Raw genomic sequence first — 72,089 nt, 5'->3', positions numbered from 1 at the left:
TTCTTTTTTGTACTGTTGTGATGTTTCACCTTCTTTTTCTCCTTCGTCTCTCAAACCGAGGATGAGAGCCTCTGTCTAGAAGGACTCCGCCCATTTTCGCCGTTTTTGATTTTTACCCCAGTTTATTACTTTTCTTTTCTTCAAACAAAACCACATAACTTGAACTATCTAGTCCCGCCTCCCAATTAGAGGGGGAAATAAGGGAGGTACCAAGACCAAACAGGTGTAAGACCACTAAGTAGTAAGCTAGGCACAGAGGGGACCACTCATGCTAGCAGCCCAGGGGTGAGGGAGGAGGATATGGAAGGCAGAACGAGAATGGAGGTGGAGGGAGGACAATTCGGTGATGGGAATTCCCCTGATTTCATGTTAATATATACCTAAAATATTATTGTAAACGATATGTAAGCCACTATGATTAAAATAAAAATATATTAAAAAAAGAATAGAAAATACAAAAAATGTAATATACCCAAAATTATTTCACCATATATTAAAATATTTTCTTATGCATTTATTGACTATTCTAAATATCTATGAGTAAATTTCATCTGCTATGCTTTTAATCTTTAGAAATATTTTTCTAGGAATGCCCTGAATAAATTTATAAATTTAGTGAAACTGAAATGAAACTATAGCTGTGTGTAAAATGATAGCAGCATGGATATAAACAAAACCTTATATTTGGTATTTAGTCAGCAAATGAAAGCTATTATTTGGCTATAATCAGATAAACATGAGAGGTTGCAGAGTGTACACTTACCAAGATTTGCTCACAAGTGCATTAAGTTTAAAGGGTTAGTAATTGGACTTAATGTGGTTTTTTCCCCAAAGGGAAATACATATCCACTGCTCATCACCCTGTAACACTATTAATCTTGAAGATTCAAGAAAAAGCAGAGGACTGAGGGGCAGGTTTGAAGGTGTCAAAATCTGGACAAAACGTGGGGTTTGGAATAGGACTGTGTCTTTGGTTTAAAGAGGGATTCTGATGGAGGAGTCTCAGGCAGACAGCAGTCAGCACCAGGCTTAATAAGAGTGGAGGAAAAGGGACTGATTTCCGCCCACTTGGAAGATGCAGTTATAAGAAGATGTTGCTTCCAGGCTCACCAAGATAAAACTGTAGAATCCCTTCCAGATTCATGAGTAGGAGGTGACTCCATGTGGAAGGGACAACAATGAATATGAGCCATGGGGGAAAGAGGTAGCTAATTTCTTATGTAGTAACAATAGAGCATAAAGTGGTTTATCCTAACCAACGATTTCATAATTCTACACCTACCCCAATAAATGGCAACCAATAAAAAAGGAGAGATTTGTTTCCATGATGATTCTTAGGTGCAACAGGAAAATGGCCAGACATATAACTGAACGAAAGACCAAAGTGTTAATTAAGTATTTCCTGAATTTTGACTGTGTGAGTAGTTTAGAAAACTAGGGAATACTGAATTAAATTGTAATGTTCATCTATAAAACTTTCCTCTTAGTCACTAAGCACCCTTTTAAATCATAAATCATACTTTGATCTCCAATTCACAAATTTTTAAAAAATATATGACCTTCTATGATATTATTTAAAAAACTGTCACTAAATATAAAATATATTTTGGTGTATGGATTGAGAAAATTTTATCTGTATCACTTTACACTAATTGTCCCACTGCTAGTTATTTCTCCTTTACATGTTGATGTGGAAGTATTTGCATAATTTTAAAAGTTTATCATATAAATTATCAGTAATTACATAATTGAATTACTTAATTTTTATATATAGCCATATATATAGCCATATATATATATATATGAGTAAATGTAATAGTCTATCTTGAATGCCAAAGGTTAGATTACTTTATAAATGATTTGAGAAAAATATCAATTCCAGATAGAAATTTTCAAGCTATTAGGCAAATTACAAGATTTCAGACTCCATCACTTGGATACATGAGCTAGAAATATACAATGCTAAAATATAATGAAAATAATTAGGACATAGACATTAAAAGTATGCAGCTTAGAGATTTTTTAAAATATTTTGAGATCATTAAATTCTTACACCAAAATTTAACTTTTTTTTTTTTTACAATCTCACTACTAATGAAAACTTCACACTAAGGTCCAAGTTTGCGATTTGATTAGATATAATTGAGTTTCTCTGCATGGCCTAATCACCACCAGAGAGGGCACTGACAGTTTTATCACTCTCAATTCTCTTCTAAATTATGCAGATGCTATTGGCTCTTTTAAATAGTCCTCTGCATCATCCCATATAAATTGCTTAGAAACCCAAGACTGATTAACCATCAGAGTGAGTGAAGATGCTGGAAAAGGCGTTAGTTAACCATTATGCTCAGCAGCTTCTCAATTAGCTTAAGATAGACTCCAACCCACTCAGCTGTGCAGTCTTGGATAAGTCCCTTAATTGCTCTATGCTTCATTTTCCTCATCTGTAATATGGGAACGATAATAATGGTATCTACCTCATATGATTGTTATGAGAACTGAATGTTAATATTTGGAGAATATTAGAAAGGAAGCTTGCACACACAAAGTACTCTATTACTTCATGACCTAATAGAATTTATCTTTTTTAACTCACTACTTTTTTTGCATCGATGCTATCCTGCCTGTCCTCCTCCCACTCCTTATTACTTTCAAAAATCACACTCTATCACACAAAAAAATTTAATGATATCATTAACAAGTGACTTTCCATTAAAAATATACAGATTGGTCTTCACCTAATGAATTTAGATTAGAAAAAGTACAAATTACTTAGAGGTGGACTATAAATGTTTACAGGGAGGAAAATACAAAGAATAGATACTCAAAAGATATGTTTCAGCATTTTTCAGACCTTATTTTAAAAACAAACAACAAACAGAAAACTCCTATTAAAGGCATAAACATTGGAGACATAAATATCAATTTCTGCCTCATATATTCCTCATCTTTTGCAGGGTCAAAGTACATACAAAAAATTTTACAAGACCCAACTCCTTTTGCAAATCCATTCCTTTTGTGTTCCTCCAGTGGAATATGCCCATTCTAACTAAATACTGATTTTATAAAGGCAAAGTTCCAGATCCTGGTCTCTGTATTCTTAACAATTATCTACTAGTTTGACTGTCACATCATCCTGCCCACTTTTCTTCTGAGTTCACTTTCTTTTAGCCACGTGTTTTCATTGAGTCGTAGATTCTGTAATTTTCTTTTGGCTCATCAGATACTCCCTTTCTTAACCTCCATTTATCATCAGTCACTTACATCGGTGCTCTCCCAACTCAGCACTCTCAATTCCCATCTCTGTCTTGCAGAGTCCTGGCAAAATATCAGCCAGACACCGTGTTTAATCTAAACTGCTGAGTATGATTCGAGAAAGTAACAACAGACATGAGATGCTTCTACAAATTTAGGCTTCTCTTCACATAAACAATTACCATAGAGTCTTAGAGGTTTCCACAGGCACTTTATCCTGTTCACAATTTTCTTTTTTTTTCTGTTATAATTTTTTTTATTTAAACAACTTTTTACATACATGATAGTGTTTGGGTTTCAGTAATGTAAAGAACACCACCCATCACCAGTGCAACATTCCCATCACCAATGTCCCAAATCTCCCTCCTCCCCACCCAACCCCTGCCTGTACTCTAGACAGGCTTTCTATTTCCCTCATACATTCTCATTATTAGGTTAGTTCAAAACGTAGTTATTTCTCTAACTAAACTCATCCCTGTTTGTGGTGAGCTTCCTGAGGTGAGCTGTAACTTCCAGCTCTTTTCTCTTTTGTGTCTGAAAGTTATTATTGCAAGAATGTCTTTCATTTTTCTTAAAACCCATAGATGAGTGAGATAATTCTGAGTCTTTCTCTCTCTCTCTCTGACTTATTTCACTCAGCATAATAGATTCCATGTACATCCATGTATAGGAAAATTTCATGACTTCATCTCTCCTGATGGCTGTATAATATTTCATTGTGTATATGTACCACCATTTCTTTTTTTTTTTATTTATTTAAACACCTTGATTACATACATGATTGTGTTTGGGTTTCAGTCATATAAAGAACACCACCCATCACCAGTGCAACATTCCCATCACCAATGTCCCAAGTCTCCCTCCTCCCCACCCGACCCCCGCCTGTACTCTAAACAGGTTCTCAATTTCCCTCATACATTCTCAGTATTAGGAAAGTTCAAAATGTAGTTATTTATCTAACTAAACTCATCACTCTTTGTGGTGAGCTTCCTGAGGTGAGCTGGAACTTCCAGCTCTTTTCTCTTTTGTGTCTGAAAATTATTATTGCAAGAATGTCTTTCATTTTTCTTAAAACCCATAGATGAGTGAGACCATTCTGCGTTTTTCTCTCTCTCTCTGACTTATTTCACTCAGCATAATAGACTCCGTGTACTCTACTACAAAGCAATAGTTATCAAAACAGCATGGTATTGGAATAAGGACAGGCCCTCAGATCAGTGGAATAAGCTTGAATACTCAGAGAATGTTCCCCAGACATACAATCACCTAATTTTTGATAAAGGAGCAAAAAATCCTAAATGGAACAAAGAAAGCCTCTTCAACAAGTGGTGTTGGCACAACTGGGTAGCCACTTGCAAAAAATTGAACTTAGACCCCCAGCTAACATCATGTACGAAGGTAAAATCCAAATGGATTAAAGACCTCGATATCAGACCCAAAACCATAAGATATATAGAACAACACGTAGGTAAAACACTCCAGGACATTGAGGCTAAAGGCATCTTCAAGGAAGAAACTGCTCTCTCCAAGCAAGTGAAAGCAGAAATTAACATATGGGAATATATTAAGCTGAGAAGCTTCTGCACCTCAAAGGAAATATTGCCCAAGATACAAGAGCCACCCACTGAGTGGGAGAAACTATTCACCCAATATCCATCAGATAAGGGGCTAATCTCCAAAATATACAAGGCACTGACAGAACTTTACAAGAAAAAAACATCTAATCCCATAAAAAAATGGAGAGAAGAAATGAACAGATACTTTGACAAAGAAGAAATATACATGGCCAAAAGACACATGAAAAAGTGCTCCACATCACTAATCATCAGGGAGATGCAAATCAAAACAATGATGAGATACCACCTCACACCACAGAGAATGGCACACATCACAAAGAATGAGAATAAACAGTGTTGGCGGGGATGTGGAGAGAAAGGAACTCTTATCCACTGCTCGTGGGAATGCCGTCTAGTTCAACCTTTATGGAAAGCGATATGGAGATTCCTCCAAAAACTGGAAATCGAGCTCCCATACGATCCAGCTATACCACTCCTAGGAATATACCCTAGGAACACAAAAATACAATACAAAAACCCCTTCCTTACACCTATATTCATTGCAGCACTATTTACCATAGCAAGACTCTGGAAACAACGAAGATGCCCTTCAACAGACGAATGGCTAAAAAAACTGTGGTACATATACACAATGGAATATTATGCAGCTGTCAGGAGAGATGAAGTCATGAAATTTTCCTATACATGGATGTTCACAATTTTCTTAAGAATTTCCTCATACTCTTTTCTAATAGTTCCCTTCATTCTCAATAAATGCTTGTAATACTGTGGTTACAGATAAAATAACAGATATATTAAAATAAAATTCATAACTTTGTTTTCCTAATCATGTATACCTAAAACAAATTTTGAGAAGAGGGGTGCTTTGGGGACACACTCAGCAGTGCTCAGGGCTTAGTCTTGGCTCTAAGCTCAGTGGATACCTCTGACAAAGCTCAGGAGACCACACTTGGTTCTTGTGGCCAAACCAGAATTGACTGCAAGGGAAGTACTTTAAGGGGAGGGGCATGCAAAACCAACAGTTCCCTGTATCTATGCTTAAGAGTCACTTCTGGTGGTGCTCAGACATTATGTGCAGAAACTGTTCGCCATGTGCAAGCAAGTACCCTACCCCGGAATACTTCTCTTACCAAGTATCTACCCCTTAGCTCTATTTCTATCATGCTAATTTTGCTTTTGGAGATCACACCTGATGGTGCTCAATGACTTCTCTTAGGTCACTGCTAAGGAGTCACTCTTGGCTATGCTCAAGGAACCATGTGGTTCTGAAGCTCAAACCTAAACCATCTGCACATTTCATGTTTGCTATGGATACACTCTAACTCACTGCACTCTCTGGTTTTGTTCTACTTTTAACAAGAGAAATAAACCTTTGTTTTCTTGAAGATATTTACTTTACCTCCCCAAATGTAGTTTTTGGTCCTTCCTTGAAAAATTTTATCTGTATTAGTGCATACCAAAATTATTTTTAAATATTTCTGGATGACAGGACCACCTTTTTAAGTACTTAGAATTTCAAATGTCTTAACAATCAGTAATTAAGTTCAAGAACAAAAAAGATGTTTGTCTGAAACTTCTCCTCAACCTCTTTGTGGATTCAGAAAACTTGAGAATAAAGTAGAAGCATTACAGATAATTCGGTGGCATTTCTAGTACTCAGAGAAAATGACAGAACATTGTTCAGGAAAATTAATCAAGAAAAAGGTTACATGGAAACTTAAACAGAATGGAAGACCAAGGAATTTCCTCTCATGAAGTGGAAATTCGGTGAATTTATCTTTTTTAGGGATAAAAAAATAAATTAATTTTATCTCTGGATTTTGGTACTGAGTTCAATACTACCTTACAAATTGGTGCAAGTTAGATCTAGTGCAACTCTCAATTTGCTTCATATTTTATATTATTAAACAACTACTGACTGATGCCAGGAGCAGCCTTCCACTGAAAGCCGAGCAAGCACAACTGACTCTGGCAAGGCATGGTTTTCTCAAGACTGGGTTTAATGGGGGAACAGACAGGGTAGATAATCCAGGGGCCTTAAACAGAAATCACTAGTCCATTCAACAGTTTCTCAAATTAAACCATATAGGAAATGCAGCCAACATCCAGGAGAAACAGTCAGGACAGGAGAAAACTGCCCTCACAAACTCTAGCTGGGGATTTTATGGTCCGCTACCCCAAAACTGCGTCTAAATGAATTGCCAGGGATTTCTAATTAACAGAATTTTCTGATTTTAAAGGTACAGACATTTTAAAGGCACAGATATTGACACAACATGAAGTTGAGTCGAAAATAAAGCAAAACTTCAATCACAATTCTGATAGAAAACATAGTAGGGAAATAAAAATATTAGATAATCTAGCTATTCAAGAAATATATTAAGAAATAAGGATATGGAGCTGAGCGATAACACAGTGATAGGGCATTTTCCTTGCACATGGCTGACCTAGGATGGATCTCAGTTAGAATCCCAGCGTTCCATATGGTCTCCCAAAGACAGGGGTAATTTATGAGCACATAGCCAGGAATAACCCCTGAGAGTCACCAGGTGTGGCCCAAAAAATAAACAAAAAAGAAATAAGGATATATCAATGATAAGAAATAAGAATATATCAAAATATATCAAGAAATAAAAAGAATATATCAGGAAATAAAATCAGGAACCAGAGAGCTAGTACAGGGTTATGATACTTGTAATCCCAAATTGATGTTCACCACCATGACTAGCCTACTGAGTATTTTAGCAGTCATCACTAAATGAAGGGTCAGGAGAAAGGAGAAAATATTTAGCATACTGCAATGATTTAGTTAAAAGTGAGAAAGAAACTAGTTATTCAGACATAAACACTAAAAAGATTAAGAAGAAAATTGAAAATTGATCAGCAGATGGACAATACAAAGTACGTGAGTAGTACGCTTGGAAACAGTCATTTCAGAAAGTTAATTGATTGAAGTTAATTCCATAAAAATTGGGAAAATAAAAATTAGAGATAACTCTTAAGTTTTAATAAGGGAGAGAAAAAGTTACTTGTAGGGAGTTAGAGTATTTAGTTTTTCAACAGGAAATTATAGCATGTACATATATTAATCAAAATAACCCTACAAAGAAGCAATGATATCATTGTAGAAGAAAAGAAAATGTTGGTGCTTAGACATTATGTAGGAGAAGATGCAAAGAAACACCGCTGTGTGTGCAGGTCACAAAGTTTAGTGATGGTCACTTGAAAATACAGCAGCATCATGGCTATCATATGGGAGGTAAGTCTAGAAATAGATGCAGGAGAATAAAAACCAATTTAGTGATTTAAGAACCTGAACATTTTTTTAATTGCTTCTATTTTCTTAGTCAAATATGAAGAAAGATCAGCACCTGAATGGGAATAAGGAGGCAAATTGCTGTAGATTTGAGAAAATAAAAGTATGAATTACACGCGATCTTGGCTGGAACTAGCTCCTTTGAGCTTAAGAGAGACAAGTCTACAACATCAATAATTTCCCAGTCATGTTTTGTGTGTGTGTGTGTGTGTGTGTGTGTGTGTGTGTGTGTGTGTGTGTGTGTGATGTGCGACAGTCTCTGTGGTGTGATATGGTACCTCATGTTGGTTTGATTTGCATCTCCCTGATGGATAGTGTTGTGGAGTATTTTTTTATGTGCCTTTTGGCCATTTGTATTTCTTCATTGAGAAAGTGTATGTTCATTTCTTCTCCCTACTTTTTGATGGGGTTAAATTTTTTTCTTGTTAAGTTCTGTCAGAATCTTGTATATTTTAGCCCCTTATCTGATGGTTATTGAGTAAATAGTTTCTCCCATTGGCTGGGTGGCCTTAGTATTCTAGTCACTATTTCCTTTGAGGTACAGAAGCTTCTCAGTTTAATATAGTTCTATTTATTTATGCTTCCACTTGTTTGGACAGTGGTGTTTTCTTTTTAAAGATACCTTTAGTTTCAGTGTCATGGAGTATTTTACCTGCATGTTCTGTATATCTTATGGTTCTGATATCAAGGTCTTTAATTTAGATTTGACCTTTGTGCATGGTGTTAGACAGAGGTCCAAGTTCACTTTTTTGCATGAGACTGACCAGTTGTCCCAACACAGCTTTTTTGTTTGTTTGTTTGTTTGTTTTGGGCCACACCCAGTGACGCTCAGGGATTACTCCTGGCTATGAGCTCAGAAATTGTGCCTGGCTTGGGGGACCAATGAGACACGGGGGATCGAACCTAGGTCTGTCCTAGGCTAGCGAAGGCAAGGCAGGCACCTTACCTCTAGCACCACCACGCCGGCCCCATTTTTTTTTTTTGGTTTTTCGGGCCGTACCCATTTGATGTTCAGGGGTTACTTCTGGTTAAGTGCTCAGAAGTTGCCCCTGGCTTGAGGTGACCATGTGGGACGCTGGGAGATTGAACAGCAGTCCTTCCTTGGCTAGCGCTTGCAAGGCAGACACCTTACCTCTAGCACCACCTCACTGGCCCATCACAACTTATTGACTTGTTGAAGAGGTTTTCCTTTTTCCATTTAGTATTTCTTGCCCCTTTATCAAAGATTAATTGATTTTATGTCTGAGGAATATTTTACATATACTCAAGTCTATTCCATTGATCTAAGGGTCTATCTTGATTTCAATACCATGCTGTTTTAATGACTATTGCTTTGTAATACAATTTAAAGTTGGGGAAAGTGATGCCGTCCATCTTCTTTTTCCTAAGGATTGCTTTACCTATTTGTGGGCATGTACTGTTCCAAATGACTTTCAGAGTGTTTGATCCACTTCTTTGAAGAATGTCATGGATATCCTTAGAGGAATTGCATTATATCTGTACAATGCATTAAGGAGTATTGCCATTTTAATTATGTTAATTTTACCAATATATGAATAGGGTGTCTTCATTTCTTTGTGTCCTCTTTTATTTCTTGAAGTAGTGTTTTGTGATTTTCTTTGTATAGATCCTTCACCTCTTTACTTAACTACAAGGTAGTTTCTGTGGCACTAATGTGAATGGGATTATTTTTTAATGTTCATTTTATTTCTATAATTATTGGTGTCTAAGAAGGCCATTGATATTGTGTGTTAATTTTGTAGCATGCTACTTTGCTATATGAATCTATTGTTTCAAAAGATTTTTGGTAGAGTCTTTAGGATTTTCTAAATATAACAGCATATCTTCTGTGAACAGTGAGAACTTGACTTCTTCTTTTCCCATCTGGATGCCTTGATATCTTTTTCTTGCCTAAGTGCCATGGCAAGTACTTCCAGTACTATATTGAATAGGAGTGGTAAAACAAGGCAGCTTTGTCTTGTAGCAGATTGTAAGGAAATGCTTTAAGTTAATCTCCATTGAGTATAATATTTGCCATTGGCTTGTGGTAAATGGCCTTGGCTATATTGAGAAAAGTCCCTTCTATTTCCATCTGATGATTGAAACCTAACTACAAACATGCTTGCAATCATAGTGCTTAAATAAAGATTTATTTAAAAAAAGAAAATAATTACAGTATTATTAAATTTCTGCACACCGAATGCTCACCCAAAACATTGGTTTAAGGTGACAAAATTCAGCTTAATTGTATGCCCTTGTTGGGTGGTATGTGAGAAAGTTGGAACCACATCAGGAATCAGTTCTGGCAAGGGTCTGGGGCTTGTTCCCTGGATGACTCCTATATTATCACTCCCCATTCCTGCACATGTGTTTCTGTAATCATGCTTATTTTTCTTCTGGTCAGAATCTAAACTAATTTTCTTAGTCAGACTAGTTTTCAGCATAAGAGAGGAAGATGGGTAAAAGAAAAGAGTTATAATGATGGGTTATGGACTGCTATTAGCTGGGTAAGGAAGGAAAGAGGAATGGAGCAATGACAAGTTCAGTCAACTAGAATTTCAACAGAGGTCCAAGAGCCATTGGCAAAATTGGTTCATAAGAACCACAGCCTGCATGGTACATTGTAGATATATGGGCAGGAGATCAGTTTACCCAAAAAGCCAACAAACCACTTTGTCCCATAGCTGGGAGGACTGTCAGTATCTTCAGAGAGGTCCCCATCAATAGTCATTTTAACCAAGATAACACTCACTGAGTATTTTACTCATGTTCAGGCCTGTGAGACTCAGTTCCTATATAATGATTAAGAGAAGTCAAAGCTGCAATTCAATTCAGATCCATCCCTATATCAAACTTTCATTTTCCCCCTCTTTCCCACAAAGACTTGTTTCAAAGCTGCTCCTGAGCGGTGAGGTTTAAGAGTCATTTTTCTCCCAGGCCCTAATTCAATACCTAGCAATGTATAAGGAAAAAATATAGTGTTCAAAATGGATCATGTTCTGACTCCATGGCAGTTTTAAGAATAAAATAAGAACATGCTAAATCCATATAATCCTAGTTTACACCTTATCGATAGATGCTTCAGGGATTACATTCATCCACTTTGTTTTGTACTAAAAAAGTGAAAGAATGGGGAGGGGTATAAAGAATTAGAGTTGAGAGGGGACTTAATGGAAACATTTTTCTTCCAAATTCTTGAGTTCATCTAATTGTTTCAATTTATCTTCTTGACTCTTTCCCTTCAAATAATGACATTGAGTAAGCAGTGAGATTCACATTATGCAGGCATGAACTTAGTCCATACAATATTCTTGTTATTATCATCCACTTAAGAAATTTATTACACGTCTCTGAATTTCATGGCCAGAGGGGAATGTAATCTGTTGGTGTTTTCCTCCTCACTGCACAAAGACCATTAAGTATTCAATGAATGTTTTAATCACAGATCTTTATTAACTAAAGCCTACCCCAAATTAAAAGGAGGTCTCTGATTCTTAAGACAATTATACCACAGGTTGAATTTTATATGGCTTATCAAGAAACTAAACTTTCTTATTAACAATTCAAGCATCAATTACAGAAGACAGGTTTAATATAATTGTTTTTGGGCAATATGTGCCTGCCATTGAAAGTTGTACCTAACATTAATCCTGTGGCATGTGTAATATAGTTAAATAAAAATTTTTTTCTTTTGGCATAGTACAATTTAAAAGTACAGAAATAATACCAATATCATATTCTATTCATCTATGGGTTTGCATCAAGAGCAGACATAATTTATTCTTATGAGTAGATGGACATGGAGAGTATTATGCTGAGTGAAATGAATCACAGCAAGAGAAATGGACATAGAATAATCCCATTCATTAATTTGATATGAAAAAAATAGTATGATAATAATATCCAGAGACAATAGATATGATGAGGTCCAGGAAGACTAGTTCATGAATGAAGGATGGTGTATACTGTAAGACTGAAACTCAATCATGAACAACTTTGTAACTATAGTATTTATATAAAAGGAAAAAAAAACAGAAATATTCTGTACAAAAGCATCACACTAGAAAATAGCTCTAACCAAAATATTCTAAATATAGGCCAATTCTTACAGGATAAAAGAAATGACATGAAGCTAAGCATGAGCTAAGAAAACCACCTAGGTTGGATCAGGAATCACTTAGTTGCCAAGTTACCTGCCTTGCAAGTGTACATTTGACAGAGTGTTTAATCCCTGTACTCTCATACATGCCTTTTGAGCTTCTGGAAGCTCTGCTGCTGAGATACCACCACTAGCCTAGAATTTCATTTGATTTTCACTATTCAAGAATGTAACCCTTGTGAGGGTACTAGCAAGTAATTGGCTATCTCCTGCCAAATCCTAAGGGAACTAGAGATGGACTGGCATGGTAAGGTCCTAGCAATAGATTAATGAAGTGAATCCCAAACACTGGAGAAAGAAGAGCACAGCAGAGAGGCACAAACTCTGCACACTCTGGATGCCGAGACCAAGACACACATTTTGTGGGTGGCAAATACATAGACTCTGGATCAACACTATTTGAGAGAACTTATTCTAATTCTGGTCAATGACTTAAGGCTAAATTTCCTAGTATTCACAAGGAAAGTTAAAGTTGATACATCTTTAGTTATAAATATACTTGGTTAAACTCAATGTATTGGAAAATCTATCACATTATTAAAAAAAGTAGCATATCATAAGTTGCAGTTCTTTGTCATTATAGTGAACCTCCACAGTTGATCATCTGCCCAGCATAGATTAGTTGATGTAAGAGCACACTGACACATAGCAAGTGGCTAATATTACCAAGATCAATGGGTAACACTGAATAACCCAGCTTTGAAGCTCTTGCTTTGGCATTTATGTATGTCTTAAACCCCCAAGTATCCACAACTCATTCTAAAGTCATTTTATTTGCAAATAATATTCTCTCATCTGTCAACACCTAGATATGAAATCTTCTATTTTATTCTGAAGGGAAAAAAAAAACACTCATCTATTGGGTAGTGCTATTTTGAATATATTTTTAAAAACCTGTTTAATAGATTCAGATGAAATGGTGTTGCTTTAATGCAGTGTACTGGAATACAAATATATTTTTCTACATATTGAAACTGTTTATGAATTTCATTTTTTGTAATTTATTTGAAGTACAATTGAAGCTAGGCCACAGCCATGAGAGGTACTTTATTTCATAAGGTGCTCTCATTCCTTTCATATTCAAAGACAACTGTCAGTGAAAAAGCATTTGAGCCAGAATTACTTACATTGATTTTTAGAAAGCTATATACCTGGAAGTGACACTGGAATGTTTTTCCAAAGATAAAGTCTAGAAGTCAAGTACAGGTGACTATGCTAAAAGCATGCTCATTACTCCTAAACTTTCTCTGGTTTGCTCTACTTAATGATGGTCATAAGGAATGTACTGATAATATAATGCTCCAAGGAGAGCGAATGGTTCTGTGCTTTGGTATCACAATGGCCCCATTCAGTATAATAGTGGAGGCCACTGGGATGAAGCAGCCCCCTCAACTGCAGATGTGGGAGTGGCAGAAAGAGCAACCCATACATATAAACCCATACAAACATAAAAGTGAAGAGATGGGAGGTCGTGCCTGAATTACAAAGAACAGCTGGTCTTAAAAATACAATATGGCCTAATCCTATGCATTAGCTTCCGTCAAGTCTGAGGTATCTCCTGGACTCTACCTCTGATCCAGCTTGCATTATTCTATTTTGGGGGAATGGGGAATTGGGCCACACCCGGTGGTACTCAGAGATTATCCTAGCTCTGCGCTCAGACATCACTCCTGGCAGGCTCAGGGATCATTTGGGATTCAGGGAATAGAACCCAGGTCTATTTCGGGATGGCTGCATGCAAGGTAAATGCCCTATTAGCGGTCCCATGGCTTGCATTATTCTAATGTGGGCAATCTGCCTTAACAAAGTCATGTTTGATTATATACAATTTGATTTTAGTTATAAAGCCAATTACATCACCTATTCACATAACGATAGCAGGTAACAAGTACTTGATGGAGAAACTTAAATTCCAGGTCCCAGAGAGGAATGTCCAAATCACAGCAGTCATGTCCGATGGGGTAAGGAGAGATGCCACAGTAGGAAAGTCTATGACAGCATCACATTGCAATCCTTTCATTAATATAAGTTTCATTATCATTGGAAAATGTAAACTATGGGGTCTGAGCAATAGTACACAATAACTTAGGCAGGTAGGGCATTTGCCATGCATGTTAACTGACACAGGTTTGGTCCCAAGTACCTCATATGATACCCTGAGCCCATTTAGGAGTATTATCTGAATGCAGAGCCAGGATGAGCTCATAGCAAAGCTAGTTATGATCTCCCCAAAATAGTATGTACTAGATAATATTTAACATTTTTAATAAGTGGTATAGCAACTTCTTGTACCCATTTTATCCATTATTTACAGTAAATTTCAATGACATTTTTATTATAGACATTAACATTCCTACATTCAAAATGAGAAAATTGAGTGGTAAAAAATATGTCTTAATCTTGATTTAAAAAAAGGAAAAGTTAAAGATCTTATAGTCTATCAAGAAAGGATGAATTCAAAGAGCACTTTTTCTCTTAACCTTTGTATCAAAGGGCAGACTTGAGAGACTAGGAGAAACTAGTGGCTTAACAAAATATGTATAAAGTGTATGTTTACCTATATTTGATGTGGAGATTAAAAGATATAACAGATTATATTAACTTGAAGCATTATACAAAGATATCTTGAATGGAGCCAGTTTTCCTATATATGTGCTAAGATTAAAGGACCTAAAGAATTATGTGCTCAGCATTCATCATCCTATTTCCCTAACAATGATCAAAAATGCTAAATAGTCCTCAAAGGAGGCACAAATGGGCTGAACATCAACTTGATGATGGTAATAGAAGCTGTAATATCTATCTAATGACATTATTTGCCAAGCCTTATTTCACCCTTTTGTGCAGAAAGTCTTGTGAAATTTCTCCCTGAGAAACACAAAGTAGCTTTTATTTTTTCAGAAACCCCATCTCATCAACTGTAGTTCTTTCTCATCTTTCAAAAAGAAATTTATTGTGACAGAGAAACTAAATAAGATAGTCCAAACTCAAAATCATAATATGACATGTTGTTCCAATAATACCTACAAAAAAGGGCACAACATGGAAAAATTCAGAGTGAAGGAAAAAACCCATTTCCAATGAATACTCTACCAATTTCAAGCTTCATCTTTCTTTGAATTGTCATTACATGTAAGCAAGGCATCCCTCTGAACAGTTTTTAAGAGGTTGTTTTTTTTTTTTAAACACAACCCAGAATGTATTACTGTTCAAAGATATGCTATAACTGGCTAAAGCACAATACAACTGCATTGTGAATGCTTTAGTGAGCTCAGAGACTATTGTAATTTACAAGCTTCATTTTCTTTTAATGCAAATTACTTTTCATATTATAGCACATGTTTTTCACCTTATTAAGCCAATGATTTATTTGGAGGGGACAGTGTTCATACCAAATAAAGCAGGTATGTAGTAATTGTGGTTTTAACTTTCTAATAAAACTTTTTTTTTCCTCGTAAACAGATCCAGATCTAACCAAAGTAGATCTCTGTGAATGGGAGGGTCTCTAGCAACATTGATGGAGGGAGGCTGACACTGGCAATGGGACTGATGCTGAAGAATGGTATGCCTAAAACTCAACTATGAATAAAATTGTAAATCACATGCTTTGTATATATAAAAAATTATAAAAGTTCTCTGCAAAATCAGTGGCTCAGTGAAAACAGCCACTTCTGAGCAACTACAATCTTCCCTAATTCTTTGCTTTCCAGTGCTTCCTCAGTTTCCTTGCTGGCTTTGAGCTACATACCATCCTATCAGATTAAGTTTTTTCCCACTGCTCAACCAAAAAAATTCATACTTCTTTTATTTGGAGCATTTGGTTGATCTGAAATGATATTATTTTTCTGAAACTACAGTTTAGCCTCACAGAAAATAGAAAGTTTCTAGATCATTTCACCACTGAACCCTACCTGAATCTGAGGAGACTTGTCTGAATAAACAAATTGTGAAACAAATGCATTTGATTATTTTCAGAAATATTTTCAGAAAGTAATATAAATATTAAATGTAATTAAAACTATTTTCTACTGTTTTTATACTAGTTCTTTTAAGTTTCTTTTAATACATTTTATATTTATATTAGACTCTAATATAAAAAATAATCTATTTGCCAACAATAGGTGGAAGGCAAAAAAAATAATAAGCTATTTTCCAATAAGAGGCTATTTTTTACTTTTTATGCATTCTTATTGGGAGGTATTTTATATTTTAAAATATATTTTCATTTTAAAAATATCTATTAAATGAACCTAAAATAAAAATAAAATTAGAGACTTTTTATTCCCTGCAAGCTTTGTATACATTATTATTATTTTTCCTTTATTCAGTAAATACCAGATCATCCCATATTTGTCTTTTTAAGCAAATATATAAATGTCTATCAGCATAGTTTTACAAAAACCTTGAAAATTTAAAGCTGACCTATAGAAATGATTGCTACATACAAGCAGAAATATGTCTTTTGTTTGTTTGTTTGTTTTTTATCTTTATTTAAACACCGTGATTACAAATATGATAGTAGTTGTATGATTTCAGTCATGTAAAGAGCACCACCCCCCAAGGCCAGAGTGGGTGCAGGAGGTCTCCGACTAGGGTGGGTGGAAAGCGGCCATTCTAGGGAACCCTGAGCTCCTGGAACAGGTCAGAGTGGGTGTAGGAAGTTGCCGACTAGGGCAGGTGGAAAGCGGCCATTCAAGGGAACCTTGAGCTCCCGGAACAGGCCAGAGTGGGTGCAGGAGGTCACCGTGGGTGCAGGAGGTCACCGACTAGGGCGGGTGGAAAGCGGCCATTCTAGGGAACCTTGAACTCCCGGAACAGGCCAGAGTGCACGTGCAGGAGGTCGCCGACTAGGGTGTGTGGAAAGCGGCCATTCTAGGGAACCTTGAACTCCCGGAACAGGCCAGAGTGGGTGCAGGAGGTCCCCGACTAGGGCGGATGGAAAGCGGTCATTCTAGGGAACCTTGAGCTCCTGGAACAGGCCAGAGTGGGTGCAGGAGGTCGCTGACTAGGGCGGGTAAAAAGCAGCCATTCAAGGGAACAGGGACAGGCCAGAGAGTGAACATGCACTGTCTGGCTTGAAGGGAGTGGTGATTGGTCAGGCTGAGGTGCATACTCATGTAGAGCCACATCCCGAGAAGAGATCCAGCCTTACACCACAGGTGGCAAAAGCAGGCTGAAACCTAAAGGCACTGCACTCCAAGCCAAGCCAATAAATGCAAATAAAGATGGGTAAACCAAGGAAAACATTAACAACAGGGGAGATGGAGAGAAATCAGAACAAGTTCCCAAGTCCACCAAAATGCGCAGACCCAAGAGAGGAAGACCTAAAAGCAGCCATGAGAATAGAATTCCAAGTCCTGTGTTTAATGAACAAAGACAAAAGAAACAATCTAAGAATTGTAGGTATACTAGAAGGGGAGGAAACAGGGAAAGGGGAAGAACAATTAGTCAGGGAGATAATAGTGGAAAATTTTCCCACCCTCTGGAAAGACACATCTGAGCAAATCCAGGAGGTTAAAAGAGTTCCCAACAAAATAAACCCTAACAAACCAACTCCAAGACACATAGTAATTCAAATGGTAAGAAACAAAGAGAAAAGTGACCTACTTAAAGCAATAAGGGAGGAAAAAAACCTCACATACAAAGGAAGGAACATTAGAATCAAACCAGATCTCCCATATGAAATACTTCAAGCAAGAAGACAGTGGAATGACATATTTAAACAACTGAATGAAAGAAATTTTAAACCTAGAGTCCACTATCCAGCGAAACTCTCATTCATATGGGAGAGTAAACTAAACTCATTCTCAAACAAAAATGAACTTGCACTATTTGCGCAAACAAAACCGACCCTAAATGACCTACTCAGAGACGAATTATACATTCCAAACCCTCGATTGTAACAACCACCCTAAACAACACAACTGCACAACAGCCCTCTCTGTCAATAATCTCATTAAATGTTAATTGACTAAACTCTCCCATTAAAAGACACATAATAGAGAGCTGTATTAGAAAACATAAACCAGGGGCCGGGCAGTGGCGCTGGAGGTAAGGTGCCTGCCTTGCCTGCGCTAGCCTAGGACGGACCACGGTTCGATTCCCCCGGCGTCCCATATGGTCCCCCAAGAAGCCAGGAGCAACTTCTGAGCACATAGCCAGGAGTAACCCCTGAGCGTCACAGGGTGTGGCCCAAAAACAAAAACAAAAACAAAAACAAAAAAAAAAAGAAAACATAAACCAGATTTTTGCTGCCTACAAGAAGCACACCTACAAGTACAAGATAGGCACAGGCTTAGAATAAAAGGATGGAAATCAATTATCCAGGCCAGTGGAAATAAAAAAAAAGCTGGGATGGCCATTCTTATAGCAGACCAAATTGCATTCAACCTCAAAAAAGTGATCAGAGACAAAGAGGGTCACTACTTACTGATCAGGGGAACACTAGAGCAAGAAGTGCTAACACTAGTTAACATCTATGCACCTAATGCAGAGCCAGCAAAATATGTACGGCAACTGCTTGCAAAACTGGAGAAACACATGAAGGGAAATGTGATATTAGTGGGAGACCTTAATACTCCACTATCACCACTGGACAGATTCACCAGACAGAAAACTAACAAAGAAATAAGAACCCTAAATGAAAAATTAGAAGAACTAGGGCTCATAGACTTATATAGGGCCCTCCATGCCCAGAAAGCAGAATACACATTCTTATCAAGTCCACATGGAACCAGAATAGACCATGCCTTAGGATACAAATCTAACCTGCATAAAATCACAAAGGTAAGGATCATTAGAAGCACCCTGTCAGATCACTATGCAATAGAAGTCAAAATTGACTGTAAAAAGAAACAATGGAGAAAATCCAACACCTGGAGATTAAACAACATGCTGCTCAAAAACAGCTGGATCAAAGAGATACTCAAGGAAGAAATAAAAAGATTTCTTGAGACAAACAACAACGAAGAAACAACTTGTCAAAACTTGTGGGACACAGCAAAAGCAGTAATCAGGGGAAAACTCATAGCAATACAATCCTATGTCAGGAAAGAGGAAAATGACAAAATTAGCAGCTTAAAGGACCATCTTAAGGAGCTGGAACAACAGCAACAAAGAAACCCAAACACTATTAGAAGACACAAAATAATAAAGACCAGAGCAGAAATAAACAACATAGAAACTAAGAAAACAATACAGAAAATCAATGAGACCAAGAGTTGGTTTCTTGAAAGAATAAACAAGATAGACAAAACACTAGCAAGACTCACCAAAAAAAGAGGGAAAACACCCAAATAAGCAGGATCACAAATGAAAGGGGGAGAGATTACAACAGAAACCCAAGAAATCCAACGCATCATGAGGACATATTATGAACAACTATACTCAGTTAGATTAGAGAACCCAAAATAAAGTGATAGATTCTTGGAAAAATACCAGCTTCCAAGACTAGAAAAGGAGGATTTAGAAAGTCTAAACAGGCCAATCACATCAGAGGAAATTAAAACAGTAATTAAGAAACTTCCCAAGAACAAAAGTCTAGGCCCAGATGGTTTTACAGGTGAATTCTATCGAACATTCCAAGATGAATTACTTCCACTGATCCACAGGCTTTTCCAAACCATTGAAAGACAAGAATCCTCCCCAATTCCTTTTATGAGGCCAATATCACTTTGATTCCCAAAGAGGGCAAAGATACCACCTAGAAAAAAACAGACCAATCTCACTAATGAACATAGACGCAAAAATACTCAACAAAATCTTAGAGAACCGAATCCAGCAATACCACAAAAGCACCAAGGGGAGAATAAATGAACCTGAAAGGAGTCTATAGTTAATCCCATGACAATATACTTCAAGGGTGGAGAAACCCTGTATCTCTTAGGCAAAGGAAATACCTTTTCGAATGACTCCAATATTTACTGTGCATCTGCAGGAGGGAAAGAATAGCACAAAACAATTTTTATTATTATTTACTTATCTATTTTTGTTGATTTCATTGTTGTGGTTTGGCTATTGAAGTGGATGTCTCCATATTTATTTATTTATTTATTTATTTATTTATTTTCTTCTTTTCTTTTCTAATGTGCTCTGCCACATTTTTTTTTTATCTCAATACCATGGCTTTTATATGGTGCTTACCCTTTTGTTTTGTTTTGTTTTGTTTTGTTTTTAATGCTCACTGGATATTTTATTTGACAGTTCTTTATGTACTGTTGTGGTGTTTCACCTTCTTTTTCCCCTTCATCTCTCAACCCAAGGATGAAAGCCTCTAGAAGGACTTCGCCCATTTCCAGAGTATCTGATTCTTTTTTTCTTTTTTTTCTCCAGATTATTACTTTTCTCTTCTTTAAACAAAACTGCATAATTTGAACTATCTAGTCCCGCCTCCCAATTGGGGGGGGGATAAGGGAGGTACCAAGACCAAATAGGTGTAAGACCACTACGTAGTAAGCTAGGCACAGAGGGGACCACTTATTCTAGCAGCCCCAGGGATAAGAAAAGAGGTTATGAGAAGAAGGATGGGAACGGAGGTGGAGGGAGAACAATTCGGTGATGGGAATTCCCCTGATTTTATGTTAATATGTACCTAAAATATTATTGTCAATGATATGTAAGCCACTATGATTAAAATAAAAATTATATTTAATAAAAAAAGAGCACCCCCCCTTCACCAGTGCAACATTCCCACCACCAATGTCCCAAATATCCTTCACCCCAACCCACCCACACCTGTACTCAAGATAGGCTTTCTAATTTCTTCATTTATTCACATTGTTAGGATAGTTCTCAGTGTAGTTATTTCTCTAACAGCACTCATCACTCTATGTGGTGAGCTTCATGTTTTGAGCTGCATCTTGCAGCTCTCCTCTCTTGTGTCTCTGAAAATTATTGCAAGAGTGTCTTTCATTTTTCTTAAAACCCATAGATGAGTGAGACCATTCTGTGTCTTTCTCTTTCTCTCTCTGACTTATTTCACTCAGCATAATAGATTCCATGTACATTCATGTATAGGAAAATTTCATGACTTTATCTCTCCTGACAGCTGCATAGTATTGCATTGTGTATATGTACCGCAGTTTCTTTAGCCTTTCATCTGTTGAACAGTACCTTGGTTGTTTACAGAGTCTTGCTATGGCAAAAAGTGCTGCAATGAATATAAATGTAAGGAAGGGATTTTTGTATTGTATTTTTTTTGTGTTCCTAAAGTATATTTCTAGGAGTGGTATAGCTGGATTGTTTGGGAGCTCAATTTCCAGTTTTTGGAGGAATCTCCATATCGCTTTCCATAAAGGTTGGACTAGGCGGCATTCCAAACAGCAGTGGATAAGAGTTCCTTTCTCTCTGCATTACTGCCAGCACTGTTTGTTTTTCTTCTTTGTGATGTGTGCCAATCTCAGTGGCATGAGATGGTACCTCATAGTTGTTTTGATTTGCATCTCTCATGAGCATTTTTTCATGTTTTTTTTTTGTTTTTTTTTGTTTTGTTTTGTTTTGTTTTTTGCTATTTGCCTTTCTTCTGCAAAGTGTCTATTCATTTCTTCTACCCATTTTTTGATGGGGTTAGATGTTTTTTCTCATAAAGTTCTGTCAATACCTTGTATATCTTGGATATTAGTCCTTTATCTGATGGGTGTTGGGTGAATAATTTCTCCCACTCAGTGGGTGGCTCTTGTATTCTGGGTGTCTTTTTTATGAATTAAAATAATTAAGGTCCTTTATATTCATGACAACTGTTTTTACTGTTTAATACACACAAACCTTTGGCATTATTTTTTTATTTTGTGAGTATTTCAGAGGACAGGATATGGACCCCAACTAACAGGACTTAGGACTTGCTCCAGGCTCTGTGCTCAGGGATCATTACTGAGTTCAGTGCCAGTTATTGAATTGGGGTCAGCATCATAGTATATTTAAGGTGGTGAGCACACTGAATGCACAATCCACAGAGAGCAAGAACAAAATCCTGAATCTTGCTTGTTGTACTCCAGAGCAGTGGTCACCAAGTAAATATTCAACAAACTGTTTTTATGGTATGGATGTAGCATCATGTAATATATATAATATATATATAATCTCAATATACCACATGAAGAGAGTTAATAAACAATGTATTTATAATAATCTTTGAAGGCCCTCTCAATAGCAACAAGTTAGTTCTCTTGGTAAAAATATTACAATGATAAACTAAACAATCTTGAGATTGCACAATTATTTTGTCCTTCAAGTCCACATATTGTAGTACAGTATAACATTTCTTAGCAGTAAACAAAGCAATCTAAAGCCACAAAATCTATGTAGCTCCTTTAACATTAAAGGCTATAGTATTGTTGACACAGTTGATCATAATACATTATTTCATTAAGGATAAGTCAAAGGAGCACAGCAAATATGGTGGTAGAGTGGCAATTGTTTGCATAGGCCCAACAAAATATAGGGGACATGGAAAGGATAAGCCTTGTACTTTATATAAGGAGACCTTACCCCTGAAGTTTTCTGGCATAAGACCAACTCTAGGCTCCAGGCATACTAAGTTATCCAACCCAGGTCATTGTCTGTAGTGCCAATACACTTTTATTTTTCACACAGTCACTATTGTTGGTGTCAGGTTTCTGTAGCTAAGGATCCTGGAATATGTTCATATCCTACATCAAAGTCAGGATGATGTGGAGCATCCTTTAGTTTCACCTCACAACTAGAGGGTGATGCAAAGAGCTCGGTCCTGAACTGAACTGGCAGGATTGGTCTTTTTTTAATTAATAATTTTTATTTTGATCAAAGTGTATTACAAATCATTCACAGTAGCATTTCAGGTACATAGTGACATTGAATCAGGGGCAGGACTGGTTTTAAACCCTTTCTCCAGTTGTTGGAGATATGATAAGAAGATGAGAAACAATCACTAGCCCAATGGAATTCTTTGCCACACATCAGGTAAAGCCCAGGTGGTCTCTTTGAGCTGAGACCACCGTGTCCACTAACCTGATAATTGCATCCATTCTGGTTCCCCAGATTTTACATTTGAATAGCATAGGTTAATAAAGGGGCAGTGGTAAATGGAGAGGGAGAACTGTATATTCCAACATTCCTACAAGTACGTAGAAATACCATGTTATTTTATCTGTTCCTCATGGTACATAATATAGCCTAACAATTCTCTTTGGCATTGCCAAATGCTAATGTTTTTGTCTGGGCCTGTTGTGCTACTGTGTTTTTAATTTGCCTCTGGATAGTCTCTGTCAGTTTCCCTAGAAATTCTGCAGTTGGCTTGAAAACTCCTGGAAAAACTTTATATATCTAATGTTAAATTCAGCATACATCAATTTCTTCCTAAGCCTTTGAAGCAAGCTCTCTGATGAGAGATTACAACATCATGTTGTAATTTTGCTTGCTTATTTATTCCTGAAAACATCCCTTTTTCTATCATCAGCTCAGAAGGCAACAGAACTCCTGCAACTATCCTTCTAGAGTGATCTAGGCTATTAAGATTAATCTTAGTTCCTTCAGAAAACTACATCTTCCACCATTAAAGTTGAGAAGCACTCAGGCAAGTCTTAACCAGAGTATTAAAGTTTTGATGGACACAAAACCCACCATCACTCCAGGAACCAAAGAATTCAACATAAAATGGAGAAAGTGAACTATATTCCAAGCACTCTTTCTTAAACTGGCAAAATATGGAATATCTGTTCCATATTTAATCTCACATAGGTTGAAGTTTGATTGTTTATCTGATGGAAAGGAGTTAGTACTGGGTCTGTATTAGTGTCAATTTCTCTGAGAATTGGCAGCTGCAATTGGATCTCATTTTGGCATTTATTTTATTTAATATGTCAATATAAGCTGTTGAAGTGGTTGTATCTAATCTAGCAAATCGCCTGGGGGGTTGGTGAATTATCAGCCTCAGTGCTTTAGGCTTGACCATGTGTAACTACTGGAAATATGCCTTTTCAGAATTGGATGTTTTTGTTTGTTGTTTGTTTGCTTGTTTGTTTACAAACAGTAGGGCACACTTTAGAAATATTTGAAAGGATTTCAAAAGGTATGGCTTATATTTTCACATTTCTCAATACATACAAACTATAATAAAAAGAAGTACCACTACCAGAGTAATCAATGTAAAAATCACTACATTTTTTTTTGTTTTATTTGAACTGTTGTAATAGAGAAGGTCGCAATATCTGTGAGGAGAGGCCAGGGTCCCTAAACCCAAAACCAAGCTATTGTCATAACTTTAAATTATATAGAGGCTAACTTAAAAATCTATGATGGAAAAATACATTTGAGCAACCATGAGACTACCTCAGAGAACATCTCACCAATTGTAGAGGGGTTCTCTGTTCAAGTGTCAGGTATAATTTGGCTGGTCAGGTCAGATCCCAAGTTCTAGAAGTCACTGTTGAGGAGAGACTTGCTGGTGAGGTGAAAGTCACTGAATGTAAAAGTCACTGGTGAAGTCAGAGCCAGGGAAAGTAGAATACTCACAAAGATGCAACCACAGTTACTTCAGGAAAGTAACTCCATTTATTGTAGGTGTGAAGTAGATATTTATATTAGGGAGAGTAGGGTGTAGACTCTGTGTCAACCAATCAGGTAGGACGTGAGAGGAATTAAAACATGGTGTGTGCTTCGGTGTTTAAGGAAGACAGTGCAAAGAGATTAGGTAAAACAGGTTATGTGCTCTAGATGATAAAACACGTGTGTACTTAAAGTGATTAGCTATAGGAAGTGACAACATAAATCAGTCATGAGCAAAGAAAGAATTTTGAGTGATGAATCTACAAACCAAGAACCAAGAATTGTAAGAAGAAACCAAGAGAAAGACATAATCTGGCAGATCCATTGGGAGCTTTAGATAGAATCAAGTGGGTACAAGCATCAAAGGTGTAGAGCATGGGAGTGGCTGGTCATAAGTTTTTCAAGAAGTAATAAAAGTAGAAAGAAACTTCCTAGCTCTGAAGTAGCCCAAAGACATGAGAACTGTTTTCCTTTGATTTGTAAATACTGAGTTTTTTAGAGATTACCATATTTTCTGGCATATAAGACAACTTTTGAAACAAAAAAAAAAGTCAACCAAAAATCAGGGGTCGTCTTATACGCCGAGTATATCCTGAAAAATGTTTCAATGTGCCACTAAACAAAAATTGTCTGAATATTGCCACAAAACAAATTTTTCAACTCGATCCTACACCAATCACTGCAAGGCTGCTTGAACCGCCTCTCTAACTCAGCCAAACCAAGCAGGCTTTTTATGAATGCAAATTAGACAATGTTCTGGACCCAAATCTACACTGTAAAAAGCCTGTTCAGATTGGCCAGAGTCAGAGAGGAAGTCTATTACAGTATAACCTTTGAACCTTTGCTTGTTGTGATTGGCTCACTGTGGTACATACAGTTGCAGCACTGGAATGTTCTGTCTTATACAGCAAAAATAGGCCTAAACCTATGTTTTAACTGCAAAATTAGGGGGTCGTCTTATATGCCCAGTTGTCTTATACGCCGGCAAATAGAGTAAGTCAATTAATCCACCACCCTGAAGCAGAAACTGAAGCCTCATCCAGAGAAGCAAAGGAAATTACCCCTGCCCCCCAAGATGGAGAAGCTACAGGAGAATCTAAAAATCATGACAAGGAAATAAAAAAGAATTTAAAGAGTCTTGCCTGTCATTGCACTTTCTCGTCTTCTGCCCTCTGAAGTATGGTGTGTTCTTTCCAAAACAGAGATCTTGGTTTTTCTCTTTGTGTGTGTTTCTCTTTTTTCTCTCTTTCTTCCCTAATGATAAAATCAAACTTCTAACAACGTCTAATTCTTTTTTGCATAATATACTTAAACTTCATTTCTCCCAAAAGAAATCGCACAACCAAAATGGGACTAAAGTGAATAATATTGATAGCAACAACTACTTAAGTATTTAATGTGTACTAAGCATCCAAGTTCCTTTAGAAATATTTACTCACTTGGTCATTTTCAAAAAACTGAGAAATGGTACTTATTATGGTTTTTTCATTGGTGTAGAAGCAGCAATACAGCAGTTAAGTAACTTGCCAAAGAAACCTCAGCATTGTCAGAACCTAAATTATTAGAATGAACACAGCTTATATGCTTAACCACAAAAGAAATTTAAAGGCAGTAGTTTATTCTAGGAAGACAGGAAGAAGGAATAAATAGATGAGATGCAAAGCCAGTTCCAGTAAATCCAAATGAAAAGAAAGGGGAAGGGGTGGGTAATGCAAGGAGATCTTCAAGTTTCAGGGAGAAGATTATTCTCAAATGCTAAGGTGGATGTGTCAAGCCATGAAGCCTGAAGTTATCAAATATTAAGTCTCCAGGCTTCTTTCAGGTTGCTCTGATTTCTTGCTCACTGAAGTCTAATTTTAATTTTAATTTAATTCTAATATAATCTACAAACAAGGAAATGCGTTGGCCAGAGAAAATGATTAATTCTATTAGCAGCTTCATTTATCATAGTAAATAAATATGTGGGCCTTCTGGGTTCACATATAAGTCTCATGTAAACTTCATTGGAGTATATAGGTGATCTAGAATCTGATCCGCACTGGCAGAATGATAAAATCACTTGCAGACACAAGGCTGGGTGCCAAAGGTTCTGTCTGATATGAGGCCTCTGCTTTGATAACATAAATAACTTCTATAATTAGAAATTCCCACTCCCTTGCTAGGTGTAATAGCCACCATTTCTACAGGACTCTAGACTATCACATCATCTTAGAGAATTAAAGATTAAGAAGTTCAGAGTAGAGAGATTTTCTAGCTATTGTCTGTTGCTTAAGCAGTCTCTAAAATATCATTTACAAATGATTCCTAAATAAGTGCTTTAAAACCTTTGAGATTCCTCGTCTCTCAAGGATATAGGTTTCACTAGATGAAAAATTAAAGATCTGAGGCATACTTTTTCCTAAAACCTGCTGACAGAGGCAGGAGATGCTTAAACAAGATTCATTCATTCATGTGTAAGCATTCAATGTCAGAAGATCAGGAAGAACGGTAATAGGGCACTGGCCCTGAATTTGGCCAGACATGCTTTGATTGGTCTAGTACTGTGTCTAATCCCCTGAGCACACCAGGAGTCACTTCTGAGCATAAGCCAAAAGCAACCCCTGAGCACCACAGGGTATGAACCAAACCCCCACCAAAAAAAAAAAAAAAAAGAACATTACCATGCCCTCATGAATCAGCCCTTCTTGAACAAATTACAAGTTTAAGTATTCACCTTTGAGAAAAGGTTTTACTTTGCCATTATCCAAGTCTTCATTATACACATCTGAGTTTAAACAATGAGTTTAAACTTGAGCAAATAATAGTGTGAATTCACTAGAACAAAACATTTCTCAGCTTATCTACTTCTATTCTATAAAATTTCATCTGCATTACTAGAGTCCCATTGTTAGGAGAAATTGAAACAGCAACATATTTTTATCAGAAAATAATTGTTTTCAATTTCAACTTACGAAATAATTGTGTTTATTTATGTGCAGTAGTTCAATTGAAAAGTCCTGATAAGAACTCCTGGATAAGTGGTTTGAAATAACCAGAACATATCGATATTTTCTTCATCAACTCTAGAACCCAGTCAGTCTCAGAAAGAGCAGAGAGAACTAAACACTAACTTTACTTCCAGTAATAGCTGGGTGGGGAGGATGTGGTTCAGTCCTATGTCAGAAGGAGTTTCAACAAGGAACTCAGAATTAGAATTTTCATGCAGAAAAACAAGATTCAGCCTTTCCCACTTGTCACATAGAGAAGCCAACTAAACTTTATACTTCCTACAGAAGTGAGGCAGATGGAGCTGAGCCATGCAAACCTAGTTCTCGGCCTTTCCCCAACACATTTCTAACATTTTCAATGAGTGTAAGTTTAAAAAAGAATCCAGGGAATTTCAGGCAAAACCTTGCCTCACAAAAGTTTTTCCCTCTCTCTCCTCTCCTCTTCTCCCATCCCCTCCCCTTCTCTTATCTTTCTTTCCTCTAATTCTATTTATTGTAATTTTACCCTATTGAACTAATTATACTCCCCAAAATCGCATTCCAAACATTGTCACACTGGGGATTAGAGCTTTCATCTATAATATTTGGGAGGACATAAACTTTTAGTCTGAAAAGGACCACATATTAACTCATCTAGTCAGGCTGAATCTTCCAAGACTAAGTACTGAACAAAGATATAAAGTGAACTGAAGTAGCTGCTCTCTCTCTATGTAGTCAGAGGCCTTACCTAGAAGCACAACTGGACTTGCTGAATGACTGTTTAGCATTCCAAGTGGATGAAATACACATTTAATCTTCTCAAAGGCAAACTCTAGGGTTTATATGATATTACTTCTACAATGACTAGTAACCCAGTCCTAAGACAGCCTAGATCATGAAATGGAAATAACACCGATTTTTAGTTTAAAAAATATGCCAGGAAATGTACTATTTTCTTTAGTTTGTCCTAGTTTGCCCTCTGGAAAAATATTGTATTCTTTATGCTTGAGAATATCTAGTTATCTTTAATTTGTCATAGTTTGTCCTTTGGCTAAAATTGTATTCCTTTTGCTTACAAAACATTTATTCTCACCCAAGATCCCTGTATTAAGTTCAGTTTTGAGGTCTAATATCTCATCATCTAAATGAATAATATATGAAGTTGTCTGCCTTATCCCTCTATTTTGGTGCCTTCCAAATCAACTAAGCAATATGTGACCTGTAGCCTACACATCTTGCAAGGACAGGGAAAACGACAATAGGACATATGTAGCAATGAAGTTTAAATAAAGTTTCCAGTTCTGGAAACCAGGTGAGAGAGGGAGAATTTTGTGGCCATAATTCACCAGTCTCACCCTGGAATGAGGGGTATTTATAAGGTGTTTATAGTTGAATTAGTGCACAATGGGCCCACTCAATAAAATTACACACTTACACTCTAGAAATGAGAGAAGTACAGTGGTGCTGAATTTGGACACTGATAGTGGTGGACATAAAATAACTATATATCCAAAGCATTGTCTTAATTAATGCTGTAGCATGTAACAGTAACTTATTTATACATACATAAAATATATTGGAGCCTTATTGATTTCCCATTAGAGATGCACCAAATTAGATGTGAAATAATCATGGAAGTCATATAAGCTTAGCAAAGTCAACAAAAATATGCTCAACTAGCAGTAAACAGTTTAGTAGACTTTTAGACAATGACATAACTATTCCATTGTAACATATAGCAATTTTCACAAATTTTCTCTTAATGAAAATTTTTTTTATAATTCCATTACCATTTAGTTTAAACAAGCCATATTAGAGAAATTCTTTGTACTTTCCAAGAGTCAGGTTTGTGGGAGGTTGGAAAATTGGTGACAAAGATGGAGAGGTTATTCCACAAAGCTGGTGGAATTGGTATTAAAATATTGAATGCCAAAACTCTTTATGAACAAATCCATAAACCAGTGTCTAAAATAAAGAACTTTAATAAAAATAAAGAAGTTGGATGGACTAAATTCACTACCCTTTTATTTTTAAATGTATTTAATTACTTGATTTATAATATTGATACTGACAATATTTCATGCAAAGAAAAATTTCAATACTGATTCTCCACCAGAGAGAAAACGACAGAACTTTATAAAAAGCTTACTGAAACTGCTTTCAGAACTAGATAATGACCAACAAAAGGAACCAAAAATTGGAAGGCAGGAGAAAATGACAAAGCATAGAGCAGAAATCAATGAAATGGAAATCAAAAAAACAATTTGAAAGATCAACGAAAGCAAAAATTGGTTCTTTGAAAAAATAAACAAGATCAAGAAACCACTAGCAAAACTCGCAAAGAAATGGAGAGAAATGTAATACACCAGAATAGAAATTAAAATGGGGAGACCACCACAGATACTGCAGCGATTCAAAGGGTAATCAGAGACTACTTTGAGAAACTCTATGCCATGAAACATGAAAACCTGGAGGAAATAGATAAATTCTTGTACTCTTATATTCTTCCATGGTAAAATCTGGATGATCTTGCATATCTAAATAGAAAAATCTCTACTGAGGAAATTAAAATAGTCATTAAGAGTCTTCCCAGAAACAAAAGTCCAGGCCCAAATTCTTTCAAATCTTTCAAACTTCTACCAATCTTCTGCAGGCTCTTTCATGAAATTGAAGAAGCAGGAACACTCCCAAAGAGTTTTTACAAAGCTAACATCACCTTGATACCAAAACCAGACAGAGTTGCTGCCAAAAAAAGGAAATTACAAACCAATATCCCTGATGAACACAGATGCAAAGATCCTCAACAAAATTCTGGCAAACAGGATCCAATAGCCTCATCAAGAAGGTCATTCACCACAACCAAGTAGGTTTCATCCTAGGAATGCAAGGATAGTTTAACATTTGTAAATCAATCAACATAATACACAATATCAACAAAAGAAAAATAAAAACCATATGATCATATCAATAGATGTAGAGAAAGCATTTGATAAGGTCCAACACCCATTCTTAACCAAAAAATTTCATCAAGATGGGAATAGAAGGAACTTTTCTCAATATGGTAGAGGCAATCTACCAAAAGACAATGGCAAATATTATTCTCAATGGAGATAAAGTAAAAGTCTTTCCTTTAAAATCTGGTACAAGAAAAAGCTACCCTCTCTCAGCACAACTATTCATCATAGTGATGGAAGTTCTTGGCAGAGCAATTAGGCAAGAAAAAGATATCATGGGCATCCAGATAGGAAAGGAAGAAGTCAAGCTCTCACTGTTTGCAGACGACATAATACTATATTAGAAAACCCTAAAGACTCTACCAAAAAAACTTCTAGAAACAATAGCCTCATATATTAAAGTGGCAGGATACAAAATTAACACACAAAATTAATGGCCTTATACACCAATAATAATATAGAAGAAATGGATATCAAAAAAATCCCATTTACATTAGTGCCACAAACTCAAATGTCTTGGAGTCAATGAAGGACTTTACAAAGAAAACTACAAAAACCTGCTTCAAGGAATAAAAGAGGATAAATGGAGATGGAAGCATATATCCTGCTCATGGATTGGGAGGATTAAAATAATTAAAATGGCAATACTCAGGGCCAGCAAGGTGGCGCTAGAGGTAAGATGTCTGCCTTGCAAGCGTTAGCCAAGGAAGGACCATGGTTTGATCCCCCAGTGTCCCATATGGTCCTCCTAAGCCAGGGGCAATTTCTGAGCACATAGCCAGGAGTAACCCCTGGGCATCAAATGGGTGTGACCAGAAAAAAAAATGGGGGGCAATACTCTCCAAGGCATTGTACAGATTTAATGTAATATCTCTAAGGATACCCATAACATTCCTCAAAGAAGTGGATCAAACACTCATGAAATTGAATGGGAGCAATAAACACCCAAGAATAGCTAGAGCTACCCTTGGGAAAAGAAATATGGGAGGCATCACTTTTCTCAACTTTAAATTGTATAACAAAGCAATAGTCATTAAAACAGATTGGTATTGGAATAAAAGACAGATCATCAGATCAAGTGCTTGCAGGGAATTGGATAGAAAGAAACTCTCATACACTGCTGGTGGGAATGCTGTCTAGTCCAGCCCTTATGGAAAACAATATGGATATTCCTCAAAAAACTGAAAATTGAGTTCCCATTTGATCCAGCTATACCACTCTTAGGGATATATACCCTAGGAACACAAAAATCCAATACAAAAATCCTTTCCTCACACCTATATTCATTGCAACATATTTTACAATAGCCAGACTCTGGAAACAACCAAGATGCCCTTCAACAGATGAATGGCTAAAAAAAAAACTGTGGTACATATACACAATGGAATATTACACAGCTGTCAGGAGAGATGAAGTCATGAAATTTTCCTGTATATGGATGTACATGGAATCTTATGCTGAGTAAAATTAGTCAGAGGGAGAGAGACATAGAATAGTCTCACTCATCTATGGTTTTTAAGAAAAATTAAAGACATTGATATAATTCCCAGAGATGAGGGCCGGAAGGACCAGCTCAAGATATGAAGCTCATCACAAAAAGTGGTGAGTGCAATTAGAGAAATAACTATGCTGAGAACTATCATAACAATGTAAGTGAGTGAGGGATGTAGAAAGCGTGTATCAAATACAGGCGGGATTGGGGGAGGGAAGAGATGGGGGCATTGGTGATAGGAAGATTACATGGGTGAAGGGGAGTTTTCTTGTTATGACTGAAACCCAACTACAATTATGTTTGTAATAACGGTGTTTAAATAAAGAAATTATTTAATTAAAAAAAAGAGAGTGAACTTCACTTCATCATGTCCAAGTGTGCCCCACCCCAACCCTACTCCTATAGCCAATCATTCCCCTACAGAGATGCTTTCTAATAAATAGCAATTTTCTGGAAAAAAATTTTAATGTTGGGACTGGAGCAATAACAGCAGGTAGGGCACATAGCCATGCTAGGTTTAATCTGCATCATCCCATATGCGCCTCCGAGCATCTCCAGGAGTAATTCCTGAGCACAGATCCTGAAGCAAAACCTGACCACAACAGGGTGTAACCTCAGACAAAAATCAAAATCTCAGTGTTGGTTCAGCATGTCAATATTAGAAGCATATAATCTGTTTCTACAGTGATTTTATATGGAAAAAGATGTGTCCCCAGAGTATAAAGTTCTTATTACTAAAGACCTTATAGGGACACACTAATACCATGTCAAAAAATAATCATTTTTGGTTTTGGCCTTTTCTATTTTCTCATGCATTTATGTGAGATATCCAGAACTTGACTTTATATATCTGAGTAGAGAAAAAACTTACATAATAGAGTGTAAAGAAGATAAACAGATCATTAGATCACTGACATCCTTTGGTTTTTTTTTTCATAAAAAAGAAATTGTTTCTTCAAAATTACTATATTTGAACTGCTCAGTATTTCTGTACATTCGGCATTTTTTCTCACTTTTCATCTACATAAATTCTGCTATATTATTTTTTGCCTCACCAGAATCAGTACTTCATTGAAAAGAAAACTCAAATCAACTTTACAATTCTATATCACCTCTCTCTTATCTCACCATCCAGGACTGTTTTTCTACAATAGGAAGTTTTAAAATATCATATAAAAACTTTGGTCCATCTCTAATCGGGAACTCTTTTCATTTATAGCTATTCCACTAAAATAAGGAACAGCAGCTCACAGATTTCATGCATTTTTTTCTTAGTGCTTGGCTGCTGAAACTAGCTTTGGGAGAAGAAATGAAGCCACAGGGAAAAAAACTGAGTCTTTTGCTTTGCCTCAAATATTTGTTTTGTTTTTATTCTTTTAACTCTACTCTTGGCCTTAACAATTTAATAGTGTTTACAACAGAGAAAATTGAACCAATTTATAGGGGCTAGAGCGATAGCAGAGCAGGTAGGGCATTTTCCTTGTACATGGCAGACCCAGGTTCAATCTCCAGCATCCCAAATGGTCCCCTGAGCCGGCCAGACTAAACTCTGAAGCATTCTGTCAATTATATATAATTGTCAATTTTATATAATGTCACTGATCTCTAACCATACTACTTATAACCATACTATCTTTTTTTCTGAGCATAACATGTAACATTTTTTAAGTAAAGGCTTGTATATGTCATAAGTAATCATGAAATACATTGAAAATAAGATAGGTGAAACATTCTATGATTAAGTCAGATATATTATTGAGCAGCGGAAGGGAGGTGTAGCTTATCCCCAATAGGCAAAAAAATAAAAATAATTAGTATTATAGTAACTATAATAAATTTTAATTGTGTATTTTTATATAGTATGAATGAAAATAAAGTCTATAATGTCAAACTGCCATAATGCTGATTTATTTTGTTTGTTTGTTTTTGGGTTACACCCGGCAGTGCTCAGGGATTACTCCTGGCTCTATGCTCAAAAATCGCTCCTGGCAGGCTCAGGGGACCATATGGGATGCCGGAATTCGAACCACTGACCTTCTGCATGAGAGGCAAACGCCTTACCTCCATGCTATATCTCCGGCCCCTAATGCTGATATTTTTAAACAAACAAGACAAAACATTGTGTATAGTATAAAGACGAAGATATAGTTAAGGGTAGTCACTTTATCAAGAAATACATATAAATCATATTAAAATAAGTGAAAAATATTTCTGGATAAAGGATAAATTTCATTGATTTCTTTTTTACATGTTCTCTTCCTATTTGAAAATTTGATACTTGTTTTAATGGCTTCATTCTATTACCAGAGAGAAATTACAGAAGGCAAGGTTTGGGCCTTGCTTATGGTTAATCTAGGTTCAACAACTGGCATTTTAAGTGTCCCCCACCCCAGAGCACCAGGAGGAGTGATCACAAAGCCCTGAATGATCCTTAAGCACTGCTGAATGAGGCCCATAAATGAAACAAAAAGGAATGCTACCATTTTAAAGTGTACTGTGGCACAATGTCATATATTTTCTGCCTTTCCATTCACATTATGTTCAGATCCATTTAATGCAACTAAATAAAAAATATTCAGTTAAATCAATTTCATCAAATGTTTCCTACTTTTCTATTTAATTAACTTGTAAGATTTATGTGACTTTCATTTTTCAAGTCCTTATAAATATATTTGACCTTATCTAAATTTTTCATGTTTATTGAAATGTATTTGACATATTTTTGTGAAAATGTAACACCTGTTAATGTGAACACCTGTTATTTGAGCTCTCTCAAATGTATTGTATCGTGGGTTGTCATTGTAGTGATAACTCACACTTCTATCAAATTACATAATTATCATTTATTCCTAGAGATTGGAATAATGAAGAGCCTTACCCCTAACAAATTTGATGACTATCATAAAATATTGCTATCTATATTCATCAGACTGTGCATTAGATCTTCATGGCTCATTTATTGCTTGCTGCCAAGATTTTAGCCCTTAAACATCTCTCCAAGCCCCAATAACAAAAAATTTACTCTGCTTTTACAATTATTTTTGGTTTTGATCAGAATTATCTCACTAGCTTATTGTTCTCAAGATATGACCTAGTGTGGATACAAATGGCAAGATTTTATCACATTACATGTACATATTTTAATGGCTATCTTCAAGAAAGAAGCACAAGGAAGATGAGTGTTGGTAAACACTGTCAGTAGGAATGTGAAATGGTGCAGCCATGCTGGAATGTATTGCAGAGCTTCCTAAAAAAATAATGAAACTAGGGGCTGGAGTGGTGGCGCTAGAGGTAAGGCATCTGCCTTGCAAGCTCTATCCTAGGACAGACTGCAGTTGATCTCCTGGCATCCTCCCAAGCCAGGAGCGATTTCTGAGTCCATAGCCAGGAGTAACCCCTGAGAGCCAATGGGTGTGACCCAAAAACAAAAACAAAAACAAAAAAATAATAAAAATAAACTCTCCTGCATGATCTAACTACTCCACTTCTGGGTAGACACCCAAAGGAAATGAAGACAGGTAGCATAAAAGAGACCTCCCATGTTCATTAGCACTATTTATAACAAGACAAGAAAATTTAGATAGAACACTTCATGACATTGAAGCTAATTATTTAATACCATTGGCCAAACAAACCAAAACAGTGATAAGAGGGATTATATCAAACTAAAGTCTCTGTACAGAGAAAAAAAATGATCGTACTAATAAAAAAATCACCCCAGACACTGGTAGGAAATATTTGCCCATCAGTCTTCAAGTAAGGATTTGCTATCCAAGATGAAAAAAAAGCAGTAGATCTTCACTTGCCCTTTATAAATCTATATCTTAATTAAAAAAAAAAACTCAAAATGGAAGGAAGAAGAGCTGGAGAGATTGTGCAGCAGCTTGGTAAGGTGTTTTTCTTGCATTTCCAGCTTCCATCCCTGGCACCCCCAAATTCCCACAACAGCACCAGGAATAATCCCTGAGTACAGAGCTAGAGTAAGCCCTGAACACTGCCAGGTATGCCTCAAAGCCCTTAAACAAAACCATGAGGGGAAGAGATAATAGAAACCTGTTCAAGAAAAACATACAACTGACCAAAAGGTATATGGGAATAAAAAGTTCCACTGCTTATGAAAATGAAAATCAAAACAACAATGAGTAACCTCACACCAATGAGACTAGCATACATCACAGTGAGTAAAACAACTACTAACGTTGGTGTACATGTGGGAGAAATAGAGACCTTTATTCTCGACTTGTGGGAATGTCAACTGGTGGCTGAATTCCTCTGGAAAACAATATGGGCACTTCTAAAAAATCTAGGTTCTTCTAATCACTTACCCCCCAAGAGCCCCAAAGCTGTATTCAGAAAAAATAATTGCACTCCTGTGTTGATTGCAGCACTATTCATAATAGCCAAAATCTAGAAACCAAGTTTCCAAGAATAGGTGACCATATTTAAAAAATACTAGAATACATAGACACCATGGAAAAAAAAACTACTTGAAATACTACTTAGAAATGAATGAAATCATACAATTTGTTTCCATGTGGATGAATCTAAAGAGCAGTAATCAGCGTGAATTTAGTTAGAAGGAGAGGGACAAGCAGAACAATCTCTTCAATATGAAATATAAAGAATAGCTAATACCCCAAAGCACTCAAATCTGAACTTGTCTTTAGTAAGAAGCTTACCACAAGGGAGGAGGACAGGGGCAGAGACACTGGGACAATGGTAGATTGAAGAAGACACTGGGGTGAGGGATATTATTTGAAAATATTAATTACAGTTAGTAAATCATAATTACTAAAATTAAATTAAAAAAGGTCAACTACCAAAGTATCTATCAGTGGATGAATGGAGAAAAACTGCCCTAACAAATTCTAGTCTGTATTCCTCACTCTTACTTTCAGAATTCTCATATAACTCACATTTGCCTTTTCACGCCTTTTCTCTGATGGATGAATTCCTTTGTTTATCATCTGGCCATCAAAAATAATACTATTCTCTGTCTGAATACAGGCCACCAAAGTGAGCTCTACACGTGAAGAAACTGAATTTTAGTAAAGTTGGGACTTCACTTGCCCTTTAAAAATGAATAGGGCAGCACAGTACTGTCAACTGAATCTTAAAGCCAGCTCCTGATATGTAAATTTATACAATCATCAGATCTTTATGCTCAACAAGATCCTAGCAAATGATCATATTTCTGGTATCCCTTAATATCTAGTATCCCTTAATAGTACAGTTGAATTTTATTATTATTATTATTATTATTATTATTATTATTTTGTTTTGTTTTGTTTTGTTTGGGGGGGTGTCACACCTGACAGCGCTCAGGGGTTACTCCTGGCTCTACACTCAGAAATCACTCCCAGCAGGCATGGGGAACCATATGGGATGCCGGCATTCGAACCACTGTCCTTCTGCATGCAAGGCAAATGCCCCACGTCCGTGCTATCTCTCTGGCCCCTGAATTTTAGTCTATTAACTATTTCTATAGATACAATGTTTCTTATTAAATATTTTATATATTTTATTAAAACACTACAATTTATAGATTTAATCATTGTTGAATTTCTGGCATAAAATGGTTCCAATACCAATCCCATATTCAGTGTCAACTTTCATCCACCATGTTCCCAGGTTCCCGCAAGAGAATAGAGGCTATGCAAATCGGAGCAGGGAATGAGTTCATTCTTGGGTAAAACATTACTTAGGTTAGAGAAAGTACCTGGGTCTAAACAGGCTCAATAGAACAAAAGAGGGGAAAATTCATACAATGTGTGTCCAGTAAAACAGATAAAGTAGAAAGCAGAAAAACAAACTTGGGGGGGGGGGGTCAAGGGGTGTGGTTACTTGGGCTCTAACAGGAATATATTGATGTAGTCTTGGTCTGTCTCTTGGAGAACTTCCTTCTTCCCGCCTTTGCTTTGCCCTCTTGGCCCCCTCTTATGGCTGTGTTCCCACACCCTTCCACTCTGTTTCTTTCCCTTTCTCGTTTGTTTTTGTTTCTGTTTTATAGGTCACACCCGGCAGCGCTCAGGGGTTATTCCTGGCTCTACGCTCAGAAATCGCTCCTGGCAGGCTTAAGGGACCATATGGGATGCCGGGATTCAAACCACTGTCCTTCTGCATGCAAGGAAAATGCCCTACATCCATGCTATCTCTTCGGTCCCAGTTACATTCTATTTTAGTAGAGAATATTAAAGTTAGAGAAAATTAAATGTCACTTAATTTTGTAACTTACATAATAGAGATTTATGAAACTATATTTTGGGCAAATATCATATACCAAAGTGTTTTCTAAAAATGAGGAGAGAAAAGATGCTATAGAATTATATTCACCATATCATTCTATTTTTTTCTTTTCATGAAACCAGAAAACAATTTAAGAGATGAAAGCAAAAAAATCAGGAAGGGAAAGAGGCTTTACATAAAGTTCTTTCATGGTGTGACTTCTTTTCCTTTTGAAATTCCTAAGATATTGTCTCAGTTATATTTTTAGAACAAAACCTGTCCTTTACAACCTCCAGAATAAGAGCAACTACTCAGAACTTAAGGGTAGCTACTAACTTTTTCATTCACCTACACTTTTTGCATCAGAATGAAACTGACATTCTGAGAACTGTCACCATCACACAGGAAATAGACTCTCTCAACTCTGCTGCCTGGTTTGGCTCTTATTCTGTTTTCTATAGTGTAATTGCCTCCAAGATTCTAAAATGACTTCCAGAACTCTTATGTACATCTATCTTCTAACTTAATCATTTCTGTCCAGATTTTTCTTCCTGTTCTAAAAAGGTGGCTGTTCAACACTTCTCTCCTGGTACCTAATAAAGAAACCTGCATTATTACCACATATTTTAATACATCTTCTTTAAGTCTTCAGAACATAATGCTGCAATATTATTTACCCACAGGGGCAAATGTAAGAGTAATACTCTGTTTAGTAAGAACCTAGCAAGAAAGGTTCTTAGTTAAAAAAAAATTTTTTTTTGTTTTGGAGCCACACCCAATGGTGCTCAGAGGTTACTTCTTGCTCTGCACTCAGAAATCACTCCTACTGGGCTCAGGGGACCATATGGTATACTAGTGATTGAACCTAGGTTGGTTAAGTGCAAGGCAAGCACCCTATCTACTGTAATATTCCTTTAGCCCCTAGACAATTTTTTTCAGAAATCATTTTTCCTCTACTACTAGCTTCATTAAGAGACTCATTTTTCATTAGTTTTGTCAAGACCATATAATAGTATAGGAGAACACAGAAACAAACAAAAAAATCTGATTTACATTTGAAAATCTGGCCAAAAAAATAAGCCATATTTCAAAGAATTTAAAAATAGCTTTATATTATATATTTTAAGATAATGTGTTTGGGTCTTGGTCTTAATAATCAACCTAGTTAGATCATTAGATAGTACCACTAGCATCAAATTTTAGCTCACTGAAACAATGTAATTTGCTTGATGTAGTGGTAAAATAACCAAGTATTACAGAGAGACTAGAAAAATAATAAGGCCTACATTGAATACATATTTATAAGGTCTATTCAAAATATTCTGTGTACACTCTAGGTATAGTAAAATGTGGTCCTACCAGTATCAACTTTCAAGATAAATGATAAAAATAATGAGAGTAGGTACTTATATTTGAAAAGAAGAGACATGAATAAGTACCTAAATAAAGGAATGGCAGCTGTGGCTATAAATCCCTTTGCTTTGTCAGCTTGAGTAGGATAATAGAAGATATGATTCATATTATTTTGATATTGCTATTTGTATTCAGTGAACTCACAGTCTGATTTCATAAAAATTGCAGTGAGATGTCAATTTACATTGTCCTCAAAAGTATAGATTTTATCATTTTCTGTGGGTACTGCTCTCAAGATATTACTACACTTGATATTATTACACAGAAAGGAATATCATAAAATTTCAATGAAATTTATGTCGACAAGAGTCAAAGTTCTGGCTAAAGTCCATTATTCATTTTTAATTGAGAAATACTTAGAAAAAAGAAAAAATGATAAATTTAGTTAAATATACATGAGGCATGATGGTGGGAAGTATTTTTATATTATCGAGTTGCTAAAATATGAAGAAAATAGCTTGGAGATACCTAAATAAAAACATGTGAAGTCCAAGAGTTGGTACAGGAATTCAGTCATGTGCCTTGCATGTAGTAGGAGCCTGATTTGATCCTGAACACCATATATGGTAATCTGAGCAAAACCAGTTGTGGCCATGAAGGCAATTGAGAACTACTGGGGAAGCCCAGGGGGTAAAAAAAAAAAAAAACCTCAGCAAGCAACAGTCTGAAACTCAGCCAACAGCAATTGCTGGCTGCTGAAATCACAAGAAGACCAAGGTCTTGGGGATTCCTGAAAGCCACCCCCAACCCAGCCTAAATAAACTAAACCACATGATCACTTGTAAATCTACCTTTGAATATCCTTTTACTGTCTATTTATTTGCTCAATTACCCCTAGAGAACAATAAATGTGGGTAGTATTTTCATTTGTCCTCCATTTCCTTGACAGTATTGCTACTTTATTTAACTACATATGCTACAATAATCAAATCATGCTTTACTTGCTTCTTTTGGGCAGCAAGATCTGGAGATACACAGATGCCGGGACCTGGTTTTTACCCCCCAGGGACTTGGCCTGCTTATAATGGAACATCTCAGACTTGGCTCCATAGGACAGCCTCACAGAGGACAAGTACTTGGGAAGAATTCAGTAAGTGAAGAAACTGTACTGGCCTCTGTTATACTGCTGCCTATATTCTCATTTGTAGTCTTTTATTTATTTGCTTGTTTATTTATTTATTTTTGGTTTTTGGTCCACACCTGGTGGCATTCAGGGGTTACTCCTCCTGGCTCTGAGTTCAGAAAGCCCTCCAGTCATACTCGGGGATGCCGCAAATTGAACCAAGATTGACTTCATGCAAGGCAAACGCTACCCGCTGTGCTAGTTCTCCTGCCCCTGTAGTCTCCCCCCTTCTCCCATTTTCCTTTGTTGTTTTTGATGCTTCTAGATGGCTGTTGCGCACTCTGGTTGGTGGAGCACTGAGATGGAACAGTTAAGGGTAGTAAGAGTCTTAAGCAATGGACCTGTTGGGGCTGTCCAAAGGGACATGACCATTCGGAGGCTCAAACTTAGAGAGCAGATTCGTCATTCCTGAGTCCTGTGTCCCTCATTTGTAGCATTTTTCTACTTCTATTACCCTACATGCTCACTGTTTCCCATCACCCATTCCCCAAGACTTTGTGGACCCTCTCTGTGTATAGATTTCATCGTTTATTTTCCAGTGGAACCAAGTTATGGTTTTTTGTTCTGAGTATTACTCAATTCTTAAGTTGTTAATAGTTTGTACTGAAGGGATTTCAAATACTTGTCAAATACCTGTCAAATATTTTCTCCATATGTTCCTTTAAAGATAGATAGGTCAGCTACCACCTGAACTACTTCTGTCACCACACAGTTTCACAGAAAAAAGAAAAAAGGTGTCCTTACATTTCTGAAAGAAATGTAAATGGCAGAGGAGGAAATCAAGCTCACATTACATAGAAAAGTAACACTAAAAGTTACTGAAGTTAAACATTCAGGCTCCTCATATTCCATATCAGAGACTCAGTGTCATATATGCAGACATCAAGGAAATAAATACACTAGCTAGAAAGATGATAGTCTGAGGAGAGGGATGGAAAAGGTGATTTATAGATCCTTAATTATGAATGACCAGAACACCAGCATTATTAGAGAATGCCCTATTGGTGAGATTCCCCTATTCACTAGAATATCTGCCACCTCTTCCCAAAGAAGATATAGACTTTTGTATTAGCTGCCTTGGTTCCCTTTGATATATAAAAACCTAATATGGTTAGATTAGCATAAATAGGATAATATTCATTATGTTTTCCCTCAGTATCCTGGTTCTAAACAATGAACACTGTGTGTAGAAGACAGTCAGGTCTCTCATTCCACCAGGCTGTGACCCCCCTGGGCCCATACTTTTCTCCTTTGTCTCTTGTTTTCTTAATCTTCATAGTATGTCTGCTTTAGGCCCATGTACTAGGGGCTGGTCCCCGCAAATAAAAAAGTAAGTGCAAAGGGCCAGAGACATAGTACAGTAAGTAGGCACTTGCCCTAAACATGGGTGACCTGAGTTTGATGCCTGGTACCACATACTCTCACCCAAGTCCCTCTAGGAGAGATCCAGAGCTCAAAGCCAGGAATAAGCATTGAGCACTGTTGAGTGTGGCTGCATAAAAAAACAGAAGTGATTTTATTTTGACATCTTTTCTCTCAAATTCAATTATCAATTGTTCAAAAAATTAGCATTTTATGATATAAAATTTAATATATGATAATTTCTGAAAAAATGACTTTAAACCTTCTTATCCTCATTTACTAATAAAAGTAATAAAACCTCTTCTAGTATATATTATTCATTAAAATAAAGCTTATTAAAGGTATTTGGTAAATTGGGGCCAGTGAGGTGGCACTAGAGGTAAGGTGTCTGCCTTGCAAGCGCTAGCCAAGGAAGGATCGCAGTTCGATTCCCCGGCATCTCATATGGTCCCCCAAGCCAGGGGAAATTTCTGAGCACTTAGCCAGGAGTAACCCCTGAGCATCAAATGGGTGTGGTCGAAAAACCAAAAAAAAAAAAAAAGAAAAAGAAAAGAAAAAGGTATTTGGTAATATAAAAGCTCTAGCTATATAAAGCTGAGAGAAAAACCGACATTTTTTAAGTAAAATTTCATGTAATTGGAACTGTGTTAAAAATTACAATCAAACTATAATAAAAACTACAACAGAATATAATTACAACAGAACATAATTTGTTACCTTATTTATTGTAAGTACAATAAAATGCTTCATAGTTGAATGTAGCTAATAAAATGTTTGCTATGGTGGTTTATTCTTATGCATTTGCAAATACTCCATATTTCTGATTATATATGTTCTCTGACAAACTTTTAAGTTTTGTTAAGATGTAAACTAAAAAAAAAGAAGACAAAGAAGATGTGAGTATGTCACATTTGACATGCTCAGGATGGAGCTACTTCTGACTATGTGTTAAAAATCACTCCTGGAAATGATCATGGGCCTATTTTAATCCCTCTCTGATCCAATTATACCATGTTTAAACATAATTTGATAAATATTTATATTAGTACATAATATACTAACTTTGTAACTCCTAATGGCTATGAATCACATGCTCCTCATGTCAGATATCCGATATAGAAGGACAACTCAATGTCCAGTCTAACCAGAGTTCCTTCCTGCTTCCAACCTTGCCAAAACCATAAACAAACCATAAACAAACAAACCCATAAACATGGGGAACTGCTCACAGGCACATCAATGAAGTGACAGAAAACATGTCAACATATATTTAGGTTACAAACTCAATCATTCTGTTTGAAACTCTTTGCAAAGACAGAGCAGCACACTTCAATCTAAAGTCTCTGAGAAAAACATGAGTATTTTAGTGGGTACAATAGGTTAGTACTTCACCAATAAAAGTAGACTTCTAAGATTCTCTGTGTTCTATACATTTAAAGACATAAATAAAAAGGCTTACTCTATATCATCATAAAATGTTTTTGAGCTATAGAGAGGGTCATATATTAAGTATAAATTTAAGTAAGACTATTCACATTCAATAACTTGCTCTCCCTTACAATACGCTCGTTCCATTCTAATGTCTCTTCCATCTGGATCCATAGGAAAGTTTATTCTTGTTCCCTCTGTTTAAGTCCTGCTCTCTCATGTTCCATTAATGTTTTTTTCTCTATATTTTACTTACAAATGCTGATACTTCTTCAGAGATCTTATAGAAAAATGCTTCTAATTTCTTGTGCTATTCTGTTTTTCCTACTAGTGTAGTATAGTGACCAAGAGAATAGAAACTAACTCTAGAAAAGGTTGAGACCAAGTATCATCTCCTTCACATATAGCAATAATGTAGAAAGCTAATTAACTTCTATGTGTCCAAAGTTTTCATCTATAAAATAAAGAAATTCGATCCAAGAATTGTAATATTTTCTTAAAATGTCTAATAAGTTTGGAAGTGTCCAATATGCAGTAACCACTTCATGCCAGTTAGCTCCGTAAGTATTATTTATGCATGCCTTTACTACCATTTCTTGGCAGAAGATATTCCCTAACCCATATTATAACAGAACTGAATTCCTAACTCCTAGACCCAAAAATTCAATTCTACTCTTCTCTCTAAGAATCTAAATTCAAATTGTTTGCAAAAGAGAAATGCCATCTTTCTTCCAAATCTGTTATTTCTACCTGTTTCCTATATTAGGTAATCATATCAGTATTGACTCGAAAATCTAAACTCCAAAATGACACAAATTTATTTTGTGATTTTTTAAACAATTTTCTCTTTAAATCTATCATTTTCTTACACATTTTACACTGTCATCATAATTTCAGATTCAGTTTCTGCTTGGCATTCTAATTCTCTACTCTGGATCTATGACTCCTGACTATCAAATATACTTGATGTATCAGTCTAAAATTACAGTCTACCATTTCTGCTAGCAAGTAAACAGTGCACATCTATATATCACAAAAGTGCCTCTACTTTCAAGCCTCTTTCATACAAGCATCCAAGTTGAGTACTCAGACTGGAGACAATAAGAGTAGCATCAACATTACATATCAGAGAAGATAATAAAGCATAATCCAACACAGGTGCATAAAAACATTTCAAAGAATAAATACAAAAACAGAAACTATATCTATTCTAAATTGTTTTCCATACATAGAAAGGTGGAAAAACTAGAAGATGAGAAAGAAATGGAGAGTTTATAGTCATTAAGATTAGAAGGGGATATATTCTATATAGGTGGCTATAAAATAAAAGAGTTTCTTCTGTCTTTATTTGAGAATAAAAAGTTCTTACATATCACTTAGTTTTCATCCATAGTATTTTATTTATTTTAATAGAGAAAAATAAATGCCAAAATTTATTTCCAAATGCAGTATTTTTTCTCACCTTACATATTCATTTCCCACAATATGAACTAATTAATCCTCTCTACTTTCCCATTCTTTTTTGGCCAATTCACCATCACCCCCTATTCTAATGAGATATTCTTTTGAAATTAAATTCTTTTCTACATCATTTACCAAGAAATATTTCATGTTTCTTCCAACCATAAAGCTCTCATAGTTTACTGCCATATTTCCACAAGCTACTACTTAGCCTTACAACTATTGCTGGAGAAAAAAGTTTGCAAGTAGTACCCTGTTAACTATTTTACACTGTACCCATCACAAATGTTTTGAAATGTCACATCCAGCAATGCCCAAGCATTACTCTGGGCTCTGCACTCCAAAAATACCCCTGACATTGCTCAGGGAAGCTGTGGATTGAACCCAGGTTGGTTGCATAAAAAGCAAACACCCTCTCTGCTATACAGTCATTCTGTCCCCTATCACAAATTAGGAAAAATGAAATCATGAAATTTTCTTATGCATGGATGGACATGGAGACTATTATGCTGAGTAAAATGAGCCAGAGAAAAAGAAATAGACATAGACTAACTTGTGTGATATAAGAAAAATAAGACATAGTATAGTAATAATACCCAGAGACAATAGAGACAAAGGTCAGGAGGTTCACCCAGGGTAGAAAGCTTGCCACAAAGTTTGATGAGTGTAGTTAGAGCAGAGAAGGGTCTAAGGGACAGTAATCAGTGGAACTGGTCACTCTGAAGAAGAAATCCATGCTCAAAGTGGAAAAACTAGCAGGCAAGACACCTCTTCATTAACAATAGTGCAAACCACAGTATCAAAGAAAAGAGGTGTGTCGTGTGTGTGTATGGGAAGAAGAGAGAGAGAGAAGAAGAGAAAGAGTGAAAGAGAGAGAGAGAAGCATGCCTGTTCTAGAGCAAGGCAGGAGTAGCGGAAGAGGTCAGTGGTGGGACAAAAATGGGAGACATCACTGGTGGGAAACGTGCACTGGTAAATGATGGTGTACATTATATGACCAAAACCCAATAATTAATTTTGTAATTAAGGTCCTTGAATAAATAAATTTAAAAAATCTCCAAATATTTAGAAACAAAAAAACTATTCAAAAGATAAATGCTGAATCAGTACTAAGTCAATGAGTTGATTGACATAAAGTAGTATAGATCTCAATCCACTGTTTCATTTGCATATAAAGAAAATATTTTATAAAAGGTAACTATATTCCACACCATATTTAAATTATAATCAACTACAAGATTAGGAGAGCACCTAAAAGCTGTTTGTGAAATTGAACTTTGTCTCTTTTATTTTATGAGAAATTGAGCTAAAGGGTTTTACAAAAATCCTGGCCATAACAACTAATCTAAGTTTTCCTAGAGTTTCTTTCATCTACAGAACATACTAACTGTATTAATTCTCAAAAATTTAAATTGTAATTTCTGAGACAAGTCATTATTGATTAATTTAATTTCAACTATCAAAGTAATAACTACTCCACAAAAATAGTGGAATAAATGCAATCTGCAAAGAGCTCATAATAAGCTAAGATATAACAAAATGAAATAAGGAAGGAAATAATGAGGATAACATGATTTAAATTTATACTTTTTATTTAATGGAAACATTCAACTATGCTCAGGATTTACTTCTAACTGCACTCAGGGATCACTCCTGGTAGGGATTTGGGGACTCTGTGACCTGCAGGAGATTGAATCTGGTTTCTTGCATGCAAGGCAAGAGCCAATTACAATCTACTATTGATCCAACACTTCAGTTGAATGATTCTTTTTTTCCCCTCTTGTTATTCTTATTTTTTCTTTTCTTTTTTTAATATATTTTATTTAAACACCTTGATTACATACATGATTGTGTTGTTTGGGTTTCAGTCATGTAAAGAACACCACCCATCACCAGTGCAACATTCCCATCACCAATGTCCAAAATTTCCCTCCTCCTACCCAACTCCCGCCTGTACTCTAGACAGGCTTTCTATTTCCCTCATACATTATCATTATTAGGATAGTTCAAAATGTAGTTATTTCTCTAACTAAACTCATCCCTGTTTATGGTGAGATTTATGAGGTGAGCTGTAACCTCCAGTCCTTCTCTCTTTTGTGTCTGAAAATTATTATTGCAAGAAAGTCTTTCATTTTTTTTTTTAGCCCATAGATGAGTGAGACCATTCTGCGTTTTTTTTTCTCTCTCTCTCTCTGACTTATTTCACTCAGCATAATAGATACCATGTACATCCATGTATAGGTAAATTTCATGACTTCATCTCTCCTGACAGCTGCATAATATTCCATTGTATATATGTACTACAGTTTCTTTAGCCATTTGTCTGTTGAAGGGCATCTTGGTTGTTTCCAGAGTCTTGCTATGGTAAATGGTGCTGCAATGAATATAGGTGTAAGGAAGAGATTTTTGTATGGTATTTTTGTGTTCCTAGGGTGTATTCCTAGGAGTGGTATAGCTGGGTCGTATGGAAGCTCGATTTCCAGTTTTTGGAGTAATCTCCATATCGCTTTCCATAAAGGTTGAACTAGAAAGCATTCCAACCAGCAGTGGATAAGAGTTCCTTTCTCTCCACATCCCTGCCAACACTGTTCTCATTCTTTGTGATGTTTGCCAATCTCTGTAGTGTGAGGAGGTACCTCATAGTTGTTTTGATTTGCATCTCCCTGATTATTAGTGATGTGGAGCATTTTTTCATGTGTCTTTTGGCCATTTGTATTTCTTCTTTATCAAAGTGTCTGTTCATTTCTTCTCCCCATTTTTTGATGGGATTAGATGTTTTTTTCTTGTAAAGTTTGGTCAGTGCCTTGTATATTTTGGAGATTAGCCCCTTATCTGATGGGTATTGGGTGAATAGTTTCTCCCACTCAGTAGGTGGCTTTTGTATCCTGGGTGCTATTTCCTTTGAGGTGCAGAAGCTTCTCAGCTTAATATAGTCCCATCTGTTTATCTCTGCTTCCACTTGTTTGGAAAGTGCTGTCTCCTCCTTAAAGATGCCTTTAGTCTCAATGTCCTGGAGTGTTTCACCTACATGTTTTTCTATATACCTTATAGTTTCAGATCTGACATCAAATTCTTTAATCCATTTGGATTTTACCTTTGTATATGGTGTTAGCTGGGGGGTCTGAGTTCGCTTTTTTGCAAGTGGCTAACCAGTTGTGCCAACACCACTTGTTGAATAGGCTTTCCTTGCTCCATTTAGGATTTCTTGCTCCTTTATAAAAAACTAGGTGTTTATATGTCTGAGAAACCTTCTCTGAGTACTCAAGCCTATTCCACTGATCTGAGGGTCTCTCTTTATTCCAATACCATGCTGTTTTGATAACTATTGCTTTGTAATACAGCTTAAAATTGGGGAAAGTAATGCCTCCCATATTCCTTTTCCCAAGGAGTGCTTTAGCTATTCGAGGTTGTTTATTGTTCCAGATGAATTTCAGAAGTATTTGATCCACTTCTTTGAAGAATGTCATGGGTATCTTCAGAGGAATCGCGTTAAATCTGTACAATGCTTTTGGAAGTATTGCCATTTTAATGATGTTGATCCTGCCAATCCATGAGCAAGGTATGTGGTTCCATTTCCGCATGTCCTCTCTCATTTCTTGGAGCAGTGTTTTGTAGTTTTCTTTGTATAGATCCTTCACATCTTTAGTCAGGTTGACTCCAAGATATTTGAGTTTGTGTGGCACTAATGTGAATGGGATTGTTCTCTTAATGTCCATTTCTTCCCTATCATTATTAGTGTATAAAAAGTCCATTGATTTTTGTGTGTTAATTTTGTAGCCTGCCACTTTGGTATATGAATTAATTATTTCTAGAAGCTTTTCATTGAGACTTTAGGGTTTTCTAGGTAGAGTATTATGTCATCTGCAAACAGTGAGAGCTTGACTTCTTCCTTTTCTATCTGGATTCCCTTGATATCTTTTTCTTGCCTAATCGCTATAGCAAGTACTTCCAGTAATATGTTGAATAGGAGTGGTGAGAGAGGACAGCCTTGTCTTGTATGAGAATTTAGAGGGAAGGATTTTAGTTTATCTCCATTGAGGATAATGTTTGTCACTGGCTTCTGGTAGATAGCTTTAACTATATTGAGAGAGGTTCCTTTTATTCCTATCTTGCTGGGAGTTTTCATCAAGAATGGGTGTTGAACCTTATCAAATGCTTTTTCTGCGTCTATTGATATGACCATGTGATTTAAATTTTTCTTGTTTTTTTTTTTTTATGTTGTGTATTATGTTGATAGATTTATGCATGTTAAACCAGCCTTGCATTCCTGGGATGAAACCTATTGATCAAATTGAATGATCTTCTTGATGAGGCACTGGATCCTGTTCGCCAGGATTTTGTTGAGAATCTTTGCATCTGTGTTCATCAGGGATATTGGTCTGTAATTTTCTTTTTTGGCAGCATCTCTATCAGGTTTTGGTATTAAGGTGATGTTGGCTTCATAAAAGCTATTTGGAAGTGTTCCTGTTTTTTCGATTTCATAAAAGAGCCTGGCCAGGATTGGTAGTAGTTCCTCTTGAAAGGTTTGAAAGAATTCATTCGTGAATCCATCAGGGCCTGGGCTTTTGTTTTTGGGCAAATTTTTTATTACAGTTTTAATTTCCTCAATAGTGATGGGGGTGTTTAGATATGCTACATCTTCTTTATTCAACCATGGAAGGTTATATGAGTTCAAAAATTTATCCATTTCATCCAGGTTCTCATATTTAGTGGCATAGTGTTCCTCAAAGTATACTCTGAATACCCTTTGAATCTCTGCAGTATCTGTAGTGATCTCCCCCTTTTCATTTCTAATTTGCATTATCAAGTTTCTCTCTCTCTTTTGCTTTGTGAGTTTTGCCAGTGGTCTATCAATCTTGTTTATTTTTTCAAAGAACCAACTTCTGCTTTCGTTGATTTTTTGGATTGTTTTTTGGGTTTCCACTTTGTTGATTTCTGCTCTCAGCTTTGTTATTTCCTTCTGTCTTCCTATTTTTGGGTCCTTTTGTTGAGCACTTTCTAGTTCTATTAGCTGTGTCATTAAGCTACTCAGGTAAGCTCCTTCTTCCTTCCTGATGTGTGCTTACAAAGCTATAAATTTTCCTCTCAGCAGTGCTTTTGCTGTGTCCCATAAGTTCTGATAGTTTGTGTCTTTATTGTCATTTATTTCCAGGAACCTTTTGATTTCCTCCTTGATTTCATCTCGGACCCACTGGTTATTCAGTATGAGGCTGTTTAACTTCCAGGTGTTAAATTTTTTCTTCTGTGTCCCTTTGTAGTTCACATCTAACTTCAGAGCCTTGTGGTCAGCAAAGGTAGCCTGCAAAATTTCTATCTTTTTTATTTTATGGAGGTATGTTTTATGTGCCAGCAAGTGGTCTATCCTGGAGAATGACCCATGTACATTGGAGAAGAATGTGTATCCAGGTTTCTGAAAATGGAGTGCCCTATATATATCTACTAGGCCTCTTTCTTCCATTTCTATTTTCAGGTCTAGTATATTTTTTGGGGGTTTCCATTTGGTTGACCTATCAAGTGTTGACAAGCCTGTATTGAGGTCTCCCACAATTATTGTGTTATTATTGATATCCTTCTTCAGATTTGTCAACAATTGTATTAAATACTTTGCTGGTCCCTCATTGGGTGTGTATATATTTAGGAGAGTGATTTCTTCTTGCTGTACAAATCCCTTGATTAGTACATAATATCCATCTTCGTTCCTTACAACTTTTCTGAGTATAAAGTTTGTGTCATCTGATATTAGTATGGCCACCCCCGCTTTTTTAAGGGTTTTGTTTGCTTGAATGATTTTCCTTCAGCCTTTGATTTTGAGTCTATGCTTATTCTGACTATTCAGGTGTGTTTCTTCTAGACAGCAGAAGGTTGGCTTCAGTTTTTTTTTTTATTGAATAAAATTTATTTATGAAGATCCAGGTGGTAGGGAAGGGAGGAAATACATAAGCCAGCAAAAATAGACAAACTAGTTAGATACCTGTCCAAGGGAGAACAGGGGTCTGAAGAGAAACTCCAGGTAACTGAATTTTTATGACAGGAAAAGAACTCTAATAAACATTTCAGTTTTCCAAGTCCTCGACCACTCTCATTTATTCAGAATGAGAAGAGGTATTTAGAAATAAGTCTCCATAATTTTTCACAAATTTTCTTTTCAAGCTACATCTAGCAGTGCTCAGGAGCTTCTCCTGGCTCAATGCTCAGGGGAAGGTCTGGGATAGTTCAGGGGAGCAAGTGGTGGGTGGCCAGAGGTCACATACTGCAGAGTCCACTGAACTATCTCAGGCCCGAGTTTTCAAGTTCTTTAACTAACTACCTAACTAACTAACTTCCTTCTTTCCTTCCTTCCTTTCTGTGGGGGTTGTGGGAGTTGGAGGTGGGGTGGGTCATTGGTTCACACAGTGAAGCACACAGTGATCAGGCATCAGTCCTAACAGCTTGGTGAACCGTAAATATTGTCAGGTATTAAACTGAGGTCAGCTGTGTGAAAGGTAAGCCTTCTACTTAACTAGTATTTTGGAGTATTATTGCTCCAGTACTAGTTTCCACATTTCTTAAAAGTTTTACATATTCTGCTATATGTTCTGCATCCTTGATAAGCCCCTTTAAATCCATTCTGGAATATTACAGAGGGGGAAATATTCAAAGGAATAGCAAGTTTTTTTCTACCATAGTTTCCAAGAAGTATGTAATATGGCAGGGAAATATTTGTGTGACATATAAAAAACATAAAACACTAAATATTTTGATGGCAAAATATAAATATAAGCGAAGAAAAACAAACACATCATATCATCTATGTAAACTCATAGATTAGAGATTTGGTTAGCCAACAGCTGTGGATAATTAAGTTACCTACTTGAGATCTTTTAAATATATGCTTTCAAGATAAAGATCAGACTGGCTTTTGTTTCTTTTTCCCCACAAACTAGACATGCTAGCTAATCAGAAAATCATTTAAAAGGACTATTTTAGATATAAAAAACGCAAAACATTTTCAGACACAAGGGTTACTGGGGGAGCATGTGCTGGGGATCTCACTGGATAAGGTGCATACATAAAAGCGCCCAAACACCAAACCAGCTCCATAGCCAACCCATCAAATGCTCTTTAGATTTGTTAACCCCTCCAATATAATTCCTTTAAGAATAAAATAAGGACCCTGGAATAAATGCTCCGCACCCCCGCCAACATATGATATTAATAGAGAAACATCTGATCAAATAACCAATTGAATCTCAAGAAGAAATCTTTCCAAGAAAAATTCATATTAGAGAGGTGAACGCAGAAAAGTTAACAAGCCCAATTTTTACCCTGGAGAAAAATGGAGGAAACGTTACACCCTTTAAGGTTTTTCCTTCCAACTCTCACTCTAGGGGCAGGTTGAGGGTACATGAAGCTCATATAATCAAAAAGGGGCAGCAACACAGAGTTTCTTTTTTACACCAAACATTCCACTTCGGCGGCTCTGTCGTTCCCATCAGCCCACTAGTTGGTCGGGACTTCTGTGCGTCTGTTCTCAGCTGCTGCTTTCCCAAACTCCGGCTCCGTCTTGCAAGGGAAGCCAGAGCAGCACGAAGACCCCTTGCTTGGCAAGGAAGCAGCCCTTAGGCGGAGCTGTCCGTCTTTCTTTTCCCCACGTATCCAGAGAGAACTGACTCTCGTAGAGAGCCTGAACCATCTCCACCAATCCCCACTGCTCCGCGGTAGCCGCCATAGTCAGCCACTGCGGCTTCCTTCGCCACGGAGGGTCGCACACATGTCGTGTCATCCCGGGAGCAACGCGGCGTGATGACGTAAACGGAGGGCGGGGCTACGGAGCTTGGAGACCTCCTGCTTCGCCTCCAGCCGCTGGGGCTTCCTCACAAAGTCTTTTTCTTTTTTTCTCTTCTTTTGATTTTTTCCATTCCACAACACTGATTCTGCCAATCTTTTCAATTTCTTTTATATTCGTAAGTTCCGAAGCCCAACTTACTGTTTTTGACGGCCTGCTATTTAATGATGATGCCTTCCGCAGTGAGCTACGAGGATGACACACAGAGGTTATTCCTAGCTCCTTTCTTTCCAGTGTAATCTGGGGCTCATCTGTGCACTGGTCTTTAAGCACCGACAGAACCCAAGATGAGAACCGCTCTCTTATATAAAGCTGTTAAGATTTTGTGTGAGTCACTCCACAAACGTACCATCATTTAGTATTTTGCTTGTGCCAACCTTATTTGAGGCATGACCTTGGCTTGCTTTGCTCTAGAGTAGGCAAATTGCTTCTGTCTCTTTGTTTCTGCCTTTGTATCTCTCTCTCTCTTTCCTTTTCGACTCTGTTATTTTTCCTCCCTGTTAGATTCTTCATTTCAGTGCAGATTTCTTGTGCAGAGCCATCACTTCCATCTATTATTTTCCTTCTTCATCCACTCTGTGCTTCTCAATGGGTGCATTTAGTTCATTGACATTGGGAGAAATAATTGTCATGGGATTTATTGCCATCTTTGTGTAGAAGTTAGGTGTGTTTTTTTGTCCTGTCTTGTCTTTAGAATAGATCTTTCAGTTTTTCTTTTAAGACTGGTTTTGAGTCTGCAAAGTTTTTGAGCTGTTCTTTATCTGTGAAGCCATGTATACATCCTTCAAACCTGAAAGTGAGTTTTGCTGGGTGCAGTATTCTTGGCGAAACATTTATTTCATTGAGTTTTGCCACTATATCCCTACCACTACCTTCTGGCCTTGAGTGTTTCTGATGACAGGTCTGCTGTAAATTTCAAGGATGCTCCCTGGAATGTAATTTCCCTTTTCGATCTTGCTGCTTGCAGTATTCTATCTCTATCATGGTGACTAGGATGTGTCTTGGGGTGTTTCTTCTGGGGTCTTTTTTAGCTGGTACTCTTCGGGCATGCAGGATTTGGTCACATGTTTTCTTTAGCTCTGGTAGTTTCTCTGTGATGATGTTCTTGACCATTGATTCTTCCTGGAGATTTTCTTCTTGGGTTTGTGGGAGTCCAATAATTCTAAAGTTGTTTCTGTTGAGCTTATCAAAGACTTCTATTTACATCTGCTCATATTCTTTGAGTAACTTTTCCATTTTCTGATCCTTTGATTTAAGGCTTTTTTCCTTTGCTGTGTAAAGTTGTTATGCATCTCGTCTTCTGGAGCACTAATTCTATCCTCAGCTGCTTTTAACCTGTTGGAAAGCTCATCCATTATGTTCTTCAATTCATCTACTGAGTTTTTCAGACCTGTTATTTGACCTGATATTTCAGTTTGGAGTTTTCTGATTTCTATCTTCATATTCTCTAGATTTTTATTAGTGTTCTGATTTATACTTTCTTTGATTTCTGCGAGCAACCTCCATATTTCTTCTCTAAACTCCATTTCTGAAAGACTGCTTATGTAGTTGGCCATTGTTGGGTCATCAGAGTTTCCATCTTCATTCTCTATGGCTGAAGTTGGTCTGCGTAGTTTCCCCATTGTCACACTTATGCTGTGGGTTTTTCTACGTGTTGTGGTGGTACTCATTGGCTAGGTGGAGTGGGCGCCCCAAAGCAAAGTGGAACGCACTCCTCTGCTTCGACCCCTTATAGGTGGGCTTAAGGGGGCCAGCAGAGTCAGCTTTATCTGCAACTCCAGCCCCCAAACACTCACCTCAGCCGAGGCAAGCCGTCAGGGGATGAATGCCAGAGAAGATCAAAGTTCCCAGGTTGAAGCAAGCCTGGGGAAGCCCCAAAATGTCTGCCAAGCTTAAGGGGCCCAGCATAGTCTCTTATCCACAACTCCGGTCAAAAAGACACGCCTCAGCCGAGGCACGCCTTCAAGGGATTAATGCCAGAGAAGATCAAAGTTCCCAGGTTGAAGCAAGCTGGGAGGAGGCTCCAAAATGTCTGCCGAGTCTAGGGGGCCCAGCAGTCAGCTTTATTCACAACTCTGGCCCCCAAACACTCACTTCAGCCCCAAAATGTCTGCCTGTGGATGATCTTCTTAATGAGGCATTGAATCCTATTTTGTTGAGAATCTTTGCATCTGTATTCATCAGCAATATTGGTTTGTAATTTTCTTTTTTGGTAGCATCTCTGTCTGGTTTAGGTATCAAGGTGATGAAAATATTAACTATGAAAAACAATAAAGAACATTAAATCATAAAGAAAATGACTTAATCAAGACAAAGTTAGATGCAGGTGGTTAGATATCAGATATTTTAGTTGGGCTAAGATGTTATTACTCCCCTTTTTTTAAAATTTCTAACACTACTACCTAACTTTTAACCAATACTAACATCAATTGTAAAATTCCTTCACCTAAAACCAAATGTCCAGATGATTAATTTGTCCCATACTATTCTCACCACGTGGTTTACTTCCATAATCCCAGGCCCCACAGACAGTTTGCTCGTGCTGCTTTACCTTCTTGATCTGGAGGGCGGATTCTAGGCTCGCCACTTTTGCCGCTTCCATGTGGCTTCACCTTTGTGGGATTCTGGGCCCACGGCTGCTCCAGAACTGGGTTTGCTGTCACCACTTCACGAGCTGCTGCCTCTGGAGCGAGCAGAAGCTTGTTTTCTGCAACTAGGGTGCTCAGCTGCTTCTCTGCCCCGCTGGCAGCCAGCCACAATAAAATTAGCCTGAATCGCTGAAGAGTGATGCCAGCTATAGCTGCTGTCTTTGCAAGTGGGGCAGAATTTGGAAGTGTAGCTATTTGCCACATTGGCCATGCGTCTGCGGCTGCAATTTCTCCACCATGAGCATCTGGGTGTTTAGAATTCAAAGTGATTCAGGTTAAAAGTCCAGTTAGAAATTTTCAAAGTTGAAATCCAAATTTAAGCTAAAGGTTGTTCTCAGAAAATCAGTCCACTTTCAATAGTCCTTTTTCTCCTCCGTTTCCAATTTAGGCTTTTAATTAGTCTTTGAGGAGGCCGAGGTTTTTGTTTATTGTAACAAAGTTTAAGTCCTGGGCCTGGGATGCAGGTGATGTAAGCTTCCATGTATTTTTTCCTTCAAACCTGAAAGTGAGTTTTGCTGGGTATAGTATTCTAGGCAAAGCATTTATTTCATTGAGTTGTGTCACTATGTCCCACCACTGCTTTCTGACCGAGTCTTTCTGGTGACAGGTCTGCTGTAAATCTCAAGGATGTTTTCTTGAATGTAATTTTCCTTTCTGATCTTGCTGCTTTCAGAATTCTGTCTCTATCTGTGGGATTCGTCACTGTGACTAGGATGTGTCTTGGGGTATTTTTTCTGGGGACTCTTTTAGTTGGTACTCTTTGAGCATGCAGAATTTGATCACATATATTCTTTAGCTCTGGAAGTTTCTCTTTAATGATGTTCTTGACCATTGATTCTTCCTGGAAATTTTCTTCCTGAGTCTCTGGGACTGCAGTGATTCTTAAGTTGTTTCTGTTGATCTTATCATAGACTTTTATTTTCATCTGTTCCCATTCTTTGACTAATTTTTCCATTGTCTGTTCATTTACTTTAAGTTTTTCTTCCAATCTCTCCTGCTGTATGGAGTTGTTATTTATCTTGTCTTTCACAGCACCAATTCTATTCTCAGCTTCTGTTAGCCTGTTGGTGAGCATATCCATTTTGTCATTCAATTCATTTACTGAGTTCTTCAGGCCTGTTATTTGACCTGTTATTTCAGTTTGGAATTTTGTGATTTCTGTCTTCATATTTTCTTGATTCTTGTTAGTGTTCTGTTCAACTTGATCCATAGTTTCTTTGAGTTCTTTGAGCATCTTCCATATTTCTTGTCTAAACTCCTTATCTGAGAGAGTGATTAGTTGCTTGGCCTTTTTCTGGTCATCAGAGTTGTCATCTTCATTCTCTATGTCTGATCCTGGCCTGCGTTGTTTCTCCATTGTCACACTTGTATTGTGGGTTTTTCTATATGTTGTGGTGGTATTTATTGGCTAAATGATATGCGAGGCCACACTCCTCTGGCTCTGCCCTTTCTGGGTGGGTCGACTTGCTTCCAAGGAAGGGGAGCACTCTGTGGATGAAGCCTTACACAGGATCAAATCTTAGGCCTGAGCACGCAGCAGAGAAGACAGTCTGTGGAGAAATGCTGGGCTTCAGTGATCCAGCTCAGTTCTTAGTGTGATTTTTTTCTTCTTGTTGCAGTGGCGTTCTTTCCATAGAAAGAGCGCATGGCCGCATAGTGAAGTGTAGCTGCCATGATCTTCTGGAGCCTCTGGGAGAGTGAATTTTCTGGGGTCTTTTTAGCCCACTCCCAAGAGGTTTAGGAGCAGGACAGGAGACAAACACACACAGGCAGCACTCACAGATTCTCACCAGTTGAATAATTCTTTAAGTCTGCAAAGAAGCTTGAAAACAAATTAAAAAAAAACCCTTATCTCAGTTTTAGGTAAGAAAAAATAGTAAACTACTATTTCTTTAATATTGCACAATTTCTCCAATGGAGTTGAAACAAGAACCTAAATAATCAGAATATAAAAACTTCACAGTATTGGGCTTAGATCTGTGGGACTGTGGGTACTGTGGACCTGGTGACTAAAAGGCTGGTAAGTACTTTTTCAGATTCTCTGACCCTATATATATATATTCTAGAGAATGAAAACCTCCAAGAAATTTACTAACTTCAGACAAAACTTCCTATTCAACAGACAAAAATACTCAACTGCTTCTCATGACAAAGATCGAAATGTGTATTTCTCCCCACTGCTATCATTCATTATTTAGATGATTTCTTAATATTTTATTATTGTATATGTAGCTGAAACTTCTTATTTTGACAACAGATATTATGTATAATATTTCTAAACTATTTAGGCTGCCATTTGAAGTTTGCTATAATCCTCTTTGGAGAAATTTATTCCATTAGAAAACTTTTATTTATTGAAAAAATTAATCCAAAGGGTAAAAACAGTGAATAATTGCTTAAATTATTCTGGATTTATAGTCTATCTTACACTATATCACTAACAATCACTATTTATGTCCTCCAAGAGGATGTTAAAACTAGATGTCTGTCTATCATTATACATACACACAAAATTTGGCAGGTAAAAATAACATAAATCTATCAGTTTTTCTATTCTGAAAATCAAAGTCCAAGACAATTTCTCATGGCTAAAGTAAAAAACTGTGGGCTGGAGCAATAGAACAGCAGGTATGATGTTTGCCTATGAGTTTGATCCCCAGAATTACATATGGTTCCCAAGCCTGCAAGACACAGAGCCAAGAGTAACCTCTGAGCACTGCTGGGTGTGCACCCCCCCAAAAAAAGCTGTTCTAATGGCTCTATATTTTAAACCCATTCAGTTTGTAGAGGCAGGAGGAATTCCATGGTTGCCTTATGCTTCAATATCTGCATTTACTACTACATCTAAGTTGTATTTTTTTGCATTTGCTAGGACATCTCCCACTCTTCCTCCCACTTTTTAAGGAGGCTTGTGATTAACTGAGTCTACCACGCTCACCACTGTAATCACATTTGCCCATTCTCCATATTAAAACCTTACTCCTACATACAAAACTTCATTTATCACTCAAAATAATAAAGGTAGAAGTTTCAAAGATTAAAACATAGATATTTTGGAGGGAGAAATATACTTGCAGTTAACCACAGCAAGTTTATTGTGAAAATCCCTGATATAAGTGGAAAAGAATTTTCCCATTCTTCCGAAAGTGAAGGTAACAGTTAGACTGTGCTCTAGACTAATCACCTGGAGGGAAAAGGAGGAAGGCAAACTAGAGAGGAAGACTGACAACATCTGCCAATCTTTGAAGAACCTTCCAGCCAAAGTTACCAAAGTTACCTGCTAAAGAAATGAATGAATGAATGATTACAGAAAATGGACCAGCTGGAATGAGGTTTCTTTAGCATCCCCTGTGTGCACAGGACAGTGGGGAAAGCCTGGTGCCATGGTGAGGATAAACCTAGAAGGACAATAACTGGAGCTCAGGCTCCAGTTCCTTGCAACGGAGGATCTCACTAGTATATATTCTCATATTCTATACAACTGCTTCTATGTAAACTCCAGTTCCTTCTTTTTTTTATTTATGTCTTTACATTTATGAGATACAAGGCACTGGAGACTAAATGAGAAACGAAAAAAGACCTTTCAGGAAGACAGCAACCTGTAGAAAAAATGTAGTGTAATATTTACTCCTCTTATGATACAAAATAAATATTCCCCTAGCTTTCCTCAAAGTATTCATTTTTGTCTGGGCCCCTCTGGTCCTTCTAATGCACATCACCCTTGAGTCTCAAAATGTCACAGTTGGGATGACAAAGGGGTGACAAAAAGATTGCCATAATCAGGGCAGACATACCTTTTATTTGAGCAGGGCAAATATTAGTTATAATTTCTTGGAAAAGGTGAAAACTTAGATAGGAGAATTTGCAGAAGGAACAAATAATTGTGGGCATACTGTGATAACTAATTTCAAAAGAAAGTCTCAGACCAAAGACAAAAAAGTATTTTGAAAATCTGATGGCCATAAACACCAGGGAAATATTTTATAATAGCTGTACACATTACAAATAGCCCACAATAAAAGGATAAAACAAATCTCAAGGGAAAAGAAAGTTAAAGCCAAACATAGTTGCTTTAATTTATAATAAAAAAAAGTTACTAAGTAGAGAGTAATTTTAGCTTGGAAAAGGTTTGAGAAGAGCAGCCAAATATCCAATATAGCCATAAAAGTAAATCTCTGCAAGCTTTCACAGAATACCTATTAAACATTTTAAGAGTTTTTTGTGGGGGGGGCAATTATTTGACTTAATCAACTTGATGTCATTATTTTTCTTAAATTAATTTAATATAAAAAATGCTCCCCAAATGATTATTTTACTAGATATTTTAATGCATACCAAAATTACAGATAATGTGTCTATTCATGTGTTAAAGCAAGCCCGAAAGTGAGATAAATATTGCTCTATGAAATACGCTGATACATTACATGTCCTCAAAACAGGAAGTATTTTATAAGCAAAGGTTGTGACTCTACAAGGAACTTAATTTTTTCAGTTTCTCAGTATTTCAAAAGACAAATATGAGTCCATTCATACCATTCTTTAGAGTCCTTTAAAAAAGTGTACAGATCACATACATAGAGAAACAATACACCTCAAATTAATTATGCTTATAGTGTTTGGCTTTAAAGAAACACAGCAGAAAGTGAAGAATTTCTGAGTTTGAAGGCAAACTTCACAAGTAGCTTTTTAATCAACAAGAAGAAAATAAGTACGGCAAGTGACTGAAATGTACAGGTTATTTCCTTTACTATTATGAGAATTTTATGGTCACTTAACAGAATTACCACTGCTCCCTAAATGCTCTGCTTCCCAAAGGCTCTCCTTGACTCCACATGGCATTTCCAAAATCTTTTCAGAATTTTTGCTCTGGGGGTATCAGTCTTTGTGCTTAATTTATATCTCTCAAAATGAGCAGTTATTTTGCAATGGTGCCCACACTGATGAGCTCATCTCTGCAATGAGATGTCCATACAATGACTTCAGTGACAGACACTAAGTCTCAACATTTTAAAGGGGAAAAAATTCAACCTAGAATGGGAAGAATGTCTATTGTGAATATCATTGAGATCAAAGGTACCAATATACAGGAAAAGGAAGTTGAATAATTTTTTGGCTAATGGCAATTAAGACAAAAAGTTCCTCGCCACAAATCTAGGTCATATGGGTAATAACAATCCTAAATATAAATTTTCTCTTAATAGTCATGTCCTAGAGCAAAAAGGTAATATTGACTATTCATCACCAGAGTACAGTAATTCCATTTTTATAAAGACATCATTAAAACTTTAAGGGAAAAACAAGCTTGTCACTGTAATTATGCCGTTCCTCATATCTAAATTAGGTTTACACTTAATGTTTGATTGGATGATGATATGACTCTTGTTCTCTTTTTCCTTAGTTTAAGCCATCTGTGTCTAGAAAATAATGATCAGTAATGCTTTCAATTAAAATATTATTAATAACAAAACTTTTTGGCAAAGTCAGGTCTTAGAAAACACTTAGTAAAGTTTAGGACTTATTCCTTGCTGTGCTTAGATACCATTCTGGGTAGGGCTCAGTGTACAATGTGAGGTGGTGGGGGAACCAAACCTGGGTAAGCCAATCCATGTAAGATCCTACCTACTATACTGTCTCTTTATCAATAAAGCACAACTCTCAGTTGTTTGTAAAATAATATTTAAATGTACCCTTTTAAATCGAGAACCAAAATGTTAAAATCCTCTCTTTAAAAAATGTTATTATAGGTACCGGAGCATTATACAGTGGATGGGGCATTTGCCTTGTTCATGGCTGACCCAGATTCTATCTCTGGTATCCCATATGGTCCCTCAAGATTGCCAAAGTGATTTCTGAGTACAGAACAAGGAGTAATTCCTAATTGCTGCCAGGTGTGGCCCAGAAACAAACTAACAAAAATGTTATTTCAATTTGTACCTCTACTTAATTGACATTGTAATCTAAGTCTACCTTAGTATATCTTCTATCTGCTATTTAGGATGTCCTCAATGCCATATCTGGAAATAAAATCTCAGATGAAAATCGGACTTTTCTTTATCTGCATCCCACAAATAGATCTCTAATGTCTGTCTATGTGTGTGTGTGGTAGACACCTCTATGTCTGTCTAAGCTGTATTGTACATAATGCCTCTCTATGTTGTGTATTGTCCCTGTTATATATAATCTCTCATTTAGCCCCTCCCTGCTTACCAATATACAAATCTTCTATTATCTCACCCTCTCAACCCTGATCTGTTATATCTCTCTATTTAACACTCTTTATCCTCAGTTCGTAATACTTCAGGAACCAAAACCTTCCCCGCCGCCCCAGCAAGCTGAGCCAAAGTGGAAGGACAGTTTCTCAACCAGCCCTGTCTTGGCCTGGAAGAAGCTGCCACTACTGCTCCAGCTGACTCATTCTATGTGGCCCCTTTTATCCCACCTCCCCCCACTGTGGACAATTGCTTGCTACTAGATTCAGCTCCAGAGAGATCTTCAGTTGGAGGACACTACCTGATCCATGACTTCTGTAAATCATTTCTCAGACTCCACAAGATCAAGGTTCAGGATAGAACTAGGGGCTGTAGAGATGGCACAGAAGTAGGTCGTTTGCCTTGCACCAGCTGACCTAGGACGGACCATGGTTTGATTCTGGCGGCCCATATGGTCTCCCAGCCAGGAGTAAGCCTTGAGCATCACCAGGTGTGGCCCAAAAACCACACCCACACATACACACACAAAATCCCTACAAAACCCTGTGCTCTAGATTTTATCTCCCCACTCCTGACTATTTCAAAAGACTTAAAGGGCATATTTATATTTCCTTTATATATATCTTTAAATGCATTTCCTTAGCAGTTTTAATTTTTTATGTTTATTTCCATTTGTAGAGGTAGCTGTCCCATCTCCCCCCCCCTTTTTTGTGGATCTGCTAAGTAGAAAATTCTAGTAGGTAAGTCTTTCTTGGGATCTGAGTTCAGGTTAGAACCAGGTTATAGAGATTGTTTAATTTGTTATATTTATCAGGATATGCACCAGTGGCATTGTTCCTTTTTGCATAGACACATTAAAATGGAGCAATATTACATATAGAAAGAAGTTCTTTTCTAATAGGAATAGAAACTCATAAATTTTATAGTACTGGGGCGCCTTTCACCATGAACATTTGTCATAGTGACTCAACTGATTTAAATCAGCCTCAGCTGCCCAACCCTGAACCCCATTCTTGGAACCAGTATGATTCTGTACCAGCATCAGAAATCAAACTTCTACATAGGGAGACCCTAATGCCACCCTGATAACAACTTGTTCCAGGGTGGGTTCATATAATACCCTGTTGACTAGGAAACAGCATCAGCTTGCTTGTAGGGCAGGTTTACCTATCTTGCCACCCCATATTGAGATGAAATCTAAAGAAGACGCTCTGTGACATCCTGAATTTGACATAGGCTCTATACCAAAACCAAGATCTCTAATAACAGAAGCCTGACTGTGACACTGCAATTGAGTAGAACTTTTTCTGGGTCCATAAAAAAATAACTCCGGGTTGAATAATTAGTATGCTTGGATGCTTAGTCAGTTTTATGACAAGATGCTTAATGGGTAGAGATACCTAGTAATTTTTTTTGGGGGGAGCAAGGGTATTTCTTTATAATTTTCCAAATGTTTGCTGCACCTATGCATAAACAAACAAAACAAAACTGCAACCCCCTATTTTAAAATTCTATTTTTATATTCTATATATATGAGAGAGGGGGGGGGGGATGGGGCCAAGAGAGCAAGTGGTTCTCAGGTGCATTGGTGGAGAAAAAAAGGTCAGAACTAAATACCCAAGTCAAAGTCAATGACAATAGAACCAAGAAACCCAAACTATAACAATCTAAATTTAAAATGAGCCTGTTACATTAACAGGCCAAGGGGCTAAGGATGAGGTATGGGATGCTGAGAACATTGGTGGAGGGAAGTCAATACTGGTGGTGAGAATAGCCCTGATTCACTGTCTCTATGCTTGAAAGCCAAATGTGAATAATTCACAATGGACTTAATAAAAATTTTTAAAAATCACACAAAAAGTAAATGGGACTTTTGCACATATTATTAAGTATAGTTGTGGCCATATAGTTGGGTGGCTTCCAAGTTTTAGGACTGTGTTTTTACAAAAGAAGAAAAATAGAATCTTTATTTGGATACAAATGATACTCTCAGAGCTGAGGGTTATGTAAAAGATTACAGAGATGGGGTTACAAATGAAGAACAAAACAAAGGCTTGTTAGGGTCCCCAAAAGTAGATCAAGAAGTATATATGCTTCTCCTAAAAGCCATAAGGAGGACCACCCAGGCTGCGGCCGGAGCGATAGCACAGCAGTAAGACATTTACCTCACAAGCAGCCGACCCAGGATCCCCCTAGCCAGGAGCAATTTCTCAGGTATAGCCAGGAGTAACATTGAGTGTCACCAGGTGTGGCCTAAGAAACAATAAAGAGGACCAACCATGCAAATAAATCTTCATTTTAGACATGAAACCTCTAGAACTGTACATTGCTATTGTTTCGGGTTAACTATTTTGTAACCCTATCTAAGGCAAACCCAGGAAATTAATACTCTATCATTTTTAAGTCTAGTCTTTCCAGGAACACACATTTACAACAGTTACAAATGATTCATATCTTAGAGGAAACTTTCATCTTAACTTTTGAAAAAGGGGTTTTTATAATAGCCAAAACCTGGAAACAACTCAGTGTACATGAACAGATGACAGAAGAAATTGTGGTGTCTAAAACCAATGGAGAAATTCTATGTGATGTCACTATGTGGAGAAAATCAGAGTGGTGTCAGCCAGGTATAAAATGATCTCTCTCATATGTGGGCTATAAAGTACCATAGTAGAGTAATAACAAAAAACAAGAGGAATAATTCTAAGAATCCTACAGAACTGAATTTACCATGGAAGGGTGAGATGAAAATGGGGTCATGGTGTTGGGTTAGGGGGGTAAGGAGTGAAGGCACCTGAACACTATGATGGGGGCGATGTTGAAATGTTATATTCATAAACTTTATTATTGGTAATATTAAAAAATTTTCAAAAATTGTAAAATCACAGTTACTAAATTGAAAGGGAAGGGGATTTCCCAGCAGATATAGCTGTTCTTGTGTAGCACATGTAGGCGAGAAGTACTAGAGATTTACTTCATTATATTAGCATTACAATCAAGTGGTACATAATATTTTGATCCATAATCAACTGTATATACAATGATTTTCCCTGTGTAAAGTCTACATATGTAAGAATCTATAGAATCTAGGTGTATTAAAATTATGCACTAATGTCACACAGTAACAAAATCATTTAGTTTTTCAGACTATAACTCCATTCTTGATACATATTATTATTTTACTGTTGCATAGTCTTAAGGCTGTTTATAATGACCCATCTCTTTTGAATGAACTTTATAGCTCTAGATATAATGCACTTTTTGCTTAAATAAAAGTTAAAGAAGTTGAATTCAAGTTAGTAAAAATATAAGGGTAGCAGTGAGAATTCAGAGTTTATTTCCAACTCTTCTCCAGAGCTGTCTTCTGGAAAGTAAACATGCAATTGAGGCATTAACAATGAAATTATTTTAGAATGATTTGAAATGAATTAATGACATTTAATTTGAGGTAAACAGCTGTTTCATACACTAACCAGAAATTCTGAGTTAAACTTTTATTTAATGAACTTTATAGGTTTTATTGATCATGCTTCATATTACTTCTTTGACTTGTAAATAAGGTGAAGTACAGAATTTATGGAGTAATTCAGTGGCTATGACGAAAGACCACAAATAATCAGTAAAGAATGAACCCAGATTCACCATTTGTTTCATCCACCTGATTCTATGAGTTTATATTAAATAAGGTAGAAAGCACATCATTAAAAAACTTGCAGTATAAAAACAGTTTAGAGTAATTGAGTTTTAAGTTTGTGATTTAAGAATGTAAGGTAATTGTTAAATCACTGACCTCAAGTAATTGAGTCCCAAAAGATAATATGTCAGGAGAGTTGGGAGAGCAAAAGTTCAAGATTATTCCATATGTAGAACCACTTTATAATTGAACATATTTTCACTATCCCTATTCATAAAAGTATTTTAAGATTTGTAACTGTCCTCCTTAAGATAGCCTATTTTTCTCAAATTAAAATCAGTTTCTCATTTTAATTGTATTAAAAGAATAATATTAATACTTTAGCTTTTATGAGAGTTCAAATCAATCATGAGGATAATTTGGATTCAGACGGATTGATGCTTTAGTTTTAAAAAATGTGTGTGTGTGGGCCCGGAGAGATAGCACAGCGGTGTTTGCCTTACAAGCAGCCGATCCAGGACCAAAGGTGGTTGGTTCGAATCCCGGTGTCCCATATGGTCCCCCGTGCCTGCCAGGAGCTATTTCTGAGCAGAGAGCCAGGAGTAACCCCTGAGCACCGCTGGGTGTGGCCCAAAAACCAAAAAAAAAAAAAAAAAAAAAACTGTGTGTGTGTATGGTGGGGGAGTGAGAAAGAGGATGGGTGAGAGAGCAAGTTTAGTGGATAAAGTACTTGCTTTGCAATTTAATTTAACAACATTCATCATCATTTGCTCCCTGGAGTCATATCATGAGTGATCACTGAGCAAAGAGCCCTACGTATGACTGAGTATGTCCTAAAAACAAAAATAAAGGTTGAGACCATAAAAAAAAAGCCCTAAGCATGATTGTGTCCTAAAAACAAAAATAAAGGTTGAGACAATAATAAAATAGAATGTCAAAAGATATTACTAATACTGGGTCCTGTGTTGGCTTCTATAACAAAGAGCGATCTATACCAGCTCTAAGAAACAACTTTTAGAAAGCCTTTATATAGTTTTGTTATTTATTTATTTATTTATTTATTTATTTATTTATTTATTTATTTGTGCTCAGGTATCACTCCTGGCAGGCTAAGGATATCATACATGCTGCCAAGAATAGAGACTAGGTTGACAGTGTGCATGGCAAGGACCCTATCCACTATATTATCTCTCCATTCCAGAAATCCTTTCTATTTCTTTACAGGGACCATATGAGAAAGTTGGCTCAGATACTACTGTCTAAAATTTCAGTACAATTGATAGTTTCAAAAGAGGAAATGACCAATTCATTGTGAAAATTAGAAGGTAAGAAAGGGCATTATTGTTATAACACTAAAAAGAATTGGGTTCCCTTTTAATAACAAAGTAATCTCTAAAATGAGCCAATGAGGCACAAGTTTTATAGTCAATAATAGGTTTCATTACCTATAATGAATCCTAAAGAAGTCTGGGGTGCATGTAATGATATGCAAATATTTCTATTTCTATCATTGTCTTTGACTAAAAAATGGTAATCAAATATTATCAAAATGATCAGATGTCTTGTAAGTGAACTTACACAAGAACGTTATTCAATAACTGGTAATTAAATAGGTTTTTAAGGAAGTTTTCTGAGCTAAATACTCCCTCCCTTTTTTTTTTTTTTTTGTGGGGCTTAGGAGTGTCCTGCAGGAAGAAGCATGATACCTTGAAGAAAGGCTAGGGTTATTCCTGACTTGTATTGGTGCCTCAGCCATAATTTACTACAAAATATATTGACTCACCAAAGTATTTTTAAGAAGAAGAAATTATACTTTCATGTTATTGAAAATCTTTAATTTATTCAGACCGTAGACAAGCCTGGTTTTCAACAATCACAATTCAGGTTCCAGATGAACAATTATTGTCAAGATTTTATGGTGACGCATTTAAGCTTAATCCTAACAATTCCTTGTTGAAGAATCCAAAATTGAAAAAGCCTTTTTCTGTAAAGAGAATAACACTATCCATTAGTGCAGAACCCAACCCCAAACTGGTTTGCTTGTTTGGTTTGGTTTAGGTTTCATTCCGTAGTGATCAGGAGTGTATTCTGGCTTTGTATTCATAAATTGCTCCTGGCAGGGTTGGGAGACCATATGGGATGCCAGGTATCAAACTCGGGTTGGTCCCAGATAGGCCGCATGCAAATCAAATGTTCTACCTGCTGTGTAATCGCTCCAGTCACCCAAGTTTAAATTTTATTGAAATAAAGACTTAAAAACAGATTTACCTGTCATAAAATTTGATAGTGATATATTTATATGTGTGCAGTATCCAAATAATGATTGTCTTGAACTTAAAGATGCATAAAGATTGGCTTTTAAAATCAAATTTCTTAATCTTTGGAACAATAACTGCAGATTTCCAGTGGGAAAAACAGACAACAGAGGCTGTAATGGAAGCTACTCTTTGCAGATCAGCTGAAGAACTGATGAAGACTAGGCTCATGCAATTTCAAGAGTGACTGAAGCATGCCCAAGAAGTCAGGTTCTGGCTTAAACTGTGTTTTTGCTGGCAGATATATGAGAGAACACAATCATAGTTTATACAGACATTTTTCAGTTCCATGCAAGAGTTAATTCATCCAATCCTCTAAGTGCCACTATGTAGAGATCATTAGGATGTCTATTTTGGGGCAGGAGAAAAATGAGGGAAGAGAGGTTAGTTAACTGAGATAAGGTTAAGTGATGAGTAAGTAGAACTGGGAATTCAAGTGAGAGAGATAAAATGGGGGTCCATGTTCCCTACCACTGCACTTTACTGTCCTTTTACAATTAAAATCTTAATTGACCTGGAACCCTGTAAAGAGGGAGTAGATAAAACCAAACTTAAACATTACAGAGTTCTTTTTTATTTTGCCTTATTATGCATCTTTAATATCTTGTAAATTCCTTGTTTAGATTTGACTTTTTCTCACAAAATAGCTGAGGGGGGGGCAGGGAGTCTTATGGTCTCATGAGGTTTAGAGCAATTTTAAGATTTTATCACTGTTAAATTGATAAAGAAGAGCATATTTAATACTAGAAAACAACTCTAGAGTGTAAAGGAACTAATACAGCGTGTATACAATTCACAAGTATTATAGCAAGTAAAACACATCAAACTGTGAAAAGCTACTTGATGTATAGTTCTATTTATACGACATGCTGGAAAGAACCAAAGCATAGGGGCAGAAGTTAGAACATAACCCAGGGCTAGAGGTAAATGAAGGAAACCAAAGAGCAAGAGTCACAAGGGAAATTTGGGGGCGAAGAAAATAATCTCAGTATTGATTACTATGGCTGACTATGACTTGAAACTAGAAATAAGAAGGATGTACTATAGAAATTCCCTCAAGAATTTTAACTTATAAAAATCAATTATATGTACCAGGATAGTTCCTGTGTAGCTTAATATTCCTGGAATATGCTAGAATTTAATGGTTTAGATAATCTGATTTTACATTAGCTGACCATGAGAAGGAGATAGATGTGAAGATGCATTCCTGAAATTCGGCTATTTTCTATTATAACAGCTTTCCCAGCAAAAAGAAAGCAAGAATTTGGGGATATTGTAATGAAACAGAAAGAAGCCAGCAGGTATATCTAAGTACAAAAATCATGGTAAAATCTTTAGAAAGAATTTGCATTCCCAAAGTAATGTTATAGACTCATAAATATACAAAGGTTAAGGACATTTAAGAAAGAAAAAAATTTTTTTCAGTTTAGGGACTGAATACAAAGTTCAGGAGTTAAGGAGTTTGCCTCACTTGAAACCAAATCTGGTTTGATTCCCAGAGCTGCTTGTATTTCCCAAGAACACTCCAGGAGTGCCCCCGAGTGCAGAATCACAAACCTGTGGTTTGCTTGTGGACCAAATAAAGCCCAACCTTTTAAACTGTTACTTTCAATAGGCCATTTTAATTTAAAAGTTTATTAAAAGCATTATGCTACACTAGTATATTTTCTGCATAAATAGAAATCACTCAAAAATATAGGATCTTGAAGAAATCATATTCCCAAAAGTTTATGCCCTCAGAGAGAAAAAGCCTAGAAACAGATTTATGGTTTGTATATCTTCCAATCAGAAACAACACGTGGACAACCATTTCCTTGACTTAAGAAAAACTTTCCATCTCAAGTTGCCAATTCAAGAGAAGAAAAAGAAATTTTATCAATGAAACATTTTGCATAATATCACAGGCTAACTACTTCCTTAACACCAAGTACCTTCTCTTAAACTTTTCAGTACTTTAAATCAACTTAGAGGTATATTCTATTGCATACACAAATTGTAGGTATATAGTGCATATGTCCTAAGAGTGCTTGGATACATTCAGCTACAATCACATAAATATATCACCTTCCAAAATTTCCTAAGGATTCTTTTGTTATTAGTCTCATCTATCTACTGTCCCTAAGCAAACACTGATATGTATTGCCATACGAGGCAGCTTTCCATATTCACTTGTAAAACCAATCATACAGAATGTAGCTTTGTCGACTCTTCAGTGTACTCTGCCTTTCAAAGCACTGGTCTCAATTTTTGATTATGAACTACTGAATAAAATATTAATAGAATTAATAAAAATTATGTAAATAAAACATTAATTATTCCAATGCATGCTCTTAAGATTTCATTTCTCTTGGGAATGCAGAATTGCCCAATGATTGTGCTTTTTCTTGCCCCTATGACTAAGGATAATTCCAGTTACTCAATGCTCACCAGAATAACCAGGACATTGGTAGGAGCTTGTTGTGATTTTGATTTGTAGCTCCCTAAAAATTACAATATTTAGCTAGCAAGTTTGCATAAATCACCCGGGCATTTCTAAGTTGTCTTTTGAAAGCTGTCTCAGATTGTCTGCTTACTTGGTGTTTAAATTATCTTGCACTGAAGAAGCTGTTATTATATTTTAGATACAAGATCTAAAACAAATATATTTCAATAACTACCTTCTTCCAGTGTGTGGCTTGTTCTTTGACTTTCTGGATGATTCAAAAAGTAAATATTGTTTATCTTAATAAAGTTTTATTTGTCAATTATTATCTCTATGGATTTGCTTTTCCTCCCCTTCCTGCCTCTTTTGTTTTTGTTTAACCCAACTTTGTAAATAGCTCTGCAATGTTTTCATCCTAAAGTTTTCCTTTTATGATTCTGTTGTATATCATGTGTAGTAAATCTGAGACTTGCTTATTTATTTATTTTAAATAATTTTTATTGTGACCAATGTGAATTACAAATCTATCACAGTAATATTTGAGGAACATAGTGACATTGAATCAGGGGTATTCCCACCACCAGTGTTGTCCTCCCTCAATCCCAGTTCCCAGCATCCCACTTCTTCCCCCCGCCCCCCTCAGACTGCTAGTATAACTGGTCCCATCAGTGTATAGCTTGGTGAAGATTGGCTATCGATTCTTTTGTCATTGACTTTGGGTTTGGTGTTTAAGTCTGACCTTTTTTATTTCTACTCAATGTTCATATGACTGTTTGGTTCTGGTACCATCTATTTTTCCCCTCAATTTATGAGGCAGAACAAGATGATTCAAGTTATGTGGTTCTGTTTGAAAAAAGAAGAAAAAGAAAAAACAACAAACAAACAAACCAGGAGGAGTCCATCTAGAGGTTATAAATATCAATTTAAAAAGAAGAAATGAAAAAAAAGAAGAAAAGCATAACAAAAAAACCACCAAAAACCTACAACAACAACAAGATAAACAAAACAAAAAAAAGAAACAAAAGTCAAACAAAAAACCAAAACCAACAACTACAAAAGAGCACCACAGCAACAAATACAACAACCAAACAATAACCATGAGAATGAAAGGGAATAAAAGAAATGAAAAGAAAAGAAAAAAGAAAGGATTGGTGTGGTAAGGTTTTAGTTTTGTTTTTGCTTTTGCATAGGCACAGTAAATATTGGGAAAATTAGAAAGGAAATTACCTTGGCCTAAAGATACAGGATTTCTCTGCCCTTGAAACATACTGTCTTGGGAATAACTACAGGCACTAAACACACTCCTTTTCACATGCCAAGGACTTTTTGAGGCCTATTTATTTAAATATGCCCAATTATCCAAGTAATAATTGTAGGTAAGATCTATCATCACTAAATTACTGAAAAAGCTTTGTTTTATCTCAACCAACCTTACAAATATGCAGTCTTTTTATATATGTTATTTTTGTAATGTCTTTATATTCTGTATCATTATAGAGTGTATTCTATATCATTATAATTTATTGCTTCTTTGAAACCAAAAATTATATTACAACTTTTCCCCCTTTTTCCTCATATGTTTGAATAAGCTTTTATAATTTATCTTTTTACTACATAAAAAGTGAAGCAGTTTGTATCTACACTTCTTATAGAAAAGTTTGTTTAAAGAAACAATATGGATATTCCTAAATACTGGAAATTGAGCTCCCATATGATCCAGCAATACCACTCCTAGGGATATATTGTAGAAACACAAAAACACAACACAAAAATGCCATCTGCACTC

This window comes from Suncus etruscus, chromosome 3, assembly GCF_024139225.1.
Source record: "Suncus etruscus isolate mSunEtr1 chromosome 3, mSunEtr1.pri.cur, whole genome shotgun sequence".
Taxonomy (NCBI): domain Eukaryota; kingdom Metazoa; phylum Chordata; class Mammalia; order Eulipotyphla; family Soricidae; genus Suncus; species Suncus etruscus.
This window is presented reverse-complemented; position numbering follows the sequence as displayed.